Genomic DNA, 72089 nt, shown 5'->3' with positions numbered 1-72089 from the left:
TTGGTTACGTATTAGAACCCTCCAGGGAGCTTTTAAATTTCCATTGCCAAGGAGAGGACTTAAATAAATTAGAACATTGGAGGCGGGTGGGGGCGATGGCACAGCGGTAGTTTTTAAAGCTTCCAGATGATTTCGATGTGTAGCCAAAGTTGAGAATCACCGCACTAATGGGTCACAATGCGAAAGCTATAAAGCACTGGTCTAACTGTTGAAATTCTAATAAAACCTGTCGTTTTGATTATTGTACTATAGTTTTGTGATAATATTATTAGGGGAAGCCAGATGGCCGGTATATGGCAGCTCTATATTATTTCTGCAATTTTTCTTCCAGTCCAAAATTATTTCAAAAAAAAAATGCTTAAAAAAATCTGCCCCAAATAATTACTACTTCAGGAGACGTGTACAAGAATGTTCAGAGCAACACTGTTTGAAAAAGAAGAAAACTGGAAACACCAAAATATCCACCAGTGGAAGACTTGACAAATAAATTATGGTACATTCAATGGAATACTATTCGGTCATTACAGTACATGAACTTTTAAGAACATATATCAAAATGTATGGCTCTCAAAATGAGGTAATGAATAAATAAAGCAAGTTGCAGAAAAATATCTTATAGTATGACACAATTTTGTGAGGTTCAAAAACATGCAAAACAGTGTTATATATTTTATGGAAACGTACATATTGAATAAAAGAGTAGAGAAAGGTGTGGAATGAAAACACTAAATATAGAATAGTGGCTACCTTGGGGAGGAGGCAAGAAAATGAAATCAGGGTGAGGTGGACAGGAGACTTCAATTGTTTCTGTTCTGTTTTATTTCTTGAGCTGAGAGTGGTTGTTACATAGCACAGTTGTATTATTTTTGCTCAATTTATATGTCTGACATATTTCATAATAAAACATTAATTCAAAGAACTGGCAAATTATCAGGTAGGATAGAAAAGAGTGAGACTGAACAGAAGCTCTGAGTTGGAAGCAAGTGAGAGGAAGCAGCATGCACTTCCTTTTCTCTATTCACCAGGGTATCTGCCACCTGCTTGGCTGACAGTGTGACTTGAATAGGAGTAAGCTCAGATAACAACCTTACTCCTCTGATGCCACTTTAGAGACAAAATCCTCTCTGGGATAAGGTAAACAAAGGAACACAATCTATGCAATCACCATTATCATCAATCACAAGCATTTCTCTAGTACAGTCCAAACTCCAGAAACCAAGGCTGAAACAGGAGTGTGGGGGACGGGGTGGGAGAGTTGTCAGGAGCTGAAATAAAGACACCTTTCTCCTTCGAATAAGAGCCGCTCCCTACCAGGGCACTGAGCAATCAGACTTTTCTATTACCAATCACACAGCTGACTTCCATTGCTAAAGTCACTCAAAAGCACACTAAGGGAATGATGAAGGAGGTGAAGGAGTTAATTTAGGGTCCAGAACCATTTTGAGGGGGTGGGCCAGGCAGAGATCAAGGGTTCTGGGCACCTAGGATGAGCATGATATTACTGAGTGCCTAGGAAACGTCATCAGAGAATAAAGTAAGGAAGTAAGGAAGGTGGAAGCACCAAAGACAAGGCCGTCTGCGTGTTAATTTAGGCTCAGATCCAGTCCTGTCTCCCACCTTTCTCCCGGTTAGCAGACGGCAACATGCTTCCTAAGCAGGAAGGGAGTATTTGGTGGAGTTCCAGGATCTGAAGGTGGAGAGGTACAGTGTGACAGCACCTATCATACTGCGTCCATGCCATAGAAATGGACATTCCCCTTCCCTCAGCCAAGACCTCCCTTTGAGAATGGGAAACCCATTACTCATATTTGCACCTAGGAAAGGCTCTATGGAAAAGTCTACTTACAGAAACTTGGGGAGACCCATTTATGAATGGAGCCATTATGTGACTCTTCCTCAGCCAAGTTGTATCCTAGACAGGTATCCCCGTTCAGGACACAACCCTAAATAACTGAAGAAGTAGTGAGGATACGAGTGGGAAAGTTGGAAAGAGATTTAGAAGATTGAGCTAAGGTTTGGCTATTGATACAAGGCTAAAGGAGAAGGAGTTAAGGATGGGAATGGAAGGAGCAGCAGAATTTGGCAAATCAGTTGGTAGCCATCCCCTGAGATGCTGGATGGTAAAGGAGAAGCATATTTAGGTGGATTAGGATGATGATGATTTTCATTTTGTACTTGCCTGAACAGGCCAAGGTTGAGGAGTTTGACAACTGAGTGAGGGTGTCTGAGGGACAGGTGGCTCTTCAGGTGTGGAATTGAGCACAGAGATCTGGGCTGGAGAAATGTGTTAGGGTACAGCCAGCATAAAGATAGTAACTGAGGAGAGTAGGGTGGAATGTAAAGAGAAAAGAGGACTGATCTAGTAAGGAAAGAACAATTTATAGTAGATACAGAATTTCCTAACTTCTTGTTCAATGCCCCTTGCTGCTTCTCTCACACAGTTCTTTGAGGGGAAAAAAAAAAAAAACGCCATTGTGAAAAAACATCCAGTTCCCAGTAGAAAATCAACACATTTGACTTAATTTCTAATATGGCATTTGTTACTGCAACTGTTGTTCATTCTGTACAAATGCAGGCAGTGGAATTTATCAGAGAGAAGTTAAACCAAAAAGGATTTCTGAGGAAGACACCGTACTTGGAAGACATGAAATGAAGTCCATTTATACTTTGAACAGCTCTTCATTTCATTTTTCAGGATCAATCTTTTTAGATGAAAACCTATTTTGATGAAACTTTTAGATACTGTGTTACAAAAGGCTCCCTAACTGATGGGGCTGGAGAAAATAATCAGACAGCAATTTCCTTGGTACTCGTTGAAGAATCGTGACGAGCTGAATAGAGGTGCTTTGACCAGCTATATACAGAGCATACTTTTATGTCTAAGCTAATGATGACAGTACATGTTTCCCATAATAGGCACTCTGCATGCAATAATGAACTGGGAGGAGGTGAGAGGCTGTGATAGACTTTCTGAAACATTGGCAATAGCCAAATGATCCTGATTACAGAGTTTTAAGAGTTCACATGACTGTCTTTGGCATTCTAAGTTCCTTAGAATAGCCCCTCCATCTCAGTGCTGAATTTCACTTCCCTTTGTAAAAGGACAAGAATGTATTAAGAGCGGTTTTTGTAAATCAGAGACATTAGCCTCTCCCAGGGAGGCCCTGGTGATGCAGTGATGAATCCTTGAGGTAAGGACAATTGATACAGTTCATGTTCCAAGAAAAGTGCTTAGAGCCCTTTGACAAAGAAACCCTTCATCACTAGCCTTCTCCCTCTTTTCATTTCTGGAACCTTCCCTTAAGAAAAGACAGGAGTAGCCACTGAGACAGAGGCCTGGGAAAAGTACAACTCCTACATTGCAGGGCCTATTGCTTGTGAGGAGATTTTGAGGTTTGCACCCATGGACTGTCAGAGTTGCAGGGACCCCTAGAGACCTTCCAGTCCCAACAAGAGACTGGTCCAAATTCACAAGGCCGTGGCTTAGTTGAGGCTACAACCCAATTCTTAGGAATTGCCAGAACCTCAGGTAGAGGGTATGTGGAAGCCAGCAAGAAGAGGGACCATTCCCAAGGCCCATCCCATCAGGAAAGAGCTTTCCCAGGGAGTGGCACTCCTAGCATACTTCTCAAGAGTTGTTCCCATCCCCTCCCATTCCTGGGTGTTGATGAGGCCTGACAGTGCATCCAACCAGAGCTACTTTCATCCACCCTAAACCTCAAGCACATTTTAAATCCATTTCAAAACTAAAGGAAAGAAGGCAGAAGGGGGAAAAAGGAGAGGTGACTCAGCCCTTTACAAAATGTGACGTGGTAACATGGACATAGGCTGAAATATTATTTCTCTTGCAATAATAAAACAAAGTTTTGATTGATTTGCTCAATCTTCAAGCAGTTTTCTTGCTCTGAGGTCTGCAGATCCATTTCCCCCCCTCTTTTTTTGAAAGGTCTAGCTTTGGAAACTAAGCCATTGGGTGGTTTTTCATTGGGGAAGACTACCAGGGCCAAGTGTAACTGTAATTGGGAAGTCATTATGTTGGAAGTGAGCCCTAGCTCCAGTGAGCAAGGCTTGGCACAAAGGACAAAGGAGAACAAAGAAATGGCATCTGTGTGGGGCACAAGCCCAAACATGGGTGCTCAGGAGACACTACAGCAGAGACGTTGAACAGAGATGTCAGGGTCAGCCAGATCTTGGTCCAAATCTCACATACTGGCTGTGTGACCTTGAGCAAACTGCTAACCTTCTTCTCTGACTTCATTTCTTCATTTGTGGAATGGGGTGAGGGTAGGGGGCTATAATGACACCTAGCTTCCAGGGCATTGGGAAAGAAAATATAACTATATGTGCACATATCACCTGGCACAGAGTAAAAGTTCAGAGTGTCCAATATTACTCGTTACTCTCAAGAAATGATAAAGTTTAGTCTATTAGCTTAGAAATCAGTTGTGCCACCTTTATATTACCTAAGCTTAGAGTAAAACAAATCTAAGCCACGTGCTCAAATTCTAAGATACATGCTTTGAACCATGGGACTAGAGGTGATTTTAGCTTATTCCTTTTGCCTCCTCCTATTTTCTAAAATCTCCTCCACAGAATATCTCTTAAAACCCTTGCTTTTGAAGTTCTGGTCCCCAGATCAGCAGCAGCAGCATCAGCAGCAGCAGCGTTACCCTGAAGCTTATTAGAACTGCAGGCCTCCCCTCTGACCTATTGAATTTGCACTTTAACCAGATCACTATGTGATTCTTATTCACTTTTAGTTTAAGAAGCAATGCTCTAGTTTCCTGCCACTCCCTGCCTTCCTCTTTAGTCTCATCTTACTCTCATCTACCTCCTGCAACTTTCTCATACATCCCATGAGTCTTCTCTTCTCTGTGTTTTTGCTCATGCTATCTTCTCTCCCTGCAATCTCATGGCCTCTTCCCACCATCCATTTTGCCTTGTGCCTTTAAGATTCACCCCCGAAAAATAAACACTGGGAGAAATAACAGTTTTCTGACCAGCAAAATGTTAATATTCTTAATATATAAAGATCTTAAAATCAATATGAACAAGACCAACACCCTCAGAATATAGACAAAGGGCACAAACTAGTACATACATTTGTTGGTGTACTTTCTAACTGTTATTGGCCTCCTCTGTTTCCTTATCCCTCACTAGACTCAAACCTCTATACAGCCATGTCTCATCCAAGTCTATAGCCCTGGAGCCACATACAGAGCCTGGTAAACAACAGGTGGTCAAGAGTGGTTAGTCGAACTGAAGTGAATGATGCTGCTGACCTAGAGATAAGGAGGCTGGGGCGTCTGGGTTGAGTTCCATTCCAACTTGGCCACGCTGTCCTAGGAGGAGCTTGTGGATGGTGTAGAGTGGTTGGATGTGTTCCTCACCCAGCTTCTGGTGTCTTCCTTTGGAATGCCTCCAGAATCGCTATATTTTAAGTGGTTCTCTTAGGGAGAGAAGTGAACTGTGAGTATGTCATTAAACCTTGCTACTTGGTTTCAAGACAGTAGACTGACCCACACATTTAACCTGAGCTTTATTTTAATATCCTTTCATCCTATTCCAGGTTTCATCAATTAAATGGTGACATGCCAAGCACTGGAGTGGAAGCAGAGATCAACAGTAGTCATTTAATAATACCTCAGAAATGTGCTAAAAACAGCAAGTGAGCCAGTGTCCAATTTGGCTCCCTTGCCAGGCCAATGCAGACAGATAATGCACTACCCACAGTCACTAAAGTATGATTACCCAACTCGGCCAAAGTGGCTAAATTCCCAAGAGTTGTGAGCACTTTCATCAAGATGACAAGAGCTTGGGACAAGAACATACGGTGAAGTTGAGTTATAAATGCTTTTTCCTCACAGAAAAAAAAATTTTCAGGACATTTTAATCAGGTCTTGAATCATGTTTATATTACAAAAATGGAAAATGTATTATTAATGAGGAAGGATGTTTCAAGCTTCGAAGCTTCCTTTCTGGAATAAATGTCACTAAATTAATCAAGGACAAAGGGACCATGGATTATTCACGTGTATGACCCAATTCTGACTGGGTCCACTTAACCTCAGAGCAGGGAAGTTTAACATCGGAAACGTGGAGCTGGTTAATGATAGTAATACCTTCAGTGGCCAGGCAAACAGGCCAGTTTGAAAAAAGGGGAGTGTGGTGAGATGTCCCCAGTTCAGCTCAAGAGTCCCGCTTAAGGGACACAGGCCAGACCCAGAGAGCCCTGCTCTGCTGCAGCTCAAGTTGGACTAGGAGACCTCAAGCCCATCCTGGGCCAGCTCCGAGCCTCCCAACCCTCCTTGGCCAGAGGAATTTGGAATGGACAGGCCTTTTCCCCACACTCCTCAAAGGCATGAGCTTCCCGGAGAGGTGCTCAGTGGCTGTAAGTGGCTGTGGCGGGTGTGAGAAAGTACCCTTCACTCCCCAACACACACACACACACACACACACACACACACACATCCGCTCGCCCGTGCTACAGCCAGGGCAGCCATGTTTTCAAAGGTTTCCCATACTGGCACTCCACATGAAGTTCTGTTAGGAAATGAGAGTCTGCTAAAAAACAAAAATTTTTAAAAAGCAAACTTCTGGATTTATTGTGCTCTAAGATTCTGTGATCTCCTGGGCAGCTTTTTTGGTTAGATATTCCAGTAAGTTGGTGAACAAATGGCCACCTAATAAGGATTTGGGAGGCAACTGTTTTTTGTTTGCTTGTTGGTTGTTTTTTTGGTGCTGGTGGCCCAGAGAAATTTATTTTTCTCTTTATGATTTATGTAAGGGTTCTGTGTACAGAACCAAAACAAATTGCTAAGGTAAATGACAATCTAACACTTTTGTATTTCTGATTCCCTTGACGGGTAGTCACATTTTTCCCCACTGGGAAGGTCTGTATTTTCGTGACAAGCACTTTATATTAATTTTAAAAGTTGATTCAGTGATGTCATAATTTCTCCTATTGCTCAGGCCTGAAGCAAGCAGTCATTCTCTGGAGAGAAAGGGGGCATGCATTCCACCACACAATTACTGGGGTTTATTACTGAGGCAGACAAACAATACAATCTTTTTTTTTTTGTTAACATGTGCCCCTATTTCATTTTGAGAAGATTAATAAAAGATTAAGGAATAATGAGGGGATAGTCATTATATTGTGAATCATTCTTTTGTTTACTGTTTGTAGGTACTTGGTAAGAAGAAAAGTTGGGCTTTTGAAAGATGAGAAGGTCTTTCTGGAACTTGTGTTACTGGTCCCTTATATCTGGTGGAAGGCATGTATCCCAGCTTGACGTTGGGTGGCAGAAAAGGTAGACGGGGGAAAGCTCAGAATGTTCTCTCGGGAAGAAATGTTTTCTGTGGACACAGGCAATGCTGAGCTCTTTGTAGAGTTGGCTTGAAGAGTGACCCACAGGAATGAGAAGGGAAAGGTTTCTGCTGCACCATCTGGGTCCTGGGCCTGTAAAGAGTTCTAACTTGGATATCTTTGTTACCACGCCTGCAGTTAAGAAACATTGATGTCAAACCATTCCAAGCTAACTTGGCTCTGGCTGGAAGGGTAATGAAATGGGTGCAGACTCGAAGGTGAATCTATTAGAGGCTCATGTTTTTAAATTGCAGTTATTTTCTGTGGGATGTAGCCTTTGAGTGAAATCACTGATTTTATAAAGTGGTCTGTGCTAACAACAGCTGTGGATTTTCATTTGGCTTGGGTGCTTTTCCAGAATCAATTTTAAAATAAGCACCATTAATCAACAAATAGGAGTAATAATCTGAGTAAGGGCAACTTGAATTCACCCCTGCAAGGTACAGGTTGATGTTACTGCTTTTCCATCAGACATGCCTCTTGAAGAGGGAAAAATTGAAAGTGCGTTCAAATCACCAATATCTCCACCTCGAATCCCTGACCACTATCCACCCTTGTATTTCTGAAAATCAAGAAAGAAAAATAGGGCTCAAAATGGGAGTCTATTGTATATGAAGATGTAGCCAGTGCTGTTTGATAAAGCAAATTGAGGAGGCTGTGCCCTCTCCTAATGAACCACCCCTCCACCACCCTTCTTTCTAGGTCCTCCTTCATTTTTCTATCATGGAAACTTCCAGCTCTTTGCATAGCTGAAAGAGCAAAGCATGCCACAACGAGGCCAAGGAAAAGAAGAACTGGCTGCATTTCGGCTGTTGGCATTAAAAACCAATCTGAGGAAGGGTCCTGGTGGAGGGGGTGGGGCAGGGGTGGTGGAAATAGTGGCATAGGAAGTGCTCGTCCTGGAAAAATGGGGCAGTTAGGAGAGGAATGGAACAGATTTCAACATACCTGCTTTGATGGCTTTGAAGGAGAAACAAAAAAAGGATGCTTGGACACTCCCCACCCCTTAACTCAGAGAATACTGATTTGTAGCCAAGCCACAATGGTCACAAAGGATGCAGGCTCCCAGTCCCCCTATGTCCAAGCCAGTCTTCAGAAGTCCACATGGGGTTGGGGGAATGAAGAGCTGGAGCACAGGGGTTGTTTAGGGCACTGAAACTATTCTGTATGAGACTGTAATGGTGGATATGGGATTTTATTCATTTGCCAAAACCCATAGAACAGTGTGACAGAAAGTGGAGCCCTAACATAAACTAAAGACGCTGGTAGCAATTTTAGTTCATCAACTGTAACAAATGGTACTACACTAGTGCAAGACGTTAACAATAGGGGAAACTGCAGGGTATATATGGGAACTCTACTTTCTGCACAACTTTTCTGGAAAACCTAAAACTGCTCTGAAAATCGATTTTTATTTTTAAAAGCCCACATAGAAGAGTCCCAACTCTGTCCCATTTGCACTTCCTCGCACTATACTGTGGTGCATGGGTCCCTAATCCCTGCTCACATGCATCCAGCAGTCAGTGGGAGTCTGCTGTGCACGACATGCTATGCTTCCCAGAGTTCTAATCATAAAATAAACCATGCAAGGGGAAGTAGAAAAAGGAGTCATAATCATCAAAACAATAATGTAATTCCAGATTTCATGTTTCTACTCAAGATGCACCATCATCCTGCCAAACTAACGCCTCCAGCCTTAGCCCCCCCCCCCCCCCCCCCCCCCACTTTCCCATGGCTCAGATTGCTTGGGCTCCTTCCTATTCCTTCACTATGCCAGGATCCATTCATGGTTCAATGAAAACTCCTTGAGTCCCACCCCAAAAGAGGCCTTCCTAGCTAGATGATCACTCCCCCTGTAGCAGAGAGTTCCCTGCCTCCCAAGCTGGCCAGGACCACCGCTGGACCAGAAGTGCAGCCTCGTGTTGGGTCAAACTTGACCTCCTGGGATTCACCTGGATGCAGAGGTGCCAGCTATCAAGGCTGCTGTCGATACAAACATTTGGCTGCTGTCAATGCAAATGTTTGGCATTAAAGAAACATGGCAGCTTTCTTCCATTGAAATCCACATTCAGGATAACTTGTGGTATAATGTAAATCTTGGTTTGTCTTTGTCCGCAGTCCCTGGGGAGGCAGCTCTGAGTCTTTGCCATTTCCCTGTGGTAGGCGCACCTTTAGGTCTTCCTGGGGGGCCCCGGACCACCCCTGAGAGCCGATATGCTAATGAGAGGAGAGGGACCAGGCAGCCTTACCTGCAGTCTTAGGGTGGGGCTGGCCCCAGCAGAGACACCCACCAGGTGCTTAGGGGGTGGGGGCTTTGGGCCGTAGCCTATCCACCCAGAAGTCAGGGAGGCGGCTGCCGGCTCAGTTCAACCCCGTGGACAGTGATTCCAAAGGTCAAGCCCATGTAATGAAACCCTACATGAACTTGGGACACACGAAGCCAGGCTGAGCTTCCCTGATTGAGAACATACATCGCTGTGCCAGGAGGGTGACCTGACTCCACTGGGGAGGACATGGAAGCTTGTGTCTGAGACCCTCCCGAACCTTGCCCTCTGTGTCTCTTCCTTTGGCTTTTTCTGTTTTGTGTGCTTTTACTATTACAAAACTATAATCATAAGGATAGCACTTTCAGTGAGTTCTGTGAGTGGGTCTAGTGAGTTATTAAACCCAAAGGGGTGGCGGGAACCCCTGAGTTTGGAGCCAGTTGGTCACAGGTGCAGGTGGCCTGACCCACTCCCCCAACCTGTGGCTGGTGCCTGCAGGACGTTCTAGCAGAGGATGGCCCTGAACTTGTGGCTCCTGGGGGCACGGGGTGGGGGAGGGTTAGAGGCAGAATTGAGCATTGAGCTTCTACAGTCTTTGCAGTTGGTGTCAGAAGCTGTTGTGGAAGTTACTGTAGAAGGTTTTTTTATAACCCCCACACTTGTCAAAGAGGAAAACAAGGAATAGTTTTCTTCATTTGGTTTTTTTTCTTTCTGTATAACTCACATCTAAACTACCTGCTGTGGGAGGAACACAAATGAGACTCGGTCGGACCTCATGAGTCACTGTTTCAGTGGGAAACAAAGCAGCTTTGCTTCAAAAAGCAATTTAATTAATTTTGTTATGTGCTGTAGAAATAAGCTTTTAAAGATGAATCAAAACAGTTACGTGTAGTTGTCTAAAAATAAGTGAACAACGCAAATTACGGTCTGGTTTTTTCATGTGGAAATAGTAAAAAAAATTGAAAGAGATATTTTATAATGTAAAATAACGTAAGGTTTGCGCACAATATTAAAAAGGAAAAATCCAGGCAGGGTCTTAGCTGGGTGTACATCAAAGGTGAACCAAAGCAGGCTTGTCATCCTTTAAAGCTCTTGTGTGGAAACAGCCTCATCCTGACTTAGGAGGAAAGGACACAGGTTCCAGTCCAGCCTTTCAACTTTCCTGCTCTGCATCCCAGTTCTCTCATCTTTAAAATGGGGATGAATCCTGTCATAACTTTTTCCCACAGTTGAGGGTCAAATGGAATAGCAGATATGAAAGCACCTTGTAAACTGCAGAACCCTGACTGTTTTCAGGGTGGAAAAGTAACACCCTGAGCTACACCACTTCTAAACAAGACCTCTGTCTCTCTTTTATTTTCCCAGCTCCTATTATTTGAAAATATGGCCAAACAATGAAGACGTTGACACTTGTTCCACCAAAACTGCTCGCCTCATTCACATGCCTATCCACCCAACTGTCCAAGGCAGAAACTTCGGGGTCCTGCTCGATTCCACTCTTTGCTTCAACATCCTGTCCATCAGCCAGTCCTTCAGAATATACCCAGAGTCCCAACAACTCCACTTTGTACAAAACCCTTATTCTGAGCCCCCATCATTTCAACATTTTTCTCCCCATAACCCCTGTGCTGGATTGAAAGGATTATGTACCCTAGAAAAGCCATGTTTTAATCCTGATCCATCTTGCGGAGGCAGCCGTTTCTTTTAATCCCTACTCAGCACTGCAGGCTGGAAATCTGAGTGGATTATCTCGGCAGATGTTGTGCCTCGCCCAAATGGGGTATTAAATTTTGATTAGAAGGAGATGTGACTCCACCCATTCCAGGTGGGTCTTGATTAGTTTATTGGAATCCTTAAAAAGAGGAAGCATTTTGGAAAAAGCTTCAGGGTCCCAAGAGTCCCAAGAGAATCACAAGAACCACGGGAGCCCACGCAGCCAGAGACCTTTGGAGGTGAAGAAGGAAAATGCCACAGGGGAGCTTCATGAAACATGAAGCCTGGAGAGAAAGCTAGCACACGTCACCATGTTTACCATATGCCTTTCCAGTTGAGAGACAACCCTGAAAATCGTTGGCCTTCTTGAACCAAGGTATCTTTCCCTGGATGCCTTAGATTGGACATTTCCATAGCCTTGCTTCAATTTGGAGATTTTCATGGCTTTAGAACTGTAAACTTGCAACTTAATAAATTCCCCTTTTTAAAAGCCATTCCATTTCTCGTATATCACATTCTGGCAGCTTGCAAACTGAACACCCGCTCTTGCCCCTTCCAATCTGATCTGATTTTTTAAGTTTGTACCTGGGGCAGGTACTGTTCATTGCTTACCCCTTTGCTGCTTTCTTCCATTTTCCCCTCTGCCTGAAACCAGCCCCAGACCCAGGAAACCCCCTCCCCAGCCCCAAGGGATAGTTTAGAAATGACCATGTGGCCCATTTCTGACCAATGAGTTTTAAGGAGGAATCTGCTGGAAAATTTCTTGGAAAGAATATCCTCCCTATTAAAAAATGACAGACATGAGGTAAAGGCCCCCCTCAATCTTTGAACATTATCATGTGATACATAATGCTTGGAGCTATGGCAGCTATCTTGCAACCACAAGAGGCAAGCCAAGAGGCTTGTAGAGAACAGACCCAGAGCCCCAACATCACCACACCACTGAATTAACCAACCGTGGAACCACTTACCTCTGGACTTTGTTATGAGGCAGGGGTCAGCAAATTTTTTCTTAAAGGACCAGTTAACAGTTTATGCTTTGCAACCCATCTTTGTCACAACTACTCAGCTCTGCCCTTATGGTATGAAAGCAACCAGAGACAGTATTTAAACAAATGGGTGCAGTTGTGTTCCAATTAAACTATTTGTGGACACTGAAATTGTAATTCTGTGTAATTTTCATAGAGCACAGAATATCTTTTATTTTTTCACCCATTTATGGCCATAATAGCCAGTTTGCCGATCCCTGTCATATGGGATAACAAAACCCTCTACCCTAGGCAGTGGTTTCTTAGACTTCACACCCAAGGCACAAGCAATGAAAGAAAAAATAGATAAGTGGGAAGTCCTCAAAATCCGATCTTCAGTGCTCCAAAGGACTTTGTTAAAAAGGTGAAAAGGCAGCCAACTCAATGGAAGAAAATATTTGGAAAAGAAATCTTGAAACAATAATAAAAAGGCAGACAACAATTAAAAAGTGGGCAAAAAACATGAATAGACATTTTTCCAAAGAGGAAATACAAATGGCTAAAAAGCACATGAAAAGATGCTCAACTTCACTAGCTATAAGGGAAATGCAAATCAAAACTGCAATGAGCTATTATCTCACACCTACTAGAATGGCCACTATTAAACAAACAAAACTACAAGTGCTGGAGAGGATGTGGAGAAATAGGAACACTCATTCACTGCTGGTGGGAATGTAAAATGGTACGCCACTGTGGAGGATGGTTTGGTGGTTCCTCAGTAAACTAAGTTTAGAATTGTCGTATGATTGGGCAATCCCACCACCCAGAAGATCAGAAAACTTGCACACTGACATTCATAGCGGTATTATTCACAATTGCCAAAAGATGGAAACAACTCAAGTGTCCATCAACTGATGAAATGGATAAGCAGAATGTGGTATATACATACGATGCAAACTACGGACTATAATTAATAGTAATATTTTGATATTTTTTCATCAACAGTAACAAATGTACCACACCAATGCTAAAAGTTCAATAATAGTGGGGCCAGGGTGGCAGTAAGGGGTATGGGATGTTTTGGGATTTTTTTGAGTAACGAAAATGTTCTAAAATTGATTGTGGGGATGAATGTGCAACTATGTGGTGATACTCTGAACCAATGATTGTTTACTTTAGATGGATTGTATGGTATGGTGATTTATCTCAATAAAACTGCTAAAAAAAATCCATATCCTTAGGCCTCTTTTTAATGGAAGAGGCATTCTCTCACTTGCAGCCAAGAATATACTAATTAATACAATAGCATTTTTCTTTTCTTTTTTTACTTAAAAATTTTATCACAAAATATTTCAAACCTATCAAAAAGTACAGAAAACTACCCAGATTTAAGAGATGTTAACATCTTACCATGCTTGCTTCAGATATCTCCTGCCCCTCAGCCTCTCTGCCCTTGCAGCTCTGCAGCTCTGCTCTGGCCATACTGAACTCCCTCCTCCACCTCTGGGCCTTGGCAATGCCGTTCCTTTGGCCCTGCCCCACCCCCAACCTCATGCCAAGCCAGGTCTCTCTCACCTTTCCCAACCTGATATCACACCTGAAATGCTCTCCTCCCAGCTCCACCCTCAACACCAATGCCCACTGCCAATCCCACTTCTTTCCCCCTAGACCTATGAGTCAGCTCTCCTATGAAGACTTTGGTGAACTTCCTGACCTGGGGAGAGTTGACTCCTGTGTTATCTCCACTTGGTGACACCTATTGAGAACCACTAAAATGGAAGCGCCCCCCACGTACTTGCCATTGCCCCTCTAGTCTGGGAGCTAGTTGGGTTCAGGCACCATGTCCTTCATCCCTCTTTGTCCTCCTTGCATGTGGCACATGAAAGGTATTCACTAAGTATTTGATGAATCAATATCTGGATGAATGAAAATCGTCTAAAAGTTACAACATCAGCCCCTAGATTAATGAAGTCATGAATTACGCAGAATGGCATATGACTGATGGAATCCAGTCTAACTGACTCCTCTTCATGGATATTTGAAACCAGAAAGTGCTGTTATTTATAGCCCCCGAAGCTTTGCTTTCGTTTGATGATTCAACCAATTATTGAACTGCCCTAAGTTTTCTTTAAAATTCAGTTTAAGCTACTCTGAAATAAAAATAATAAACTAAGTTATTTCCCTTTATTTCGGGCAGGCTTCTTGTGAAAGTCTGCAAACTTACACAGAGAAGAAAAGCCTTATCTATTAGGAAATAGATTTACAAAGAGGAATAGCCAGTAGCCTAGCCCAGGGATCTAAGAGTCAGAGTTGCCACTAAAAGGTTAAAATTGACTTCTTAGTCACCAGAAGGGTCGGTTCCAATAATTACACATTAGTGATTTTATGTCTGCTGATTTTGGAGAAAAGACTAAGTCCTTCACGCCAAAGCAAAAGTTCATATGTGGCATTCCATGAAGCTATGACACTGAATTTCTCATGTCATTTGTGGAAATTAATCTTCCTGATTTATAAGCACAACATAAATCTAAAAGTACCTGGTTCACCTGACAGTATTTGGAGACCAAGAGGTGCCATATAAAGGAATTTTTAAAATATCTTAATTTACTCCCTTAAACCCCAGAGCTTATACACTTGAACCATTTGGGATAGGATGCTTCTAAATATACTGTAAATTTCTTAAGCAGGTAAAACAGAATATCATTTAACAAACATTCTCTTGTACACTCAACATTATCCCCAGGAACACTGGATTGCCCAGGGCTACTGAGATGTCAAGAGAGGGCTGCCCTAGGAATTGGAGAACTGAGTTGTGGTTCCCACTTTTCCATGACTTCCCCTCTCTGGGCTTCATCTGTACAAGGAAGAGAGAATAGATGATTTCCAGATGGTTGCTTCCAGCTGTGTGAGGTATTTACCAAGTTTTCAAGTACACATAATTGTATGTTAGTACCTTACAAAAGGAATCTAAGCAGTTACACCCAGTGCCTTGTACGATGTGGGAGGCTAGATAAGCGATGACTAAAATAAACACAAACAACAATTATCATTCTTATTAAAGAGTGCATTGACATATAATTTAATAAGTCCAGAGTTTTGACAAAATAGTAAACAAACTGTGTCTAATTACTAGGCCTTAAGACCTAAATTTCTTCCCCATGCAGTCCTCATTTCAACACTCCTATCACTCAGAGTATCCACTTCTATAAGTGCAGACATACAATTAATATACGTCCCCAGGGGGATTTGCATCCATAAAATACACATAAAAACGGTTCCAGAATGCAAAACAGTTCATTCCCCCTTCAAAATACTGAGGCAATGATGATTAACAAGTGACTGGGTGGAAAATTACTTTGTGTATTCAAACCCTGAGGTACTGCTAGAATGGATGAGAATCAACAAAATTATATGGCCAGGCTAGATTGAAGCCACAGGACATATTATAGAAGAGGTACTTAATGAGATGGGCAAAGGATGCTACTCACTCACCAGGTGAACTTAATAAAAGACCCTTTGACCAAGATTTCCATAACAATGCTGTTAATTTTCTCAAGGAGAATCTGCTCCAGTGGTGAGTCACTGCCCTTTTACTGGCATTATTCTAATGATATGAGAGAGAAGAAAAGGTCACAATTTAGATCAATGCCATCTTCGGATGACAGAGTGGGTGAGTCACCAAATGAAATGAATGCTGAAGCGTGGTTACCATTTTTTCCTCTATATATTCTCCCCTAATACACTCTACAGACAATACAGTCAGTGAGATATTCCAGGCTAACTGGTTGCTAGGTTTTAGCCCCATTCAAAGCTCTTCATTTCAGTATGGAAAAGAAAAATGGAAAATTTTCAAGATAATATCAAATTTGCCATAAGACAAGCAAAAGGCTCAGATATCAGTATATTAAATCTGACCATTCTACTAGCTTACTTAAAAAACAGAAAGCCAGAGCTACAAGAACTTTGGTTTAAAAAAGAAGAAGAACTTTAGTTATCACCCTAGCCACTCCTCTTATTTTATACAAGAAAATGAGACCCAGTATCGGAAGTGACTTTCCCAAAAACACAGTTGTGCTCAGGCAAGATGTGCTCAGAGCCAGGTTTTCAGTCCCTCCACCAACACACTTCTCAAGTATTGTGCATTCTTGAGGCATATGTTTAGTTTTAGTTTTTAATTTTTTAAAGAGTTTTATAGAAAAACACTCCCCCTTTCCTCCTTTTTCTCATCCCCAAGTAATCTCTAATCCGTGCTCTCTCTCTGCAAATTTGCCATTTCTAGTAGTCTCTTTATAAGTGATATCATACAAATTTGACCTTGTATATCGTGCTTGTTTCACTGAGCATAATATTTCCAAGTTTCCTCCATGTTGCAGCATACCTCATAACTTCATTTTTTCTATTCCATTTCTTATACGTATCACATTTTGTTTATTCATTCATTTGTTGATGGACATTTGGGTTGTTTCCAGCTCTTGGCTATTGAGAATAATGCTGCTACACACATTGGTGTACAGGATTTGTTTGCAATCCTGTTTTCACATTCTTAGGGTATATACCTAGAAGTGGGCTTACCAAAATGGTAATTCTATATTTAACTTTTTAAGGCATAGCCATAAAGGGCTACACCATTTTATATTCCCATAAACAAGGCACTAGAGTTCCCATTCCTCTGCATCCTCTATGATACTTGTTATTTTGTTTTTTAAATAATAGCCCTCATGTGGGCGTGAAGTGTTATCTCCCTGTGGTTTTAATTTGCATTTCCCTAATGGCTAATGACATTGAGCATCTTTTCATGTGTTTATTGCCATTTGCATATCTTTTTTCTGAGAAATGTCTATTCAATCTTTTGCCCATTTAAAATCTTATTTTTTTGTCTTTGTGTTGTTGAGTTGTAGCAGTTCTTTAAATTTTCTGGACATTAAACCCTCATCCAATCTATATCCATCTCTGTAGGTTGTCTTTTCAGTTTGCTTGATAATTTCCTTCAAAGCACAAAAGCTTTTAATTCTGATGAAATCAAATTTATCTATTGTTTCTTTTGTCACTCAAACTTTTGATATCATAGCTAAGAATCCATTGCCAAATCCCAGGTCATGAAGATATTCCCCTATGTTATCTTCTAAGAGCTTTACAGTTTTAAGTCTTATATTTAGGCCCTTGGCAGGTGTGCCAGTTTGAAAGGATTATGTACCCTAGAAAAGCCATGTTTAATCCTGATCCATCTCGTGGAGGCAGCTGTTTCTTTTAATCCCTATTCAGCCCTGCAAGCTGGAAAGTTAATTAGATCATCTCCACATCAGCCTTGATTAGTTTACTGGAATCCTTTAATAGAGGAAACTTTTTTTCGAAAAAGCAGCAGAGCCACATGAACGCCATGCAAACCACGAGAGCCCATGCAGCCAGACACCTTTGGAGATGAAGAAGGAAAATACCCCTGGGGAAGCGTCATGAAACAAGCTTGGAGAGAGAGCTAGCAGACATTGCCACGGTCACCATGTGCCTTTCCAGTTGAGAGAGAAACCCTGAACGTCATTGGCCTTTTTGAACCAAGGTATCTTTCTCTGGATGCCTGAGATTGGACATTCTATAGCCTTGCTTTAATTTGGACATTTTCACAGGCTCAGACTGTAAACTTGCAACTTAATAAATTATCCTTTTAAAAGCCATTCTGTTTTTGGTATATTGCATTCAAGCAGCTAGCAAACTAGGACAGCAGGTACTTAGCACCCTTTTCAAAAATCAATTGGCCATAGATGTATGGATCAATTTTTGAAATTTCAATTCTGTTCCACTGATCTATTTGCCTGTTTTTGTGCCACTACCATACTGTTTTTTTTTGTTGTTGTTGTTGTTCAATTGTTTTTGACATGGGCAGGCTCTGGGAAATGAACCCGGGTCTCCAGCATGGCAGGTGAGAATTCTCATACTGTTTTGATTATTGTCACTTTGTAATATAATTTGAGATTGGGAAGTGTGAGTCCTGCAACCCTGTTAACTGAAGGTTATAAGGAGGAGACTCAGTAGTAGTAGTAATAGTAAAAGCTAAATTAAACAGATAATAACATAAAAATCATGTTTGGTTATTGTGACACAGCTACAAAATTAAACTTTGAGAAACAACTGTATTAACAGAAAGAACGTGTATCTTCTAAATGAAATTACATCTTCTTCTGAGATAATGAAGAACTTACAAGGATATCAAACATAAGGACTGTGTATTCTGTAGAGAACACTGTGTTGAGGGCAGAGATGGGATCTAGTCTGGAGATCACCCTGCCACTAGCATGGGGTGAGCCCTTGGCAGGTCTGTACCTGCACCCCCCTCCCCCAGCTGCCTTGGGGGACTCAAGGAGACACAGAGCTTACCCTAATATAAAATCAAAGAGAAAGCATTCTAAAACAGAACCTATTATGAAGGGACATTCATCCCCTTAGCACAGTAACTGGGCACCTACTCTGTGCCAGCTGCTGGGTATACAGAGTGGTGAGTAAAACCGACATGGGATTTAAAGACCAGCAGAAATTAGGGGTGGAGGCCAGGATCAGTTTCCTAGGGCTGCCATAACAAATACCATAAAATGGGTGGCTTAAACATCGGTAATTTATTCCCTCACAGTTCTGGAAGCCATAAATTCTAAATAGAGATGTCAACAGGGTTACACTCCCTCTGGAGCTCCAGGGGAGAATCTATTCCTTGCCTCTTCCAGCTTCTGGTGGCCCCAGGCATTCCTTGATTTGTGACTGCATCACTTCAATCTCTGTCCCAATGGTCATACCACCTTCTCTATGTGGGTCTGTCTCAAAACTTCCCTCTGCCTCTCTCTTGTAAAGATACAGGAGATTGCATTCAGTGTCCACCCAGATAATCCAGGATAAATCTCTCCTCTCAAAATCCTTAACTCAATCACACCTCCTGCCATCTAAGGTGATATTCACAGATTTCAGGGATTAGGACATGAAATATATCTTTGGGCCATTTTTCAGCCTACTGCAAGACCCTTGTGATATCCTGGGCCCACCCAGACAATCCAGGATAATATCCCCATTCAAGATCAGCAGATTAGCAAGCTTAATTCCATCTGCTACCTTAATTCCCTTTGCCATGTAATGTTAACATATTCATACATTCCATGGAATAGGGCATGGATATCTTTGTGGGTTATTATTTTACCTACTTATATATAATGTACCTAACCAAGGGAGTGACTATCTCATTATGTTCACAGGTTCTGGTCATACTCAAGCATAGCATGCACACCACGGGGCAGGAATCCTGGGGGCATTTTAAGATTCTGACCACCACAGGGGCAACCCCCACCAGACCCTTTTGCTAAGTCAATTGAAAGAACTGGTTTAGCTTCGTTTCCTTCTTCCATTTTATCAAGATTTCTATTCATTTCTCACTTAACTTTTTTTTTTTGGGGGGGGGGTGCATGGTCCGGGAATTGAACCCGGGTCTCCCGCATGGAAGGTGGGCATTCTAACCACTGAACCACTCTCATTCAACTTTTAATCTTAATTCTAGTTGGCCCAAGGTGGAGGGCGAGGAAAAATTAGGATGAGGACTGTGACTCTAACTAGAAGCAGCAGAAATACTAGGAAAAAAGCCATGACACTCCCTATTTGCCATACATCCAAATCTTAGGAAAGAAATGGGATCTACAAATGTGAACAGACTTCACTGCTCACAGACCAAACATTTTCACTTCCTCTTGTGAATAATTTTACAGCAACAAAGTGTGCTATGTGACATACATTTTTCTTTAAAATATATGTCTGAAATCTATTCATAGTTGAGAAAAACAGGTTGTTTCTACTCATGTGAATAGGTCAGAGCTAAAACTTGCTAATGTTGGTGATGATGCAGTTTCCCAGCAGCAGACCAAAGGAAGAGAGCACTGGAGGCTCTTCACAGCCCTGGGCAGCCCCTTGCCATTACTGGCTGTGGGACTCCTCCGAGTAATTGCAGTATTTTAGGAAACCTCCCTAAATGGGATAACCCTGGGCACTGTAGCCATGAAGAGCACATCCACCTGCACTGCTGGTTTCTTTGGGTGTAGACATAAAGCACACCTCCCACATATACCTGTGTTTCCAAAGAACCATAGGTGTGGCAGTCAGGGGTAGGTTTTGTTGAGAAATGGGGTGTATTTTAGGGTTTCAGAGCAGAATGCTGAGTCCTGAGATGGGAGCAAGAACCTGAAGACCCTCCAACTGTTCCCTTCTTCCTGATGCCAGACTGACAAAATATGGTACAGGGCCCATCCCTCTGCAGATTTGATGCTGTGAGATTCCCTGCATCTGATCCCTCCATTCATATCTATATCTAGCATATCCATATCTGCATCCACATCCATTTCTCCATTTCCATCCAGAGCCACAGCTACATCCATTTCTACATCCACATCTACACATATATGTATATTTTGTATACCGACTTATTAATTGAACAAATATCTGTTGAACTCCACAGTGAACATTACTGGGGACCTCACTGGCATCAAATCGCTCCCTCAAAGGTGGACAATCATTGGTTAAAATTAATCAGTACAATCCCAAAGTGGTTGGGGCTGGGCACCCATCCAGGCATAAACCCACTAAAGCTTGGCATTGCCTGCTCAAAGCGATTGCTTCACAGACAGGTGCACGACGTGAGTCCAGAGAAGAGCCCAGAGATTTTGTTCAGTGGTTGGACAACTGTCTGTGGTATTCCAGCGAATGGCTGCAGCCAGTTTGCCATCATGAGAGAGGGAAGCCTAAGGACATTGCCGACAGGCTGGGAAGGATATGCAAAGAGAATTGCTGAGAAATGGAATAGGAACCCTATTTAAACTGTGCCCCCACCTCTGGCCAATGTGAAGTGCATTTTCAGTTACTTGCAATCGGACAAGAACATCCTTTCTAAAACAAAAGCTAGTAAGGTGAGTAAGACAAAGTGCCTATCCTCCAAGCGCTTACTATTTAGTGGTAGGAAATAGCTAATAAACAAATAAACAAGGAATTCGTCTAGCATTATGTTCTGATCGTGATGGGGGACTTTTTACTGTAAATTAGCTGGGTAGGGGAGCCTTATCTGAACTGAGATCTGAAGGGTGAGAAAGAGCCAGACATGGGAAGATCTGAGAGGGAAAGGGGACCACACAGAGGCAAAAGTTAATGCAAAGGCTGTGAGGTGGGAGCGAGCCTGGAAGCTCTGGAGAAAAGTCCAGCAGACTGGTGAATGTTGAGCAAGGCAAGGAAGAATGAAATAAAAGCAAGCGACCTAACTTGCAGGCCACCTGAAGTCTGGACCTTACTCTGAGTGAGATGGAGAGCTACTGGAAGATCTTGAGCTAAGGAACAACATGTCTCATCTAATATTTTTAAAGAAAATTTCTAAGTGCTTCATGGTGAAATGATTATACAGGAACCAGAAGAGCAGCAGAGACCAGTTGCAGGTTTTCGCAATACTCCAGGAGAGTCACACTAATAGAGCAGCAGTGCCTGGGAAACCAGTTCTGTTTTCAGGCTTCAAACAAATAGCATCTTCCAGTCTAACTTTAAAGACACATGGTAGAGGCAAAATTTAAGTCTCTATCAGCAGTTCTCAAATCTGGCTACATATCAAATCACTGCCTATTACAAACACTTATTTCTAGACCCCACTCCCAGATTCTAATTCCATAGGCTTGGGTTAGGTTCGGGCAATCTGTACTTTTAGTAGACCCTGCAAGATGATTTCAGCCAACTTTTAGAATCACTGCTCTGCGGTTTCTTCAACGTCATTAACTGTCCCTGGGTCCCTGGACATATTATATTTTATAATCTGTATCCATTTATTTTTATACCAAGATGCTACAATCTTTTTGGGGAGTGGATAGTATTTACTAAGAAGAAAGGAGCTGGAGTGAAATCACAGGTGAAAGGGCGCAGCACCTTGGTCATGAAGGGACAATGCTGGATATCACCTGGAATTGTCCATCCCCATCCTTCAGTGATTAGCCACAAGTATTTGTCTACCTCTCTCACTCCTTTTATGGTATCTGAAGCTCATTCCCCACTAAATAGGCTTTTTAAAAAGTCTTCCTGACCATGCACCTTCAAAAAAAAAAAAGTCATGGGCTTCAACCCATGTAGTTGCACATGGGACATGACATCAAGAAGTGAAATGGGAGATGACGCCTAAGAATGAGCCTAGCCCTGGCACCGTGAGATCAACAATGCCATCCTGACCAAAAGGGGGAAAAGAAGGGTAACTAATAAAGTATCAGTGGCTGAGAGAGTTCAAACGGAGTCGAAAGACTACTCTGGAGGTCACTCTTATGCATGCTTCAGTTAAGCAGTACTACCTATGATAACTTGCCAAACCCAAATCAAAACCATTCCAGCCAATCCCAAAGAACACCTAGAGCAATATATAAGATTCTATAAAGATTCCACACACTAGGGTAATTTTCCAAAACCTACAGCATCGAGATGGGTCCCTGGACCAGAAGTCCTGAAATGCAGAGGGGCCAGCCTCTCCAGAACATCAGCTAGTTTCATCCCCCATCCCGTATTAGCGACAGCCCCTTCCAACACGAAAGTTAGAATGGGCATAGCTCAAATACCCCTAAAGAGTGGGAGAAAGATCAAAGGTGATGGTGGAGTTATTAAGAGAAGATAGGGTTTAACAAACGAGTATGACTGCTGAATCATATTGGTATTTCTTTGTCTCCAGTATCTTAGAGCAGCTAGAAGTAAAAACCTAAAATCGTGGAATTGTAACCCATACCAAATTCTGAAATCTGTCCTACAACTAATTGCTGCACTATGCTTTGAAATGTATTGTTTTGAATATATGTTTTCACACACACAAAAAAAGTTGACTGTGCTAACAAAAAAAAAAGTATTTCTTTTAGCCTCCAATGTTCTATAGCAGCTAGAAGTAAAACTCTGAGATGATGGTATGGTAGCCCATGACAAACTCTGGGATCTGTCCTATAACTACAGGTTGAAGAGTGCTTTGAAAACTATTGCTCTTTCCTTTCTTTGCTTTGTATGTATGCTATATTATACAATTAAAAAAGTAAAAAAAAAAAGTCACAGGCTTCAGTTAGACATTGCTTCTATCATAACTTGCCAAACCCCAACCAAAACCATTCCTGCCAATCCTAAAGAATACCTAGGGCATTATATAAGATTCTACAAAGGTTCCATGCACTAGAGTAACTTTCCAAAAACCTACAACCTCCAGATGGGTCCCTGGACCAGATAAATCCTGAAATGCAGAGGGGCCAGCCTTTCCAGAACATCAACTAGTTCCATCCCCCTTTCCTATATTGTCAACAGCCCCTTTCAACATGAAAAAGTTAGAATGGGCATAGCCAAAATACTCCTAAAGAGTGAGAGAAAGATCAAAGATGATTGTGCAGTGATACAGAGAAGGTAGGTTTAACAAATGAGTATGAGTGCTGAATCAATATATTGATATTTCTTTTAGTCTCCAGTACCTTAGAACAGCTAGAAATAAAAACCTAAAATTGTAGAATTGTAACCCATACCAAACTCTGAAATCTGTTCTACAACTAATTGTTGCAATTTATGGCTTTTTTGTATATACGTTATTTTCCACAAAAAGAAAAAAAAGAGAAGAGTATAATAGAGAAGATAGGATTTAACAAATGAATATGACTGCTGAATCAATATACTGATATTTCTTTTGGTCTCCAGTGTCTTCAAGTGGCTAGAAGAAAAAAATGAAAAATCATTGAACTGTAACCCATGCCAAACTTCAAAATCTGATGTATAAGCACTTGTTAAAATGTACTTGGAAATTAAAAAGAAAAAAAAACATGGGGCAAGGAGCTGTTTTATTTTCAAACTCTACATGCAATTCACCACTCAGACACTAATTCTGACAAGCTGATCCCAGATGGAGTATAACCAGTCTATGGTTACTGCATAAAAGTTTACTCTTGGCGGCTCTGTATTCTACATGGTATAAACAGAGAGGCAAGCAAACAAATGAGAAATAAAAGAAACTTACTATCAGTTTAATCAGGACACACTGAAGTAGCATTATGAACACTTTTTTAATGACAACAGATGGTAAATTTATACAAATTACAGACTAGAGTTTAACGAATACAAAATCCATTCAGATAATGGTTAGAAAAGCATCCTTTACAAAGGTGAATCTGATTCGAGTGGCCAAAGAACTCAAGCCCCCCTTTTTGATCATTACACACGGCTTTAAACGTAGCACATCTAAATCCTCCCCCTAGTCAGGGTGCTATTCAGTACTACAGCATAGTCAATGACTCTAGTGATTTAAAGTTTCTAACACTTTTAGCATTGATGTCAAGAGACATCTCTTAACAGGTTCACTAAGCAAAAACTCAAAGGAGAATGTGTGAACGTTCTTTGCAAACTGTAAGGTGCTGTGCAGATGTTGTTAGCTATTGCTATTATTACTGTTCAGTGAGATTTCACTGAACTAACTCGGGAAAAAGGAAGACTAGTCGGTATAACCAACAAAAATGACTTATAAAACATCTCAAAAGGAATGCAGATACTACTTTCAAGTACACACAGCATCAAAACAGCAAGGGAAAGATGGCCAGAAGCAATGTTAAGTAAAAGAATTCTGGACCATTTTAATGACTATATAAAGACTAAGCTAGTCACAGATTACATGTAATATTTATCATCAGATTCCCAAATTCTGTGAAAACAATTTATCTCTTAAGGTGATCCTTTGCCCCTGCAAAAAGGAAAAATAAATTTTGACGATTTATTAATAAGTGCTTCTTAAACTTAAGAGTCAAGTCTGAATAAAGTTGTACTACTCTTGTGGAATAGATAGAGGACTTGACAGCAGAGAAGTCTGCTGCTGGACTAAGACCAGTGACTAACTCTGTGTTATAGTTAAAGCATTTACAACATGAGCCTGGCGACAGTCTACAACTTCACCTGAGCACAAATAAAACAACTGACATAAACCTGTCTGTAGACAGTACACAGCAGATAAATTTAAAACAATTTAAATCCTTTGTTTCTTGCGTAGCTTCATTTTAATCTTTCTTTGGGTATGCCTTATTTGTTTAACTGTTTTTACTGGTCTCCTTGGGTAATCTAGCTGCATGTCAAATTTATATGAAACTGGGAAATAAATGCCAAAGAAGTCAATTAGTTGTTCCTTTTGGCAAGGCGAATGAGATTTTTATGATGAAAACATTCTATTCTAATTATTACTATGTATTTCTATTACGGTCCCATGAGGCATGACAATGGGTATTAATAGGAGGTTTAGACTGCATCAGAAGGAATTCAAAACGGGATTCTACTATTACATAAAAATAATATCCATTTGAAAAGATAATGACATCACAGATACCTTCGACAGCAGAGTTTTTCTGTTTTTCAGCATAATAGGGAAAAAGGCTTGCATTTTGGGGGGCAAAATAGGAAGTGAGGAAAGTGGTGTGTTATAGTAAATATTGTTAAATTAGTAGCATGTACTGATACTTCAAGTTGCATTTCCTAATTAAGGTTATCCCTTACAATCAGTTGGAAAATAGTATTGAATATATTCCTTAGTTAAAACATGTATAAGGGCTCAAATTGTAGCTTTTCTTTCTATACATCATGAATATATATACATCATGCAAGAAGAAACCAGTGAAACACCTTGAAAAATAAATCTATTTGTCAAATCCCATACGTTATTTAATATAGCTAAGAATAGCAGCGAACTAACTGGTTTGAAAACAAGCCAATTTGTAATAGTTCTAAATATCTACCCTCATATCTGGAAATAACTGCTTTTGCATGTATCCCTGGTTTAAATGCTTGCAGAAAAATTCCCATAGCATTATTCAGCAAATGTCTGAAACCAAACAAAATAATCCAACACTGGACATTAACATTTTACAAACAGAATATAGCATGCCAAATATACATGAAAAACCTTGGTATTACACAAAAAAAAAATTAAATGGACAACAATATTAGGTACAACAGGGTATCTAAAGGTAGGAGCAACTAGAAATCTACTACACAATACCCAGATTCAAACATCATTATATTAAAATTGAAGTCTTTTTAAAAAACACTTTACATGTAGAATAACTGCTTAAAGGAAACATTTAAGTTGTAGTTAACATTTAACAATAAACAAGAATAAAAACAGTCCTACAATAATCATACTCATTTTTATTTTTCTCATCAATGAAACAAACTCAAATGCCTACTTGATTTTTATGCCTAACCATTTTTTTTTCCTTCCATTAGTCCAGTTCTGCAATCTTAAAAATGATAAGGATGAACAAATAAATGGGTAGGGCAAACTTAGGCAAGGGCCACTGTAGTAAAATTATGAATAATACGAAGTTTGAATAATGAGATGTCTAGTCAAAAGACTAAAGGTAAAATGTGCTTCTTACGAAAATGCCAAAGTAATCATTCGTCTGAAAATTGCAAATAGCTGTCAGGTAAAGTGGCAGAATTTGAACTTAAACCAAAGTGTTAGTGTGTAATGAACAACATTAAGAAATGACTTTTGAAACTGCACATGGGATGTAAACCGAAGTAGAAGGTTATCTTCCTCTAGGTAGCAAAATTATGGGAAACTTTAATTGTCTCCATATTTTAATATGTAGTTTTCCAATTTTTTCAGAGAATACAAGCAACAACAAAAGAAAGTAAACAGTTTGGGGGTTTGTTTTTAGATTGCACACCATAGGAACAAATGGCTGGAAGGAAAAGAACTAAGGATTTGAAAATAAAATCACAGGGTTTTTTTTCCCCCCTCATTGGAAAGGACCTCAAGGATTATCTAATTATATATATATATCTGGGATAAAATTTAGCTCTGATTAATAAAACTACCACACCAGAAACCCCAAGTGATGAAGTAATCTATTTGGGGAACTGTTTACACTCCCTCACTATGCAAAAATGAACTCACATTTAAATGTAAATTCCTATCACATATATTACAGTGAAAAAAAACAGCAGGAAAAAAATAGATTTTTAAATGGAGTTTATGCAGACCTTGTTACTAAAGCATAATGTCATTGACGAACGACAGAGCAAAGCATATCGTTAACAAGTTGCTCTGAAAAGCACAAAGCTTCCGTGCGTGGGGCGTTCGGGGAGCAGGCTGACTGCCTGGTGGTGAACACCTGGCTTTGCTCTCTATATCTTTAAGGAAACCAAGCTCTCTTCCATGAACATAGATGATTTAGCCTAGCTTTCCCATAAAAGAATGTAATGAAAGACTCCTATTGATTAGGGAATCACATTCCATGCGAAACTTCTTGGTGACATTCAGATTAACCCCAGTGTCTACAATGTCAACAATTTTCTATGAGAAATAAAATCCAAAAATCTCGTGACTTGGTGTTTTCCTGATAGTTAGGGAACGTGTTCTGGCATAAAACAAAGCTGGACTTCCTTCACTGTGTAGATCTTCACTGTGTACCTCTAGAGGAGTATCACTCAAAACCAACTGTAAGACAAAATGCTATAGAACACTTTTTGGTGTAAAGATATAGTCAAATTCTTCCCAGAATTTCGCATAACTAATTTCACAGACTTGTCGGTAACTGATTGAACTTTTCCAAATTCTCATTTGCAAATAAGACTCTTACAGTTAAAACAGACCAGACAAACCACTGTATTAGAAGGATCAACATTTATACTAGTCAAACATGACTCCTTAAGACTGATTTCAATACGTTCCTTCAATTTTATTCGAATCATCAGTGCCCCTGGAAGCATTTACCATTTAAAACTAAAGCAATTTAATATTATCAAAAGGTGATATTCACTTTAATCCTGTTTGCCTTCCCGCCACTGTCGGGAGCCTTCATTCCAGGCCACATACACAAAGAGTGCCAGCACCACATGCACGGCAACCACCGCAACGATAGCTGCATAAAAATAGCTGTCCCGATTGGACATCCCCAAGGCGCCTAGCAAGAGAAAAAAACAGTTTCCATTTTATTCCAAAATTTACTAAAATATAAAAATCAAAGCATACGAGCTTTTCTTAGCAATCTATTTATTTACCCAGACAATTTAAAAAGTAATACTGGTGAGCTGTGGTAAATTACGTATCCACTCAAAGATGTGAGTACTGGCTTCCACGTAATTACAACTTCATATGAGGAGTTCAACATCACAAAGAGGACTTCGTTTTCTTTTCCTTCCAATGTCTGCCACTAAAGGTACATTCCCCAAATCCCTCCTCCCTTACCAGTCAACCCCTGCTCTCAAAGGGATAACAAAAGAACGCAGTTGCAAGCTACTTCACAGAAAACCCTAAGGAAATAAGATGTTAAGCTGAAATAAATGGGAGTGATGAAAAAGTCCATTTCAGGAAATCAGATTCAGTATAAACAATATGATTTTTGAAAAGCAAAAGAGCCAGAAGAAACAAAACTAAGAATACCCAGTTTACAGATTTAAAGAGATCATAAAAGCACAGCATCTTAAGCAAAATATAGTGAGAAAAAATATATATAGTGAGGAAAAAAATAACTTGTAAGTCTAGAATTACCTTCAAACACGTAAGATTTGGTGGTGAAATATAACCCAATAGGAACAGTGATCATTAAAGCAGTGAAGAACAGCAGCGTCTTCAGGGTGGATGCTAATGAACTTTCAGTTCTGGAATCAAGTAAACAAAAAGAAAATCAGCACCCTGCAAAGTCATTTCTAAGCATTCTTGTGTCCATAATCCTACTTATACCCACAGACAAGAAACTGAAACACAGCCCTGCCTTGGAAGCAGAGCCAGGCCTCAGATCTGGAAAAACCCCAGCTGCAGAAAGTCCAAGTGTCTTCAGCTGGAACTTGGGGATCAACTCCCCCTAACCCCCACCCCCAGCTGTCTATCATTAGGTCCAGTAAGAGAGAGTAAGTGTGAAAAGGGATCATAATCTCCAAAGTGCTATACGAATGGACAAATTATAATTACAGGATTGACGATCAAAGCAGGGAGGCAGAGGATACCCAGAAAATAACTACTGAACGTTCGCAGAGTATCCAGCCAAAAAGGTCAGATGGATACACAACAAACACATGAGAATCTAGAACAATCTTGGATGCAGCCAAAATAAACTTACTCAAATTTCTTGATCAGTAAAAAGTGACAGCACAATTGAGGTGGCCTTCATGAAACAAAATGGATGCTTTAAAATGTGGTGTAAAAGCCTTTTCTATTCAATGAATTTTATCTGTTCACAGACTATTTTAAAATTAAGGGACTATGCCAATGGAGGCATGCAAAGGTAGTTCAGTGGTAGAATTCTCACCTGCCATGAGGGAGACCTGGGTTGGATTCCCGGCCCATGCACTTCCAAAAACAAACACACAAGCAAACGAAGAAAGAAAAAACAAACAAACAAAAATTCAACAAATGGTTCTGCAATAACAGGATACTCGTATGCAAAAAGGATGAAATGTGACCCCCACCATAAAGCATACAAAAAGAAAAAAGATCAAGAGACTATGCCATGGAAAAAGCTTTGTTTCTGAATACAACGAAATTATTCTCAACAATGGAATAAAACTTTTTAAATCACCTAAAAAAAAGTCTGATAAATTGCTACTTAAACCTTGATTCTTACAGACAATTAATTGTACAACTAGGTAGCTTTTACAACGTGACCATGTGATTGTGCAAACCTGTCTCCGATGCTCCTCTTATCCATGGTATGGACAGAAGAGTAAAAAAAAAAGGACAAAAATAAAGAAATAATAGGGGGATAAGGAGTAAAATAAATTGGGTAGATTGAAATACTATCGGTCAATGAGAGCGAGAGGTAAGGGCTATGGTGTATGTATTTTTTTCTTTTTCTGGAGTGATGCAAATGTTCTAAAAAATGATCATGGTAATGAATACACAACTATGTGAAGCTATTGTGAGCCAAGGACCGTATACTATGGATGGACTGTGTATGTGTGAAGATTTCTCAATAAAAATATATTTTTAAAACTGCTACTTAAAATATTAGCAACATTAAGATCAATATAATAGCACATACAAAGCAGCAAAATGGGTAATATAAGAATGTTCAATAACAGGAAAATGACTTCACGAATTTTGTGCACTACCATATAGAGATGTTAAAACTAATTATGATGATTATTCAGAAAATAATCATGCGAAAAATATATGGCAGGAGTCTAAGGTTTGTGGCCCACTGCCTGTTTCTGTAGATAAAACTTATTGGAACACAGCCATACCCATTCTTTTATGTATTGTTGTATGGCTGCTTTTGAGTTACAAAGGCCGAGTTGAGTAGTCAGGCCAGATCACATGGTCTGCAAAGCCTAAAATATTTAATATTTGGCCCTTTACAGAAAACTATTCCAATTATGTTAAAAATGTGTGCACATGAAAAGGACTCCACAGATAATATACAAAAATAAAGTTATCTTTCCCCTTTTTCAAAATCATCCTTGGTGTTGTTTTACTGCTTCTTCAATATATGTTGGCATTTGTTTTATGCACTGCTATGAAAAAGCAACACTTCTGAAGGCGAAGCTGTAGTACGCTGCCAGCAATCCTGGACATAATGTGGTTTGCCACCTACATTTTAAAAGCAGTAAGCACTATTGCTTAAATCATTTAGTTTAAGGTCCTTCTTAAAAAAAAAAAATTGGGCAGGGCACAGTGGCTCAGCAGGCAGACTTGTCACCTGTCATGCCAGAGACCTGGGTTCAATTTCTGGTGCCTGTCCATGCAAAAACAAAATTAACCCAGCCTCAGATTAACTTGCCACACTTCTAACTTTATGCTCACAGTCAACACTTGAACTTATTTTCTTTTCTGGGCTGGAGGTACCAGTTTTTATTCATATCCTTAGGAAGGAGGCAGCCCAGCCTTCAATGCTCAGAAAAATAACCTCTTTTCCTTGGGCCTTTCCTCAACAGGCCAGCTAGAGCTGGAATGCCTTCTCTGCTCTGGGACCCAAATGCACTTACTATTATAATATCTGTTATCACAGCACTTAATGTGACAGCTTGCTTGCTAGATGGTCCTGCACATTTCTCTGTACCCCTAGAAAAAAGCCAGGCTAAGGAGTTACTGTAACTGGGTATACAATTAGCTGGGAGGTTTCTGGCAGCCCAGAAAAGAAGGGAATATCTCAAGTTTCTATCAATGGTCTCCACACTTTCTTGACAGTGCAATCCATATACCCCAATATAGGCATACTGAATTTTTAACAAATTATTTATAGTATACTACTGAAAAACTCTTTATAATGTAATAACATAAAATATACACAAAAATCGATATTAAAAAGGATGAGGTTACTAAGTTTAAACAGAAGTTCTAATATTTTCTTTCAGCACTTCAGTGGCCCATCTTTTAAGTAGCCCACTTTGGTAATCACTGAGTTATACAATCCTCATTACCTAATAAACATAAGCTATCTTACTTTCAGAATATGCTGCTTCCTATTTTACTACACTTTTATAAACATTTTTTGTGTAAATCTGCATAAAGAAAAACGAGTGATGAGTGTCTACAGTAGCACTTCCACAAAAGATACAAGAACAGTCAATATATGGCCACTTCTATAATGGACTCCAACAAAGCACACGACCTTCAGTGCTTCTTAAAGGTGTTTCAAGTATGTGACTTTCAGGTTATCTAACTTGGTAAAGGGACAAAATTTAGGGAATCTAGAGAAAGAGAGGGTTAACTGGTTATCTTGGGTTTTTTTTTAAGATTATCTCTCTTGAATATCTATTATCTGGCCTAGCTTTTTAAAAAAGTTATTACTGAAAAGATGATTAAATACATCGTAATTTTTTTAAAAAAGTAAAGTCCCGTACAATCCCACCACACAAGCATAACCATTTATGCATGTTAACTTCTATACCCCCTCCACAATGCAGCATAGAATCAATGTATAGTCTATGTTCAATTCCCTTTCACTTTTCTGTTTCCCATAAGTTTCAAAAACTCTTATTTCTCGGGGTTGTAACCTCATAAATGTGGGATTAAGTATAAAGTCAAAGCAAAGTGTATAAACTTTTGAAAAGTAGCAAACCTCCTTCAGCATTTATAAGACATTTTCTCACTGGCTTCCAGCCCCAGCCCAGTGCACCCAGCGGCTTTCCTGGACAAACTAGCTTAGGTAGGACTGGCGGTTAATTCCCAAACAAAGCAACTGATGTTATACAATTGATTCCCTCCGTGTCTCTGATTTGGTGTTCCTGAGACTTGTTAGAAATGAAGCTTGGGAAAGGCCAGAATTAGAGCTGGCCTCACCCAAAGGGAAAAAAATTAGGATGAGGCCTAGAGTTTACCTGTTCGTACAAATTTCTGCAGCAAACGGTGAGGAGAGAGAGTTTAGCACATTCCCTTTTGTGGCAAGCAAGACTGACTACAAGAATTCTCTCTTCCACTGCAAATACCCTTAGGAATCAATGAATCAGTCTAGGAGGGCTACCGTATTCTATGGCTACTTAATGAAAATATGGGTTAGTGATAAAAAACATCCACACTGACATTGTGGGAGAGTGGAAAAGACCACTGGAGTTCAAAGATCCTGGACTCTGGAGTCGGCGGGCCTGGTCAAACGCCAGCTTCACCACTTAGCAACTCTGTGGCCTAACTTTGTGGTCTTGGGCAAGTTACTTATCCTCAGTCCGAACTTCATCGCCTTTAAAATCGGGAAACTGAGCGGCTGTTTAACCGAGGCGATGTATGTAAAGTCCTACATTAAAACTGGCAGGCAGAAATCGTCAATAAATAGCAGCCAACTCCCTCGCTCCCAGTTCCACACGGAGGTGTCACAAGGCAGCCTGCTAGAACAACGTGGTTGCTCATCAGATTCCTTCTCTCAACCACCAGCCCTGAGCCTAAGGACTCCCCGAGGGAAGTGGTCACACCTGGGGCAGCAGGGAGAGCTCGGACACTGAGGCAGCACTGGAGACGCAGGGAGGGCAAGTGCTAGGCCAGAAGTATGAGCTGGAGACCCGCTGACCTATGCACCACCACCTCCCATGACCCCGAATCCCTCGCTCCCCGAAGGACAAGGGCCTTGTGCGCAGCCGCCACAAAGCTCCACCTGCTACCCCCTCCCCCGCCCGCTGCCCGGTGTCAGGGTGCAGGTCCCATGCCCACCCGAGGCCGGCCGCTCTCCGGGCCCCGCCCTCCTGCCCGGCGCCCGGCCCGCTCCGGACTACCTGAACTCGAGCGGCTGCAGCGCGTTCAGCGCCGTCTTATCAAAACGCTCCATGGCGTGGCCGCGCCCGCAGCTGGGGCTCGGCGGCGGCGGCGGGTCCCAGTTGCGGGGCCGGAAGTGTCCCGCGGGCGCCGGCGCCAGGACGCAGCGCGCAGGCGCGGCGCGGTGACGCGAGCGGGCGGTCCCTTGACTTACCCGCCGCGGCTCCGAGGCGGGCGGGCGAAGGGTGTGCTCCTGTGCTGGAGGAGAAAGCCGGGCGAGTAGCCCAGCAACTTCACGTTGAGCCGGGACTTGCCGCGCAGCATGGTCCTCTGGGGCCGGCAGGGTGGTCGTCCCCGCCCCCTGCGAGCGAGCTGTGGCAGGTGGAGCAACCAGGTCAAGCTGAACCCCGAGGAAGGACAGCCACACAGGGGGCTCCGGTGCTAGGCAACTAAGCGGTTCCCGACGACAATAACAACACAGAAAAGAAATGCACATTATTCCAGCGGCCCCTGAGCGCACGCCTCATGAATGAGTGTCCGCCGCGGGAAGCTGGGAGGAGTTAGTTTCCACACTCACCCTGGTCCGCCAAACCTAGAGAAATGTCAGGACTGAAAGAGCCCGTCCTGACAGTGACCGTCCCAGGCCCGATGCCGGTGACCCCAACTTCCACTTAAACTTAAAAACATATTTTGCAGCTGCTCAGAAAGCCGCCAATGGGACAACAGGGACTCAAATAGTAAGGACAGATGGGCCTCCCGAGAGAGGGATAAACGAAAGGCTGTGCAAGCCCAGGGTCAGGCTTTACAAATTAGGTTGCCACCAGCTGCTAATAAGAGGACAGCCCCTTACATGGTCAGCGCTCGGGAAAGGACTCTGACCACACATCTATTTTCTGCACTACATGCATACAAAGACCACATCTGAAGTCCTGACTCAACGTGGAACGGGCAGTGGAATGCGCAGCAGGAAGCCTAGATTTTAATACAAATTTAATAATCCCTCTCTGGGCCTCATCTGTACAAGGAGGTGGTGGGATAAGAACCACATAATGTCAGAACTAGGGCAGAACGAGAGGGAATCTAGCTCTGGGGCAGGCAAGCTGAGGCCAGCACCGGTTTTTGTATAGCCCACAAGCCAAGAAATGCTTTTATGGTTCTAACCGGTTGAAAAAAGTCAAAAGAAGAAAGGCTCTTTTGTGACCCGTGAAAATTATTTGACAGGTCCACATTTCAGTGTCCATAAATTGTATTGGAACCACATTCATTCACTTGTGTATCGTCTTTGGCTGCTTTTGCACTACAGTGGCAGCACTGAGTAGTTGGGACAGACAGGGATGATCCCCAAAGCCTAAAATATTTTACTACCTGTCCCTTTACAAGAAAAGTCTGCCAACACTTGCTCTAGCTAATCGCCCTGCACTTAAGTCCTTAAGCCCCCAAAAGACTCATAAAGGTAGAACTAGGGGTTCTGAGAACAAGTCTCAATGTTTTACAAACCTAGAGAACTGAGTGGAATTACTTGCGTTTTAGGTGGCAAAGGCTACCAAAAACATCCCCTTTGATTTTTGGCACTAATATCACATTAATGAAGTAATACTGGTTATCTTATGAGAAAATACAAAAATTATTACTAAATAAAATAAACCAAAGAATACTTGGGTTAACTGAAGCTTTTAAAACTTGGAATGTAAGCTCCACAAGGGGAGGGGCCTGTTTTCTTCCCTCCAGTATCCCCAATGCCTAGGGTAAAGCCCAGCATATGCTAGGTGCTCAGTAAATATTTATTGACTAAATAAAGGAATTGGATCCACAAAAGGTATACCGGGTTGAATAATATCCTCCCCCCACCCCCCGCCCCAAAAGCCATGCCTACCCAGAATCTAAAAATGTGACCATATTTGGAAACAGGGTCTTTGCAGGTGTAATCATGTTAGGACGCGGTCAAACTGGACTCGAGTGGACCCCAAGTCTAATACAACCGATGTCCTTATGAGTAGTGGAAATTTTGAACACAGAACATAGAACACCACCTGAAGAGGCGGAGCACACATAGTAAAAATGCCACTTGACATTGGGGACAGAGACTGGCATTATGTTGCCACAAGCCAAGGAATGCCAAGGCTTGCCGGAAACCAGAAGAAGCCAGGGGAGAGGCATGGGGCAGTTTGCCCCTTAGTGCCTCCAGAGGGAACCAATCCTGCCAACACCTCAATTTTGGAACTGGGAGAGAAAAAAAAATTGTTTTAAGCCACCCATTTGGTGGTAATTTGTTATGGTCCCCTTAGGAAATTATTAATATGAAAGGGCAAAGAACAAAAGGGTCTTTGGTGGTGAAGATTAGGACCCACTGATGTAGTCTAAACTCCTCCTTGTATAGGTGAGGAAAACGCCCAGAGAAGAAAAGGGACTTGCCAGAAATCACACACCTATTTTGCGAGGACAAGTTCCATAGCTCACTCCCACGCCAGCACGTTTTCTACTCTCTTATTAACAGCCTCTGTGGCAGTTGTGTGGTAATTCAAATGAGAACCAATAATAAGTGAGATGTGAACTTGGACAAAGTGCCTGTCTAGATTCATTTACACATCAGTGTTTGCTTTTTATGAACTTAAGCCCTCATACCTCTTAAATGTTCTGCCTTCTATGTTCTACCAACATACACTGAGAGCTTGCCGAGATGGAGATGGATGCACTCTTAGAATAAATGCAGAAGCTGTAAGAGAAGGAAAGGAATTAGCCAACACAGTCCACTCTGCCCCTCAACAAAGCCTAGAAACCTCCTACCTGCAGCAACTGCTAAAGAATTACAGACAAGTGGAGTCTAAACACAGCTGTTGCCATGGGAATGGAACGGAATGTCAGGGGGCAAGGTCTGTATGGAAGAAACCTTCACAGTGCCTTGGTTATTCCCCTGGGAATCAGAAAATGATTCTCAAACTGAAAGGGCCCCAGTCTGGCCCTTTCATTTTCAGTTAAGAAAAGTGAGAGCTAAAGATGGCAAGTGATTTGCTCTAAATTCCCTGGATCAGAGTAGGACTGAGTATATAGAGAATATATATTCCCTAACTCTGAGGCTAGTGCTTTTCTCAGTGTTGTTTCCAACCTCTGTACTATCTTCCCAGTGACATGGAAAGTATCCAGCCCAAACCAAGTTGGCAACAGCCCCCAATTTGCTTTACTAACCCACAAAACAATAGCTCCCCTCACCCTCACAGTCCCCTTTGGGTGGCTCATGGTGGGACTGGATGGGTACAGCCATACTTCAAACAGCAACTGAAGGTTTCTGAAGCCTATCCTGGCACAAGCATGGTGTTTTTAAAACTAAGATATGAGGAAAATAGAAATAAGCTCCACAAAACAATCAAGAAAACTAATGTTTTATTAAAAAGGGAGGGGCAGTAACTGTGCCTGATTTATAACATGAGGCATGATGTTTATCTTTCCCCTAAAAATACAAATTAATAAAATATGCTCCCTTGGTGAAAAAAAATTCGCTCTGCTTCTAGAAAAAAAAAACCAAAAAACTAAGGGGTTTGGATTAGGGGTTATTATAACAAAAATATCCTCTGTATAAAGAACCCATGCTCACTGAATTGCAAGTTTTACTCAAGGAAACGCTTTCCATTACGTCCCCTCATAATGGTCACGAAGCACGTGCCTAGTGTTTTCTCTAAAAAAAAGCCTATCTACATGATCTCTGATAACCTTGATAAACTCCCTACATTTTATATTTCACCCCCATTTCGTAAAGCCGAAGCGGAGAGAAATCTGGAAGTTTGGTGAAGGCCTCACGGTGGCCCTTGTCTCCCGACTCAGCACATTGTCCTTAAATTTCCGTGGGGTTACTCCTTCCACCCTACCATCCTACCGCCCTACCTGCTGAGGTCGTAGGGCCAGTGAGGCCCCTGGATAGGGGGTCAGGGACTGCTCCCCCCGAATCCGGGCTGTTCTCTCTGGCCTGGCCCGCGGGCCTTCTGGCAAAGCGAAAGTAGGCACTACTAGTGAGCAGGGCAGAGGCACGACCGCCTGTCTGCATGGCCTGGGGTACCTGGCAAATCACGGGCTTTGGTACCAAGGGTTCAAGCCCTTCAGGGGCGAGGGGGCAGCGGGGCTCCAGCTGCCAACTCCAAGGAGGTGGTTCCTGAGGGCCCGACTGTTTCCCGGATGGCCCGCTCCGCTGGGGGGGGGGGCGGGGCACCCCGGGGACACAGGGTACTGGGCCACATGGCCAGCAAGTGCCAGGCTGGGAGAAGAAGGGCGGCAGCTGCCTGGGGACTTGGGAAACAGCTCACCGCAAGGCTCTCCGGACACGGGCGGCAGACTTCGCAGTTCGCCTTCCACACGGTCCTCTCAGGACGCCGGGTGGGCGGGGCAAGGTGGGGCCCGCCCCCCATCTCTGGCGGCTCTGATTGGTCCAAAGAGCCTACCCAGTACCGTGCTTGGGCCTCGCGATATTCCCGCCGAAGGGGAGGATTGGAGCCTAGAGGGACGGGGCCTGGTGGGAAGCCCCTCCCACTGCCCCTCCTGCCCCGCCCACTGCTGCTCTGCAGAGTAGGGTCCGGATCTGTGCACCCAGCTGTTGGCTCCTGGGGAAGCTCTCTGCTCCAGCCCAGGGTACCCCCAGGCTGGCATGCCCAGCCCGAGCTGCACCCCGAACTTTCACTGAGTAAAATACATAATTGATGAGTGAGCAGATGAGTGAGTGAGAAAGAAATCCAAGGGAAAACTCAGAGTTCTGGCAGGATCGCAATGCACGGTCAGAGTGGAAAACTTAGAAACAATAGAGAGAGAAGAAACACAGCAGCAGGGGCAGGAAAATGAAACCAGTAGAAGCAGCATATGGAGGAGCTGGGGGGTTGGATATGGATAAAAAAAGAGGAAGAAATCTCGCATGGGAAGAAGAGGCTGCCTTCCAAGGGGGGCAGGGTGTTTGTGTGTATGTGTGTATGATTGTGTGTGCACATGGGTTTGTAAGGGTTTGAGGGTTGCATGGCTATGTATGTGAGTCAGTGCGTGTGTGAGTTTGGGTACATCTATTTGCTAAAAGCCAAGGTGTGTGTGTGTGCATGCGTGTGTGTGCCCTCCCAAGACAAAGCCTTTTCCTGGCTCCTTTAGCAATCAGGCCAGGTCCTTACCCCTCTCCAGTGTGCTCTTCCTCTACAGTCCTCCCCCTGCCTGCACATTCCATACACATCCCACCCCACCCTCACACACACACCTTGGGCCACTTGGGAGGACATCCCAAACATAACGGCCATTAACCAACTCATGCTGTGTCCCCATATAAAGTATGGTCACACCCATTTCTGCTGCCTTTCAAGTGCAATCTTTCTTTTTAGTAATGCTTTCCCAGTTATCTCCCATGGTACTTTGGGCTTCATTGTTATGCAGAATCTCTTCTGCCTTCTATTACAGTCACTGGGACTTCTAGTCTACCCCCACTTAGACAGTACATTCACGAAGGAGAGAGAACATAGCTGGTGACTTTTTCATCTCTATCCTGTCCACTTCACAGAGCCTTGAATGAGTGCCCTAAGTCAAAGTTGTGACATCAAACTGCACAGAGAATACTGCTAGGACCTCCTTTCTGGTTCCCCTTCCTTCTAGATCTAAACACTTCACCCCTAAAAACTGTTGTGAGAACATTGAAGCCAGAAGAACCACACTTTACAAGATACGTTCCCAAACAATTCCCCAAGAGTCCTTTGAGCTCAGAATTGACCTAGTGCACCCAGAAAATGGGTTCTATGAGCCAGGTTTCATGCATTCCTACCTTGCTACCCTCCCCCCACCCCATGCTGGGAGTACCCCTTTGTGTAAAGCCCTAAGGGTATCCAGAAACTATGTTGAGCACCACCTTGTGGTGGGTAGACTGGTATTTCAGGCCAGAGGAAGAGAGAGGAGGCAATAAAGGAGCCAGTTCATGGACAGGCCCATCCAGGCTGCCATCCAGGGGCCTTTGTCAACCAAGGAGGCCAATATTTGCACCACAAAATAACTGCTTTTTTGGAAATCTTAATTTGGGGAAGTTGTGTGCTCAATCCCCTAATTCCAGTTCAGGCTGCAATCTGACTGCAGGAGAACAGTAGTGAGAAGATTTCTGCTTGAACCTTCTGCACCAAGAAAGCATCCTGTACTCCAGCCTGTTGGCCACCCACCATTCAGTTCACCTTCTGAGCATTATCTTCACATCGGCACCTCCTACTTAATTTGGATTTATGATATTGACACCTGGCTTTCCAGGTACCTCAGGGCTAGGTGCAGAGAGCCAACATTTTCTTCCTCTCTTCTTGCAAAATGGCCCTGAGCCCCATGAGACACAGTACAGCAAATGTTATCTCTGGGAATGCAGGCTCATGGCTGATACAAAAGAAATTCTTCCTAGAATTACAATCTGCCGAGTGGTCATCCAGCCTCACTTTGCTTTCCTCCATGAACAAGGAACTCAGAGTCTCCCAAGACAGCCAGCTTCTTTTCTTGCCTCTGTGAGTAGTCTGTTGGTAGCACAGTTCAGCCTAACCATCCCTTCCCATATTCAGGATGCTGGCTTCTATTAACCTTGCCCAACACTGTATTAGTTTCTTGGTGACCACATCTCATGGCTGAAACACGAGCCTCTCACCCAAATCTTCTCTATGGAGCAGGTACCAAGTCTTCTGTGTTCTGTCCATGGTATAATTTTCAGAGCCAAAGGCGTGCCCCTCCTTTAATCACTGTCACATCTCACCTAGGTGTCCACAAGGCAAACACATGGGACCTAGTGGGGAAAGCAGCTGGTTTACAGTGGAAAGAGTTGGCCTTGGAGCCTGGAGACCAGGTTTGAGTTTGATTTCCTCCATCACTTCCTAGCTGTGGGATGACAAGTAGATCTATGTTCCTTCCCGAACTTGAGTTTATCGTTTCATCTGTGAAATGTTTTGTTATGAGAATCTGATGACCCAGTGGGTCTAGTTTTCACTTGATAAACTAAAAGGCATTCGATTATCAGGTTGACAGGAGTGGCAGCTATGCCATAGGAGAAAGAAAACTGAAGTGGATGTGAAAATATCTAGGGTTCAAGTGTGCCTCTTCCTAGGGCTTCTGTGAGAACTTGAGCAAGCCTTTTCACTTCCCCATCCATCAAGTGTCAGAACTAGATGTGAAAAAGGTGTCAGTTGGAGAATTGCCTGTTTATTGAGTGCATGAGTTCTTTTATTTTACCAGAACCAAGGCATCTCATGCAGTTTTACGATTGCAAAACGACCTGTGGGTTTTCTTTATTCCTCTTGCAGCTTTGTGATCTGTTGCAAGAGAAGGCTTTACAGGATGAAATACAGGAGGTCACTTTAAAGCAATGGGAACAGTGAGTCCTTAGGATGGTGGGCAGCAAGCCTTGCACATAGATGTCACCTGTGGGTGTCAGGCCAGAGGAGTCTGGCTAGGGAATCTGAGAAGCCAGAAACAAAAAGCATGGTAACTAAAGTATGGGCTCTCTAGCCTGAAGAAGGGAGACTAGAGAAGGCATACCCTCTATCTTCAGATGTCCAAAGGTCTTTCACAAGGAAGAGAGAGAGATCACAAAAAAGAGCTAGTATCCAAGGGCAGAAGCCACCTGGAGTTGGTTTCCATTCATTCTAAGAAATCATTTCTTAAAGATTAGACTGTTAGAACTTTCCTCCAATGGCATCTACTCCACAGTGGGCAGTGGATGGAGCAGGAGAGGTTCTAGTCTCAGTAGATGGCTAGTCCCTTTCTCCAAAACTCAGATGATTTTGTTTTCTCTGAGCCTGTGCTGAGATCAGGCATATTTCTTATAACACCTAGTACAGACTTGTGTACACAGTTGGGCTTAGTTAAATGAGTGAATGAATCTTTCTTTCTTCATATAACAGGGAAGTCCTGTAATAGGTTGTTATCCTTGGCCCCTGACGCCAGAGTAATGATGGCGTCCCACAGGAAAACAGTTTTGCGTGTAAATATCACTTAAGACTGCACCGCGGTTGTCAAACAGTGAAGCCCTGACAGAAGCCAGTGCACCAACCTGGAAACATTTTTATGGTAATCATTTTCCTACAGAACTTGGAGCTTCAAAAGGAGGGCATTCAAATGCTCCCCTAGAAAGTTACAGCTGGAAGGAACATTCAAGATCACAAAATCCAACCCTTTTCATTTCCCAGATGGTGAAGCTGGGGCACCGGCCCCGGGGGAGGGGCGGCTGCCTTCTCTGGTCCAAGGCCTGGCACACAGTAGGAGCCTAATAAAGAATTGCAGCCTGCCTGCCAATGTATCAGGCAATGCAATAGCAGAACTGGCTGGGAAATCCCAGGCATGACAGCTGAGCTTAGTCCTAGGGTGGCTGGGGGTAAGAAAGCAATAGAGACGGGTGTTGGAAATGAGACTATGTGAACAGAGAATGAGGAAGCAGGGAAGGATTAGTAAAACAAAAGATGGAGGGCCCAGTTGGACAAGTTTGCTCTATGGGTCCTTGCGATGTGGCATGAGTGAGAGGACCCAGCCCACACCTCCCTGCCTGGAATTAGCCAAACTGCAAAGTCTACACCACTACAAGACCCCCACAAGCCCGCCCTCACTTCTTACACTGACTGAAAGATGAGGGGCTTTTCAAAACTACCCTCCTTTTCAATAATTCGCTAGAACTCATTGAAAGCAATTACATCCACAGATATAGTTTATCACAGGCAAAGAATGCAAATAAAAATCAGTCTAGGGAAGAAACACATAGGGTGAAGTTCAGGAGAGTTCAAAGGCAGAGCTTCCAGTGTCCTCTCCCCATGGAGTTCAGGACACTTTCCTCTCGGGTTTTCAACTCATTGCCAACCAGAGAAGTTTGCTCAAGCTCAGGAGCTGAAGGTAAAGGCCAGTCCCCTCCTTGGGCAAGGTCAAATTCTTCACTACACTCTTCTCAGGTGTCACATGGAAGCTCAAGGAAAGACATCTTCTCTGTGGAGGAGGTGCCAGGGAATACTCAGCTCATGAGTCTCCACCCTCCGTAGGGAACATGCCTTCTGGGGACAAGCTGTCCCCAGTTTACAATTCCAACAGCCTTCGGGGCTCCCTGCTTTTCCCTTCAGCTGCAGTACACTTCCTATTTACCAATCCACAATAAATCTATGAAGAATTCTTAAATTAATTGTCCCCACCACCCTCAACGTTTCCCTCCTTCATTACTCATGACAGTCTGCTTTGTATCAGATGCGCCGCAACTCTCTCCCCCACCCAGACCTGCCTATAGATTGTTCATTTCTTGTGTCCAGAGCCCTGGTTTCATGCAAATTTGTGTCTCTTCTAGTCCTTGGCATTATCTGTGCTCAGTGAGCAGTTGCGGCCCAGCCAAATATCCAGCAGAAAGAATGACTGGAGAAATGGGCCTGTCTACACCATTTTCATAAAATAGCACCGCAAGTGGCCACTCCTTCTCCAAAGTCCCAGAGGAAAGTAAGGAGGAAGGAGGGAGGGAGGGACAAAAGGAGGAAGGGAGGGAAGAGCTGATGACAAAACACACTAACTTTTATCACCTTGGGGCCTCTTGGGGAAAGACACCAGGAACTGTGGTATCGGTGGTGGAATTGCAAATCTGAATACCCACATAAGGGGAAGCATTTCACAGTTCCAGTCATTCAGCTAGTCATTTATTCAGCAAATATCTATTGAGTGCCAGCTATGTATGAGGCAGTATTTTGTGATTCTGTGTGTTTTATTGTTTTGGGTGGTGTGCCCTAGTGTTTGAAGCTAAGCTTGAGTTCAAATAACAGTTCTGTCACTTCCGAACTATGTGGCCTTGGGCAAACTACTTACCTACTCTGTGCCTCAATTTTTTCATGTCTAAAATTGGGATATAAGAGTACCTTCCTCGTAGACCTTGTGAGGATTAAATGATTCATTTGGTGTGAAGTGCTTAAGACAGTGCTTGGCACATAGTAAGCTCTATGGAAGTATTGGCTATTATTTTGGGTACCGGGAAGGCATACTTCAGTGAACAAAGCAGACCAAAATCTTTGCCCTAGTGAGCCTAAATCCTAGTGGAGGGAGATGGACAATCAACAACGACAACAAACAGGAGATCACATTAGGGGGTGATAAAGGATATGGGGGAGCATGGAGCAGGTAAGGGAAATTGGGAGTAGGAAGATGAAGGGTTGCAATTTTAAAAGGAATCACTGTTTCCCCAACTTTTGTCCAAGTGCCAGAGGTTGCTTGTGCTCATGAGCATGCTGCGGAGGCATGAGGAGATTCTTGGAGAGCGTGCTGTCAGAGGCCAGGTGCCTTGAGTGTGAGACGCTGTTTGCTCTTTAGTTAGAGAAGGGGCAGCAGCCTGCGAGGAACCGGGGCCTCTGCCAACCCAGCAGGGTAAACACTTGTGGCCACGTCTGGCAGCTGCTGGGCCTCTGCGGCGCACACCCGGCCCTTGCAGTTGGCACAGACGCAGCTGGGCGAGCCAGAGCCCTTTGGTGATCTTAGCTAATGAGAGTCTGCAGTCTGCAGCTTGGCTCTGGCCTTTCCTCTCCATGGGACCACGTCACTTCTTTTCCTCAGCTGGGCTTCCTCTTTCCTGGGGAGGCTGATGGAACAGACTGGGAGTGCTCTGAATTTTTAATGATGCATAAAGTAAAAAGATGGTTTTACTGTGGCGGCTTATGAGTTTTTTTTCTGGGTTACTTGGGGTTTGGTGACTCCAGAAAAAGCTATTAGATGTTCTGAAGGCAACCCCGGTTCCCTTTGCTGTTCCCATCCTGCTCTCCTTGCTCCCTGACTCAACACCCCTTCTCCCTACTCAGCGCTTGTGGAGTGTGTCTCTGCCATTGCATTGAGAATTCCCCTGGAGCCTGAAAAGGTTTTGAGAAGATGAAAAATTCTAGAAAGATCACTCTGGCAGATGTATTCAACCATTTATTCAATAACTATTTATTAAGCACCTACTGTGCACTCATATCACACAGTAGTAGGCACTTGGAGCTTGGGAAACAGCAGTACACAAAACAAACCAAAGTTCCTTCCCTCACAGAGCTCTTTCATATTCTACTAGAACAAACAGGCAATACACATAATCCATGTAGAAGACAATGTCGGGCAGCAGTGACTGCCATTAATTAAAAATAAAGCAGGGTAAGGGGACAGAGAGTGAAAGGGTATTATTTCAAATGGGGTAGACAAGGAAGGCTTCTCTGAGTCGGTGATATTTGAGCCAAACTTGGATGAAGCTACAAGCCAGGTGTGTTAGTTTGCAAGCTGCCGGAATGTGATAGACCCAAACTGGAACGGCTTTTACAAAAAGGGAATTTAATAAGTTACAAGTTCACAGTTCTAAGATAGTGAAAGTGTTCAACTTAAGGCACCACCAAGAAGTTACCTCAACTCACGGAAGGCTGATGGGTCTGGTACACCTCTGTCAGCTTGGGAGTCACATGGCTGGCATCTGCTGGTCCCTTGTTCCTGGGCTCCGTTGCTTTCAGCCTCTGTCCCTGGAGGGGTCCCTCACTTTGCTTCTCCAGAGCTGGCTTTCATCTCTTGGCTTCCCTGGGTTCTCTGCAGGTTCTGGCTTGCTTAATATCTCATGGTGATGTCTGCTGGGCTCCAAGCATCTCCAAATATCTGTGTCTCTGTTCTCCAAGTGTCAATATCTGTGTCAGTTCTGCTCTGAAGTTTCTGTCGGCTTTAAGGCTTCTGTTATTTCGGTCTCCTCTGAGCTCTCTCCAAAATGTTTCCTCTTTTAAAGGATTCCAGTAAACTAATCAAGACCCACCCAGAATGGGTAGAGTCACATTTCCATCGAATCATAAGATTACACCACAATTGGGCATGCATATCTCCGTGGAGTTAATCTAATAAAAAGTTTCCAACATACATTATTGACTCAGGATTAAAAGAAGCGGTTGCTCCCACAAAATTGGATCGGGATTAAAACATGGCTTTTCTGGGGTACATAATACTTTCAAACCGGCATACCAAGCCATGGCCCAGGCAAAGGAAACAGCATACCAACACATAATTTTCTCCTTCATTGCTTTTTTGCAGACTCGTTTTTCATTTAACAACATTCAGCAACTTCCAATGTCAATAAACATTGATCTACACTGTCACTTTTTTCAATTTAGTGTTCAAAAGTACCAATTTGAAATATATCTTTGCGCTCATTGAGGTATAAGTTACATACAGCAGAAATCGTCCCTTTTCGGTGTACAACTCTATGAATTTTGACAAACTTGCAGAGTCATGTAACAATTCCTTTTTCCCACCACAGGTCCTGGCAACCAATGATCTGACTTCTGCCCCAATAGCTTTAATTTTTTCAGGATATCATAGAAAGAGTCACACAGGGTGCAGTCTTTTGTGTCTAGCTTAGTTTACTTAGGTTCGTACTTCCTGAGATTCATCCACATCATTTATTCTTTTTATGGCCAAGTAGCATTCCATTATTTGGATGTACTGTGTGTTTATCGTTCACCAGCTGAGGGATATTTGTGTTGCTTCCACTTTTGGGGATCATGAATAAAGCTACCATAAACATTCATGTTCAGGGTTTTATTTGGTGTTTGTTTTTTGACATATCTTCCCCCCTTTTGAGGTAAATACCTAGGAGTGAGATATAGGATGTAGGGTAAATGTGTGCTTAACTTTATAATAAACTGCTAAACTGGTTTCCAGAATGGTTGTACCATGTTGCATTACCACCAGCAGAGAAGACTGGATTGCTTCAGTCACTTTTTAAAAATTTTACCCATTCTAATGGGTGTATCTCACTGTAGTTTCAATTTTCATTTCCCTAATAACTAATGACATTGAGAATCTTTTTGCTGATTTGCCATCCATATTTCCTCTTTGGTGCAATGTTGGTTCAAGCCTTTTGCCCTTTTTCTAAATAAACTGTTTGCTTGCGACTGAGCTGTATTAGTATGAGAAATTACTACAAATTCATTGGCTTAAAGCACCAGAAATTTATTCTGCTACAGTTATAGAGCCCAGAGGTCTAAACTGAATCCTATGGGGCTAAAATCAAGGTGTCAGCGAGGCTGGTTCCTTCTGCAGGTTCCAGGGGAGAACATGTTTCCTGCCTCTTCCAACTTCTCGTGGCTCCTTTTTGCCGTTTAAGGTCCTTTTGCCATATAAGGTAATACGCACGGGTTCCAGTGGTTAAGATATCTTTTGGAGGACCATTTTTCAGTCTACCACATGAGCTTGGACAGTTCTTTATAGATTTTGGTTATCAGTCTTTTATCAGACACAGGCCTTGCAAATTTATTTTCTCCCTGTCTCTGGCCCATCTTTTCATTGACTTAACAATATCTTTTTTTTTTTTTTTTTTTGGCAATGATAACATTTAATTTTTTAAATACAATTCATTTTCTGATTAATCTAATTTTTATATTTGTGATCATACAATGTTCTTTATTTCTCTATTATTTGTACAATGTGAGTACCGGTAAGGAAAGACTGTAGGTTGGAGCACAAAGTAATTATCAATAAATGATTTTCATCATCTTGGGTTTATTGGTCTATCTATGCTATGCTGAAAAATGAGTTGCTTGGATTCATAATAGGACAGATTCTCAGGGAGGCTTTGTCACCATTACTTGGACCTGAAGGACAAAATAAAGGACACAGAGACTCAGGAGCTGAAATTTCAGTAAATGTAAAGATATGGGATCTATCACTAATGTTACAAAAGGAAATATTTTCAATAACCATATCCTGGAAGATCCCCACTTGATGCAAACAGAGATTTGCCCAGAGGGTACTCGGGGGTGTAGCGCAGGCCCAAAAGTAGCTTCCCTTTCTCAGACTTAGGGTCCAGAATCCAAGTTCAGTAGATAGATGGGTATCTCTCTGTCGGTGAATTTAGAGTCTTTGCAAACACCCAGATTCCAGTCTTTCTTTGTTCCTACTTCCACCTCCCAGTGATGACAGCCAGAAGTGAACTGAGAGGAGCCCAGGACACAAATTAAACAGCTGAATCTCTCAGCAGACTCTTTCAGCTTCTGTTTGATAGTCCCACATTGGACACTCCTCCGATCATCAAAAATGAGGAGGAATTCATTGGCTGTGTCAACATCCAAGGTCATATCCACTTGGAACTTCAGCAACCTTGGGTTCATCAGTACAATATTTCTCAGGTGGGGCTCCAGTTCCTCGACCTTGGAAACTAGCTTCCCCAGCTGCCAATTGGGCCTGATGCCATTCTTCTCAGAGCTCACAGGACAGAAGGGGCACAACAATACACACACACACACACACACCAAAAATTCAGACTTCTTCAGTGATTTGATGCAATACAGGCAGCAGACATTTCCACATTTCAGATACATGGGTTTTTCAAGATAGTCCAGGCAGATAGGACATCTACTTACTGCTTTAAAATGTTCAGCCAGGACACTGTCTTCTGATATTTGGAATATAGTTGGAATGAAGGAAATTGTGAAAGAGACTAGATTTGGGTACTCTCCAGCCACATGATTTTTTGATCACCCTAAATGGAATTGAGTTGTGCTGCAAGTATAAAATACACACTGGACTTCAAAAGCCTCTGCTCCACAAGATCCTCCTCAGATCTCCAGGTACTTCCAAAGGTAGCTTAGTTCTGGAATGAAATTGATTAATCAGCAATACCTCTTAAAGAGCACATGGTTTTAATTATGAAGTTCAATTTATTGATTTTATCAAAGTTTTTCTGTTATGGAATGTGCTTTGCATGTCTTCACTGTACAGTCTGCCTATTCCAATGTCACAAAGATTTTTCTCCTGTGCTTCCAAAAATTTTAATTTAAGGCTTTCCATTTAAGTCAATGAACAATTTTGAGTTAAGTTTTGTAAATAATGCAAGATATGGGTTCAAGTTCATTACTTTACTTACAGATGTCCAATTGTTCCAGCACCATTTGTTAAAAAGAACTATACTTCTCCATTGTGCTACCTTTGCGTATTGTTAAAAATTAGTTGACTATATTTGTCTAGATCTATTTCTGGGCTCTATTCTGTTCAATTGATTTATATATACATGTCAGTAATTTCCCCAATGCCACGTCATCTTAATTACTATAGCTTGGAAATTCAGTAACGTGAGTCCTACTTCGTTCTTCTCTTTTAAATTTGCTTTGGCTAGTCTTAAGATCCTTTCTGAAAAATAAAATAGGCTGCTAGGATTTTGATTGATATTACATTGAATCTATAGACCAGTCTGGGTAAAACTGACATCATAACATTTTGTTTGCGAAAACATGAACACAATATATTTCTCTATTAATTTGGGTATTTTTTGTTTCTGTCATCAATGTTTTCCTTTTGGTTTTCAGCATACAGATCTTTCACATACTTTGTTAGATTTGTACATACATTTTTCCTATTTTTTGGCGCTATCCTAAGTAGTAATTTTTCCAAAAAAAAATCAATTTGTAGTTATTTTTTGCTAACTTTTGAAATACAACTGAGTTTCTGTATTGTGATCTTGTACCTCTTCCTTGGGATTTCCCACATAGACAACAGTGTTGTCTGTGAATCTAGACAGGTTTATTTCTTCCATTCCATTTAGAAGGATTTTATTTCTTTTCCTTGCCCTATTACATTGACTTAGATGTCTGTTATGCTATCTAAATAGAAGTGATGAGTGTAGCCATCCTTATTTTGTTTCACCATTAATTATAATGTTAACTGATATTTCTTTTTCTTTTTCTTTTTTAATAGATGCCCTTAGAGTTTACTATGACTGGATGTGAGATAATGTGGTTTTCTACTTTACACTGTAAATATAGTGGATTACACGAATCGATTTTTCCATGTTAAACCACCTTTGCATTCTCAGAATAAATACCTCTTGGTCATCATGTATAATCTTTTTTATACATTGCTTAATCAATTTGCTAATATTTTCTTGTGGATTTTTGCTGTAGGTTCACAAGAGCTATTAGTTTTCCATTTTCTTTTCTTTTAATGTCTTGGTCTGGTTTTGGTGTCAGGATAATGAAAAGATTTTCATCTTTCATCATGAAAAGATTTGAGAAGTATTTTCTTGTCTTTGATTTTTCTGAATGAGTTTTGTAGAACTGGCATTGCATAATCTCTAAATGTTTGATAGAAGTTGCAAATGAAACCACGTAAAGCAACAATTTAATTTATGGGAAGATTTTTAGCGTTGAATTCAATTCATTTAATAGATGTAAGAGTATTCCAGTTATCTATTTCTTCCTGAGTATATGCTGGTAGTTTGTGTTTTTCATGGAATAAGCCTATTTCATCTCAGTTGTCAAATTTATGGGGGCAGGTAGCTTTTTAAATGCAATTTTATTGAGATATATTCACATACCATATAATCATCCAAAATATACAATCAATGATTCACAGTATCATCGTATAGTTGTGCATTCATCACCACTATCAATTTTTGAATATTTTCATTACTCCAAAAAAAATAAAAATAAGAATAAAAATAAAAATAAACTCCTAAAACATCCAATACCCTTCATCCAACCCGCATTCTTTTTTTCTTCTTTTTTTTAACATGGGCAGGCACGAGGAATCGAACTCGGGTCCTCTGGCATGGCAGGAGAGCATTCTTGCCTGCTGAGCCACCATGGCCCACCCGAACCTGCATTCTTTATTTATTTTTGTCCTTATTTTCTTACTGTCCTTATTTTCTTTTGTCCTTATTTTCTTATATTCTTATTATCTAGAGCATACACTAGATCAAGGGAGTGCTAGCCATAAGGTTTGCACAATCAAATGGTCACACTGTAAAAAGCTATATAGTTATACAATCATCTTCAAGAATCAAGGCTACAGGTTCACAGTTCAACAGTTTCAGGTATTTCCTTCTAGATTTTCTAATACACTAAAAGCTGTAGGCAGATAACTATATAATGCATAAGTATAACCTCCAGAGTGACCTTTCAACTCTATTTGAAATCTGTCATCCACTGAAACTTTATTTTGTTTCATTTCTCTTCCCCCCCCCCTTTGGTCAAGAAAACTTCCTTAATTCCATACTGCTGGATCCAGGCATTTCCCCAGGAGTCAGGTCCCACATTGCCAGGGAAATTTACACCCCTGGGAGTCATGGCCCATGTAGGAGGGAGGGCGGTGAGTTCACCCACTGAGTTGGCTTAGAGAGAGAGGCCACATCTGAGCAACAAAAGAGGTTCTCTGGGGGTGACTCTCAAGCATAATTATTAGTACTCTTAGCTTCTCCTTTGCAGATATAAATTTCCTAAAGGCAAGCCCCAAGATCAAGGGCTCAGCCTAATAAATTGGCAGTCCCCAATGCTTGTGAGAATATTAGGAATTCCCTAGGTGTGGAAGTTTAATATTTCCACATTTTTCTTCAGTCCCTCAAGGGGGCTTTGCAAATACTGTTTTTACTCTCTGCCCAAGTTACCCTGGGATGCATCAGGGCATCACACTAACCTGTTCAAGCTCACAAGATCTCATTCCCTATTCAAGTTTCCATGTAATTATGGTTCTAATAAACTGACCGTAAAAGTTGAATTAGATAATGTGGTATAGAAAATATAAATTGCACAAAAATATAAACTTCTGCATGAGGGCATATAAATGGTCTCACACATAAGCTGAAGTTTTAAAACACAATCAATATCATCCTTTACCCTTTAGTCTGATTTACCTTAGTCTTAATCAGATCTTCTTTATTCATATCTCTAACTGAAGCCTGATCTGTTTGTCAGCTTTTTAAACAATTGCTGTATGGAAAAATGCTGAGTTTCAGAGCTGAAGAACTCTAGCTTTGAATCTCAGATGTCACACAGATACCCAAAGTTCCAGGGAATAACCAGGTAATACCCAAAGAGCTCAGCATCGCAGAATTTTGAAATAACCATCACAAAATCATAGTTGGCTTTATAGTCCCTTATTATAAATTGCACAAAAATATAAACTATTATATATTAAACTATCCTATTAATGTCTGTGGTGTGCTGCTATTTTTTAACAGTTGCCTGATATTACATTATATAAAGGTATCATAATTGTTAAATATTTAGGTTGCTTTTTTCACTATCATAATATCTCTGTGATGACCATATATGTGCATGCAGTTTTGCAGAGATGCCTTATTTCTTTGCATTAATTCCTAGAGAGAGAATTTTTATTTTTCATCTAATGCCACATAAAAATTACTCCCAAAGTTTAGTGGCTTAAAACGACAAACACTCCTTTTCTCACAGTCTGGGTAATGCTATTGGGAGATTTCAGTTCCTCCCAGGCCATTGGATTGAGGGTCTTAGTTTCCCACTGGCTGGTGACCAGAAGCCACCCTCGGTTCCTTGCGACCTCCACAGGAGAGCCAGTGAGATACCAAGACACGGAAGCAGGATGAAACCTCGGTCTTTTTTTATAACTAAATCTCAGAACCCTGTCACTTCTGCTGTTAGAAGCAAGACACTAGTTCCAGTTCACAATCAAAGAGACGGCTCACAAGGGCACAAATGTCAGGAGGTGAGGATCTTTAGGGGTCATATTATAGGTGCCTGGTGCAGTATGCTGATTGAGAGGGTAGGCCAAATCCTTTTATTGTGCATTTCTTTTCAAATGCTCTTGTTTTCCTGTTCTTCAAGTGGTTAGTTTTCAGATCATTTTTTATTAAATTGTGAGCAAATAGAAAATAATGCTTCTAAAGTATGTATAAAATCAAAGGAATAATGACTCAACAAAGGTCACATAGCTGCCAGTCAATTTACTTGTAAAACATATATCCCTTTTCTTCCCCTTTCAGGATTAAACACTATTCTATTGGTTTTGTTCACCATTCCCCTGATTTTCTTCAAACTGAACACATGTAGGATTTTCTAAAGAATGTATTGCTTTGTTATGCCCGTTTGTGAACTGTACTTTGTACTGCATGTATTACTCTGGGTTGCTTTTTTGCTCGCAACCTGAGCGCCATCTATGCTGCCACATGTAGCTGTTTCATTTGTTTTCTCTGCTACATAGAATTCCGCTGTTTGGACATACTGCAATTTATTAATGCTTTCTACTGATAATGGATATTTGCTATAATCAACAATATGGTTATGAATATTCTTGTACCTGTACATATTTCCAGGTGCACATGTGCAAGAATTTCTCTTGGAGCCATCCTGGTTGGTGTGGCTATTTCGCTATGATTTAAATTTTTACTTACTGAGGTTTAACATTTTCTCATAGGTGTACGGACTATTTGGGCTTTCCCCTCCATGAAATGCCTGGCAATGTCTTTTTTTTTTAATTTTTATTTTATTTTATTTTTTAAATACCAATAAAACACCAAACAAACGCAAACATTCCTATTTTGATCATTCCGTTCTACATATATAATCAGTAGCGCACAATATCATCACTTAGTTGCATATTCATCATCATGATCATTTCTTGGAACATTTGCATCTATTCAGAAAAAGAAATAAAAAGAAAAAAGGAAAAAATTCATACATACCATACCCCTTACCCCTCCCTTTCATTGATCACTAGCATTTCAAGCTAAATTTATTTTAACATTTGTTCCCCCTATTATTTATTTTATTCCATATGTTCTACTCGTCTGTTGACAAGGTAGATAAAAGGAGCATCAGACACAAGGTTTTCACAATCACACAGTCACATTGTGAAAGCTATATCATACACTCATCTTTAAGAAATATGGCTACTGGAACACAGCTCTACATTTTCAGGCAGTTCCCTCCAGCCTCTCCAATATACCTTAACTAAAAAGGTGATATGTGTATAATGCGTAAGAATAACCTCCAGGATAACCTCTCGACTCTGTTTGGAATCTCTCAGCCATTGACACTTTGTCTCATTTCACTCTTCCCCCTTTTGGTCGAGAAGGTTTTCTCAATCCCTTGATGCTCAGTCTCAGCTCATTCTAGGGTTTTTCTCAATCCCTTGATGCTGAGTCTCAGCTCATTCTAGGATTTCTGTCCCACGTTGCCAGGAAGGCCCACAGCCCTGGGAGACATTTCCCACGTAGACAGGGGAGGGTGGTGAGTTCTGGCAATGTCTTTTGCTGATTTGTTGTTGCTGTTGCTGCTGGATTGTTCCTTGTTGGTTCATAGACCTTCTTTACATGTTCTAAATTTTGGTCATTTGCAATGTATGCATTGCAACCTTTATCTTCTCCAATGTGTATTTGTCTTTTCACTCTCTTCATTTTTTTGCCCTCCTCACTGGTGAATCCTGGAACATCTTGTATTTTTTTTTTATTTTAATAAGAAAATGAACTCTCATGAGCCCACTCCAATCCAAAAACTGGAGGATTACTAATAGCTTAAATTCACCTGTGGCCTTATCACCTATTCCTCTTTCTGTCATTTGCTCCCTCAAAATAAGAGAAGCTAACCCTTTTGTGGTTCTATTTCGTGCCAGGCACTGTTTTATGCACTTTACACATAGTAACTCATTTACACCTCCTAATAACCCTGCGAGTGAGCTGCAGTTCACACACAAAGCCACTTAAGCACAAGGTCATGGAAGCTTCTGGTGACAAAGCCAGAATTGGAGTCCAGACAGTCTGTTCCTTAACCACTTTGCTGTACTGCTCACTATTATGTTTCTCATTTCATTGCCTTTTACAAATAATTTATTACACATGCATGTATACCTAAATAAGATAGTTCTTTAGTTTTCTTTGCTTTATTGACTTTATTAAAAAGGCACTATACCATTTGCTCTCCCAGGAGATGACATATGGATTCTTTTGATGAACAGAAGCTTTTTAATGTGAACACACTTAAATCCATCAGTGTTTTCCCTAATGGTTTGTGATTTGTTTGTACCTTACATAAGAAATCTTCTCCCACGCCAAGGTTATAGAGACATGGTCCTGTAATTCCTTCTAAAAGATCTGTAGCTTTGCCTTTCATGCTGAAGTGTTTTTATCTTTTTTTATTCTGAAACAATATTAGACTCTTGTAAACATTGAAAAGATAGTACAGAGAGTTCCTTATACTCTTCATCCCCGGTCCCCAAATAATAACACTTACATAACCATGGTACAAGCATCAAAACCAGGGAATGGACATTGGTAACCAACTTTCAGTGAAATTACACATTTTATTTGAATTTCACCTGCTTTTACATGATTTTAAATTGCACTCTTTTTGAAGTACATCTCTGTGAACTCGATCCCATCTATAGAGTTATGTAACCATCAACCCAATCAGCACACAGAACTGTTCCATCCCCACAAAAAAAGCCCCTTGTGCTACCCACCCCAGTCCTAGCCCCTAGCAACCACTGACATGTTTTCCATCCTTATGGTTTTATAACTTTAAAAAATCTCATATAAATGGAAGCATATGGTATGTAAACTTTTAAAAGTGGCTTTTTTCCCATCCAGTATACTGCCCTTTAGATCCATCCAAATTGTTGCATTTATGAATACTGTGTTCCTTTTTCTTGCTGAGTAGCACTCTACGATGCGAATGGCGCACATTTTGTTTACCCATTTACCCACTGAGGGATACTGGGTTGTTTCCTTCTTTCAACTATCACAAATAAAGCTGCTACGAACATTCAAACACAGGTTTCATTGCAAACATAAGGATAAATACATAGGTCTGGGACTGCTGAGTCATGTGGTAAGCGTATGCTAAACTTCATAAGAAACTTCCAAACCTAAGAAATTGCCAAAACATTTTCCAAAATACCTGTTCAATTTTACATTCCTAACAGCAGTGTACGAGTGTTCCAGATTCTCTGCATCCTCACCAACATTTAGTGTTGTGATAATTATTTTTATTCTCTCCATCCTGGTCGGGCTGTAAAAATGTCACATGGTGGTTTTCCTAACGACATCTTTTTATGGGATTCTTTGCCATCTCTATTTCCTCTTTGGTGAAGCGTCAGTTTAAGTCTTTTGCTCAAATTCTAATTTGATTGCTTTCTTGCTGCCGAACTTACAGGGAATCTTTATGTATTCTGCATACAAGCCCTTTGTTAGATATGTGCTTTGCAAGTCTGTGGCTTGTCTTTCCATTCACTTAACAGTGTCATTTGCAGAGCAAATTTTGAGGAAGTCCAATTTAACAATTTTTAATAAATGGTTATGCTTTTGGTGTCAACTCTGTGAACACTTAACCCTAGGACAAGAAGATTTTCTCCTATGCTTTCATCTAGAAGTTTTACAGTTTTACATTTTATATTTGGACCTAAGGTTCATTTTGATTAAGTTCTGAATGTGGTGGGGCCCGGTGCTGAGGAAGATGGGCGCTACCTCATGAGCGTAGGGCAGGGACAGTCCACAGGGCTCTGCCTCACAGTCTCCAAAACACCAGGTGCTGTCCCTGGAGTAGAGCAGCTGTAGTCAAAAGGCTTCTGTCCTGCAGGAGTTGCCTCTTGCCAGTCCTAGAGAGGACTAGCTAAAGGCAGCAGACTTTTCTTAGGATCTTACTTGCACCCATTAGTCTTTCTGAGTTGTGGATTGTTCTAGAAGGCCAAAAAAAAAAAAAAATAGAAATCAGAACACACTTTTAGGTCATTCCCTGAATCCTGAAGTCCCTACTGGTCTACTCTTCCCTCTCTTCTCCACTTTTCTAAGTCTTCTGATGATTACCTTATGTATTTTGACCAAGGTCTTCAAGGAATTAGTGGGAAAAATAAGGTGGAATGCATTTACTCCATCTTGTCCAGTACTGGAAACTCAGACTTTAATCTTTAACATGGAATTGACTGTTGTATGTGGTGAGAAGGAAGGGTGAAATTTCATCTTCAATACATAAAATCTGTTGTTTCATTACCATTATTATTTTTTCAAATAGTCCATTCTTCATTCCCTCCCCCACTTGGCTCGCACCCCTCGATCTACAAAGCCAGCTCTGATACCTGGAGAGGGCGGGTCCCATACTTTGTTCTGCTGCTTTATAAATGCTTTAGCTCTTCTTAGCCATTTGTTTGCCCACATAAATTTTTTATTTCTCTTGTCAAGTTTCATGAAAATATATGTTGATATTTTTATTAGAAATGCATTGAATCAATGCATTTGGGGGAGAATTGATACCTTTACATTGTCAAGATTTCTGATCCATGAACATGAAATATTTTAAAATTTATTTAGGCCTCCTTTAGCATCCTTGCATATCTGTGTTTGATATGTTCCTCTTTGATTTTTAATTTTTTGATGCTAGGAAAGTCCTAAGAGTTCACGCAAAGCAATGCAAGAGCTCAGTACAGTGATTGGGCACAAGGGAAATACACAAAAAGCCAAAACTTTTTTATACTCTGGCAATAATTAGTTTGAACACATAATGATAAAAGTTTCCATTCACAATCACAGCATAAAATATAGAAAATATTCAGGAATAAGATTAATCTGAGACATAATTGGCAGTAAGCATTTGCAACCAACATTATTTTCCAATGGCTAATGCTCTTAACCCAAAAAACCTTCACAAGCCAATGTGAAAACCACTGACATCCCAGGAGGAAAGTGAGTCAAAGACTGGAGGAGAACTACACGAAAAGTGATATAAATGAGTAATAAACACTTTTAAAAAGTTCAACCCCACTAGCAGGGAGAGAAATTAAAAAATGAGTTATTTTCCTCCTAGACTTGTTATGAGCATTAATGACGCCGTCCCCTTAGGAACACTCCTAATCTAGCTGATGCGCTGTGGAGGGTGGACAGGTGTGCCCCATTCTGCTGATACATCGCACCTTTTCCAGGCTCATGTAGCTTCGCTGGTGCAGGGCTCAGCAGATGGATGGGGCCTCTGTGTAAAGAGAAAGGTGCCTCTTCCTCCAGATTGATGCAGACCTGGGCCTTTGTTCAGTACACCTGTGTGGTGTTCCTGAATGCATGTAGAGATTTTAGCAAAGTGCGTGGAATTTTAATCATCATTAAATATTACCTATTAGTATGTTTGAGGACATCAGATACAGGGATACCTACAATAGTGAAAAATCGAAAGCAACTTGAATGTCCAATAATTTGGGAATAGTTACATTAATTCACATAATGGAGCTGTTTTAATCCATGTTTTGAAGAGTATGGGATGATATGGGAAATTCTCAATAAATTATATTAAATAAAACGAATAACTCAACTAAACCAAATCAAAAGTGCATATTCAGCATGACCCCAACTTTGTGCAAGCCCCAGTGTATTTACATATATATATGAACACATGCACCCAAAGTTGACAATGGTTAACACTGGTTGGGAGAGTGAGTTTAGTTTCGTATTTTTCTTTCCCGGGGGTTTTACAAATTGTTTGCAATGTAGACACGTGACTTTTACAAGCAGAAAGGTTACTTAGAAGGCCCCTTTCCTTCCGGACCTGTCTTCCGCTGTCATATGGCTCAGATCCTGGAGAGGGTAAGGCCTTCTTGGAAGGCAGGTGCTAAGAAGGCCCTGTTCTTGGGGAGAAAAACCTTGGCCTGGCCAGCGACGAGGCGGGCATCAAGTGACTGATAGTACCCGGCTCTAAGGGAATGGTTCGTGAGCCAACAGGGCCACCTGGCACACCCGCACAGCAGGAAGACCGCTTTTTGACCACCCTGGGCGAGGCCTGGACCGGAACTCCAGGCTCCGAGGAAAGTCGACATTCCCATGGAGGGTCAGCTTCCGCTGGGGCGGAAAAACCCGGGGCGGGGGGGGGGGCTGAGCCACACCTTCCTCCCCTCGTGCTTTTTCCCAGGCTGCGAAAAGGAGTAAAGGCGAGGCCGCAAACCAAACCCTTCCTGGGCTATAAGGAAAGACAGGTATTGGGAGGAAGAAAGTACCCGGATGGGACCTCTGCCCGGTTTCTTGACACTCCTCATCCCCATTTTGGCCTCCCCCTTAAGGTCTCCTTGTTTCAATCCCTGTGATACCCTCTCCAAGGAAATGACTAGCGGAGTTCATATTGGTCTGATTCAAAGAGTGATTTCCCCACCATTGGTGGGTGAAAATAATGGCTCATCCCAACCGAGAGTTTGGAAGTAGAAGCAGATCCCTTCTTCTTTATGACTTCATCAGAACAAAATGGGTATTGCCAACAGGCAACAGAACAAATGGATAAGGAGAGGAGACTCTGGGTTCAAATTCGGATTCCTTGACTTGCTAGCTGTGTAACCCTGGACAGACTATTTAACCCCTCTGTGCCTCCACATTCTCATCTGTGAATTGAGTCAATAATAGAACCTACCTGTGCCTGAACTTGCTATCAGGGTGATAATCCCTCCTGCTCAGAAAGTGCTGAGCACAGAGTCTGCCCTGGGAAAGAGAAACTCTCTGCTTGCCTGGGGGCCAAATGCTCTTTGCCTCCCCACTACCCATGACTTACTTCTCAGCCCTTGGATCCCACTGCTTCTTATTGGAGGACATTTTCCTAAGCACCAAGGGTGGGTCTCTTATCTCAGGTCTGAAGTGTGTGGGCTCAAGAGGCAGACTCGTGGAAGAGATAGAAAACCCCATGGCCTGGAGGACCAAGCCCTGGTTTCTAGGTCCAGCTATGCCACATTTTTCTCTGGATATTGCTTTGGCAGTCACAGCTGCAATTTGCTCATCTCTGAAATGAGGGTAATCATCCCTCATGGGACTGCTGTCAGGATCAAATGACATAATGGAATGGAAATTCCTTTGTAAAGTGAGGGCGATTAATATATGAAAGCCCCAGTCAATTATATTGTGTAAAAACGGCCTCACTTTTGTACACAAAGGGTGCACTTGCCTCTATAATTTTTCTCCCCAGCTGTTTATCTGGTCCACAACGCTATAATACCTAGTTACATGGATATGTAATTATCTGTAATTGGTTCATTTTTATTTAATTGGAAAAAAAAGGTGCTTTTTCAGAACGAAAGCTTGGTTGCATTCAGCCTTCATTTTTACCCTAAATTCCTGTCTGTGAATTCGTCCCTCCACCATCCGGCTCCCATCTCCCACCCAATCTTTTACCAAAGCCAGTACTACTGGCTAGAGTCCAGCTGGTCCTCTTAGCCTCCTCAACCTTGCACATACCACTCCTTGCCTGGAAGATCTTCTTCTAAGTCTGATCACCTGTCAAGGCCTACTGTAGTCTGAACTCTTTGGGGAAGCCTTCTCCAGGGGGACCGGGCCAGGGATCTGCCTGACTTCAGAACTTGTCTGGCTCCTTGTCTATGTCCCCTCCCAAGCATCAGCTGCTCTCCTTCCCTGGAGCTACCTCTGCAGGGAAAGGGCTATGGAGAGGCCAAGGTGGGGGGGATCCGGAAGATCCACTTGGGGGCAAGTCCCAGCTCTACCGTCATTGGCCATTGGCTGTTGCAAACAAAACTCCCCTCTCTGAGTCCTGGTCTCCTCATCTGTCTAGATGATAACTGCTGTTTCTTGAGTTCCTCCTACTTGCCAGGTGTGGTAGGCAGGATCTCATCGACCCTTCCTGCCCCCTGCCACGCACAAACAGCATGTCCACTGCCCTACAGACTTTACACAACATCCTTTCATCCTCACACCAGCTCTGTGGGACCCCACTTTTGGGGCAAGTATTTTTGTCCCCATTTGCAGGTGCAGGTTAGATCCTCCACCTGCTGTGCTGTACCGCCTGCCCCAGCTGATGTGCTGTCCACAGTGCCGTGGGGTCTCTCCCTAGGCTGCTGCAAGGAGGAAATAAGATAGCGGATGTGGCAGTGCCTGGTACCGAGTGGACAGTCAGGAACTCAGCAGAAGCAGCCATGCAGCTAGTAAACCATATTGGACTTTCTCTAATTTGTTTAAGCTGTCTTTAGGCCAGAATTTCAGTTTTCTCCTTATGTTCCAAAGTTCAGCAGCCATATCCTTAAAAAATTACAATGGGTAGGCTCCTTTGAAGACATTTTTCTTCAGTGAAATCCTGGAGCCAACAGTGCAACCTTTCTGTCTAGGTTTCCTTCTAAAGTTTCCCAAAGGGGCCTCTTGTACTTGGAATTATGTCTGGCATCTTTTCCCTGTGATTGAAGTGGCTTTGCTATTATAAAACAGTAAAGTATCTCTCTTGGTTAGGTTCATATGTCATCTTGGCCAAGTGGTGGTACCTGGTCATCTGGTCGAGCAAGTGCTGGCCTGTCTTGTGCTGTGAGGACATTTTATGGACTTAAATCATGACCACGTTGGCTGCATCCACTGCTGACTGCATCCACAATCAGCTAAGGGGAGTGTCTTCTGCAATGAGTGACACTTAATCTAATCACCAGAAGGCTTTTAAGGAGGATTCAGAAGAGACAATCACTCTTCCTGCTTCAGCCAGCCAGCCTCTCCTGAGAGTTCACTGAGGACCTGCATCAGAGCTGCCAGCTGGCAGCCTGCCCTACAGACCTTGGACTCTTGCATCCTCACAGTTGCGAGACACTTTTATAAATGTTATATTTGCAGCTATCTCCTGTTGATTCTGTTTCTGTAGAGAACCCTAGCTAATAGAGCATCTCACTCCAGGGGTCACCCAAATGACAGGTTGCTTTAGAGGGCCTGAGGACAGAGGTGGCCACGGGGCACAACTGTCCCTCTGCTTCAGAGATCCTGGCACACTTTTCACAACTCGGCTGTTGCTGGAGGGAAGGCATTCAGAGAGCACCTGGAGTTGTGGTTTGCTATCTAGAGAAAGCACTGGGCCCTCTCCATCAAAGAAGGGACGCATAAAATAAAGGAAGTGTATGTGCACATGCACACGCTTGTGATTTCAGGGATCCCCTGAAAGCCCATTCATGGAGTTGCTAGGAATCAATCAATAGATCCTAGGTTGACAAACCCCCTCCTTAGAAGGGCTGATTGAGTTGAGCCTTAGAAAGAGAACTGGCACATGTACTGGGGACACTGTGATAGGTATAAATAGAACGAAAGAAGAGAAAGAAAGGAAAGGAAGTAGGAAAGGAAGGAAGGAAGGAAGAAAGAAAGAGGGAAAGAAAGAAACAAAACAGCATCTTGTCAGACCTCCTCTCTAGGCAAGTGGGAAAGTGAAGCTCAGAGAGGAAAAGGGGATTGTCCAACATCAGGACTCTGACCCTGAGCTGTATCTACCTACTTCAGTGCTCTTTACACACTGATTCAATATTTCTGCCCTTGGTTGGTGTAGAATAAATGATCTGTTCTGGAGGCTATCATCTGGGAGAACTATCTGTCTTGTCCTAAAGGGTCACATGAGCCAGAACTAGGGCCGGTGACTCTCACTAGGAGGCAGATTCCAACGGGATGTAGAAGTTGCTTTGCAGACTGGAGCTATGTGAACGAGGATTAGAGTGACTTAAAAGTAGTGAGTTTCCTGTCATGGGCCATGTGCAAGAAATATCTCGAAGGCTTTGGTGGGCAGGCATGAGCATCAGAAGAAGAGTATAACAGGTGATGTCTGAGGACCCTGCAGCTCAAGATTCCAAAATGCCACTGGAGAAGGGACATCTCCTTCCATGAGCTCATGTTTTGAGGAGACTGCTGGGATGGAGTTCATTCCCGTAAATTGGGTCCATTCTACTCTGGTGTTTCTCAAAAATACTAAACACCAATCTCTGATGTCAGAGTGTATGCCCTGCCCACTGCAGACGCTGGACCTGCCCCAGCAAATGCGCCCTAATTAAGATTAGTAGAACAATGATGGTAAGAAGGCCATCAACCGCTGCAAAATACCCTTTGAATTTGAACACTGGGCTCAGTCCTTGACCTCACAGACCTGTGAGGCAACTCTGCTTTTTACAGATGAGGAAACTGAAGCACCGAGAGGTCAAGTCACTTATTCAAGGCCACACAGCATGTCAGGGTTGAGCCTGGATTAGAACCCAGGTCTTGCCTGCTCCCAAACCCCTGCTTTTCATAGCAGCCTGAGCCATCTTCCCCTTCCTTGCCCATTTCCCTTATGAAACGTTTCCATACTGGCTCCACCCAGTAGACAGAGGAGGCCAGAGACATGTTTGTATAATCCTTTATTTGAAATTTTGCCCTAGAGTGAGAGTCCCGTGACTCGGGCTTTGGCTGGTGGTTTCTCTCTACTCTGAGTAACCATGGGCAAGTCACTTTTCACCAGCCATTCCCCACCCCCAGCAGTCCTCAGTTTCCCTATCAAGCAACAAATAGTTTTATATATTATCCCAAAGGATGTAAATAAAAAGTTCTTATTAGAACTGTTACTCCTGCTAATTATATGCTTGATGCTGCTTATTTCCTCATGTTACTACACATCCAATTTTTATTTTACTAACCTTGAAACTCATTATTACCCTACTTTAAATCTCACGTCTAAACCATTTTCAACATTTGGGAAAGAGAACAAGGGATATTTTCTTATCATCTGTGATAACGAGAGCTTATTCATTTTTCACCAATGCAATTGCATACTATTCTTTAAACACGTGTAAATCGATTCTTTATTAACTAATGTGAAGCCTTTCCTTCAAGGCCCTCTTCACACTGGCCTCAGTGGCTCTTCCCACCTCCTTTCTACCTCTCTTTCTCCAGCTGCCTGCTCTTCTGCTGGCCTCAAGGCTGTTCCCTTACACGCTTTGGGCTTCTGGTGCAAAGTCCTTTTGTCCATGAGAACTTCCAGATTCCCAGCAGGGGAGCGCACCACTTCCTCCTCTGAATTCCCATGGCCACACCTCCACATGCCCTTGAACCTTTCCTCAGCGTTAGCTATATTGCTTTACATCCCTCCTCTTCACACTCTTGGAGAACAGGGTCGGTCTCGGGCTGCATGTTGTGTCCTCCCGACCACACGCCACCTGGGCCCCCTGCCATCTAGCATAGTGCCCGATACGTAGTAGGCATTCATCAGTGCTGCTTCCCCTCTGCTCGCCTCCCCATCCGTAAAATAGGCTGCTGTGACAAATGGCTCAGTGCTTTGGATCAGTGCCCGTTGCACAGTGAACAGTCTCTGCAGATGGTCAAGTTCCATTCTTGACTTGCTGGACTTGGCTTTGCTAGCCCCCCACCCCTTCGCTCTCACCCTTCCCTCAGCCCCTGTACAGACAAGCTGCCCCAGGGGCCTCTGCTGCCACTGAATGACACTTCAGATGATCCCAGAAGAACAGCCCACAGAGGTGGCCAGCTCTCTTTACACTGGAGACGCCGAAGCGGAAAGCTGTCTAGGTGCAATTGTAACTCCTCCGCATAGAGTTCTTCTCTTTCCGTAGCTCATCCCCTCCTAAGTCCAAAAAATAAACGGGACTTGCATGATAAAACGGAAACTTCCCAATGCTTCAGTCTTACAGTTGGGGCCCAAGTTGAGCCTCACAGCTCTTGATAACAAAGTGCCTGGTCCCAGACATGAAGTCTGGCCCTCTCGGCTGTAGACAGTGCAGAGAAACTTCTGGCTTGGAGGTGGTGAACTGTGCACGCTGCAGTGTGTCCCTGCCCGCGCTAAAGCCACAGACATGAGAAAACTGATAGAAAATGCATAGGCACGTATTTAGGCCTTCTGGGAAATAAAAAGTGAGATGCCCAGGGGGCCAGAAACTAAAAAAAAAATCACTAAAACACAGATAGCAGGCAGGAGGCTGCAGAGAGATGTAAGGCAACTCTGCCTCAGAAAGATGGCGGTATTGGGTATCATTTTCTTCCTTCTCTGCTGTTTACGGCCCAAACCTTCAATAATTAGTATGTGTACACTTCATAATGTGAAAAAGCAAACTTTATTATTGAAATAAAGACTTGGTAAATAGAAAAAGAAAAGAAAGCAAAGGGAGGGACGGAGTGGGACGGGAGGACGGGAAAGGAATATCAGTGAGGCAGGAATCCAATTTTGGAGTCCTAGGCCTATCTCTATCACCCACTTCCCGCAAGCTTCTGGTGACCAGACCCAGAGGGCAAGTGTGTGGGCAAAGGTTATGGGGAGATTTTTGTCCTGAGTCAATGCAAGAGTTTAGATGGTGGTTTGTTTCACTGCAATGATTCTCTCCCTCCCTCCCTTCTTTTCTCCCTCTTTTTTTTCTATTTCTTTTCAAGAAAACATTTTATTATGTTTCAATTACACAAGTAGTACATATTCTTCATAAAGCCATCAGGGAAAATAAAGACTTGGGTCTACTCATAAAGGCCAGGGTATGTGGCTGTTGAAAGTCACAGACCTGCATGCATGACATATTGTCTGGTGAAAAAAACAAGTTACAGTCCGGTGTATATAATGTGACCCCATTTATGTTAAAACACACATACACATACACATATATGTTTATATGTGCATACAAATGTTTGGAAAAGATATATACCAGCCTGTTCACAGAGGTCCTCTCTGAGGAATGTTCTATGTACTTCTGTCTGGTTTGAACTTTTTAATGATTGGACTATATCACTTTTGTAGTTAAAAAGAAAAACTAAATAAACAAAAGAGAAACAAAGGCAAGAAAATAAGGCAAAAAAATAAAAGCACATATAACCTTTATCTCCTCCTTCCTGCCATGAGGAAATTAATATTAACATTTTGTTACATAGATCACTTTTATTTACATAAAAATGATTCTACTGTGCATATGATTTTCTTCTAACCTGCTTTCCTCATCTAACAATATATCATGAATGTCTTTGCATGTCAATAAAAATACACCAACCTTATTTTAAATGGTTGTAAGAATATTTACATTGATTATCCTTTTTTCCCTTATTAAAAACAAGACTAATCTGAACATCTCTGGGGAGTGAAATCTTCACACCCATCCAACATTATGTCCTCAAGATAAATTCCTAATGCTGGAACTGCTGGGTACAAGGATGCACGATGTTTGCTAGGCTTTAAAAATATGCCTCTAAGTTGCCTTCTCCCAGCAGCATGTGGGCAGGCCTGGATCAGCATTGTCATTCCCTCCCCAAGTTAGCATTCATTTAAATGAAATTCTCATTCATTTAAAATTGGGGGAAAAAATGTAATCTCTGTGTCATTTAACGGTCATTTCTTGGTCATTCATCTGTCTTTTGACGGGTTGCTCGTTCATGTGTTTTTCCAATCTTCCCACTGGGGTGTTTGTTTTTTTCTTATTGATTTGTAAAAACTCTCACTATATTAAGGATATTAATCACTGTCTGGTGTAGGTTGCAAGCGTTTTTCAAGGATATTCTTTTGGTTCTTAAGTTCATCCATGGTGCTTTTTTTTTTTAAGGTACAGAAGTTTTTAAACTTGGAGACAAATTTATCAGACTTTGTCTTTGTAGATTCTGTATATGGCGTTATATTTAGAATATCTTCCCACTCCAAGCCTACAAAAATATTTACCTCTTTTGTATGACAGTAAACTCTTCAATCCATCGGAAAGTTATTTGACAGTATGGTGTGGGGTGGGGGTTTAAATGGCTGCCAACCTTCCCTTCACTGACACTGACAGCCCGTCTGCTTTGGTTTCTTTAGTTCATCTACTGAGCAGGTCTTGCACGTGGGTCTGTGGTAGTACTTGCTCTCCTGCTTCTACCATTTGGTCAAGACTAAAAGCTTGGAGGTAACCCCTGGGTTTCTCCAGAACTTTCAGTATCACAGTGGCCCTAAGTGTGTGCACCAGAGAGGCAGCAGCGAAGTCAAGCTCCGAAGGGACTGAACGTACAACCATCCACCCAGAAATGACCGTCTCCAAATGGAGCTCAGCCCAGCTGGCTTCCAAACCTCCAAAGCACTCGCCCCTGCCCGACAGTCCCCCAGAGCCCACATTCAGAGACCCAAGTTCTCCTCACTGTTTGGCTCTGGCAGCCTCTGGGTGGCACTGCAGAGCCATCCCGTGCCGTCTCACCCTCTAGATCTTTGGGGACCAGGGTCACCTGAAGCTCCAGGAGCCTGGGCAATGGGATGCAGAAAAATGGCACTGCTCCCCAAGGCTACCAGCTTGGCTTAGCTGCTGTCCTTGGCACAGAATCACGCGCTGCTTCTTCAAAAGGGCAGGCATGACTGACACCCCAGGAGCAAGGTCATTATCACAAAGGCGTAAGAGCCAGGCTCTTTGTAAATCACCCCAGAGGTAGCAGTTCAGACAGCTCACAGGCTGGTTCACTCATGTGTTGACCTCGAAAATGGGGCCAGTTAGGGGGAAAGGCATGGATCAGAAAAGGGTGGGATTGTGGGATACTCAGCAGATACTCAGGCAGATGCTCATGGCAATACATAGATCTTTTGTAACCCACTTTTCTCACCTAACAATAATCATGAACATCTTTGCACATCAATGAAAATACATCTATCTTATCATTTTCTCTTTAGTTTACAAGGTCTTTCTCACCAGGATCTCTTTTGCGGGAAGCAGTGCCAGGCAAAATCATCTCCATGTTCTAAGAGTGTAAGGACAGGCATTGGCACACAGCTCAAGAAACGTTTGTTAAATGAACAAGTGGGAAAAAAATCACTACGGGAACCTGAGCAGCTTCTTTCTGCACTCTGATGTTGTCTGTTCTCACTGGACAGCTATACAAGTATCCTAAATGTGAAGATTTAAAGACATTATTGTGCTGTGAGTTTGCCAGGCTGAGAGCTGGGGAAGAGCTTTCAAGATGAAAGACGTAGAATGCTCTCAGTGTGGGGGAGAAGTCATGTGTATCCCAGCATAGGTTTGGATGCGGCTAGCAGCCTCCAGTGCATGTTAGTGAAAGGGGAAAGGGGGCAAGGGGAAGAAGCCTGGCCCGTGCTGGATGCAGGACTCAGGGCAAGGGTACCCAGCAGGAAAGAGATTGATTAGTACTTTGGAAAGTTTTCTCTAACACAGAGGGATGGAGAATGCATTGGGAGGGGCAGGAGTAGATGAGGAGAGCAGCTTGCCAACCCCCACGTAGGAGTCAAAGGCAGCTCAGAGGGCAGGGGTGGCTCTGATTAGATTTTATATAGACTAGGACTTCTTGATGGGTAGAATTGGTAGGGTGAGGGAAAGAGAAATGGGTAGGCTAGGATCTATGTTTTGGTCTGAACACTGCCCAAGGAGTATCTCGAGAGGAACAGATTGGAAGTGGTATTAGAAAAAAATATATTGTCTCCTCTGTGCCAAGCATTCAGTACTTTATGTACATTAACTGATTTAATCCTTGTAGCAACCCAAAAAGGTATGTGCCATTATTATCACCCTCAATTTGAAAGATGAGAAATTACGATTTGCCAAGATCATATAGTCGGTTAGCACAGACAGGACAGAAACCCAGGTCGTGTCGAGTGCCAGTGTCCTTAACTCCCATGTTATCCCACCGCTAATAAGATGCTTAGGAATGAGAACTTTGCTTTGGGCTAGGTTAACCTGGAGATGCCTCTGTGGCAACTGGAGCCCAGAAAATGTCAATGATGCGACTGATGGTGGGGGTGGGGGTGATGCATAAAGGGCACAGAACATAAAAGGCCTAAAGATGTCAGGCATCACCATCTCCACGGGTATATTAGGAGGCACTCCAAAGTTAACTTGTCCGAATGGATCTTACAGCCTTCCTCAAAAATGGGCTTCTTATCCTCCTCGTCTATGCAGCATCACCCCACCCTCCTTCTGCAGTTTCTCAAACTGGAAATTGTGAATCAGCCTCAACTCCTCCTTCTCTCACAGCTGCTACATCCAATCACCACTAAGGTCTGACAACATTAACTCTAAATAAAAATGAATAAAAAGTGGTTATCTGAAGGTGAAGAAAGAATAAGAAGAGGGGACAGGGATGGAAACTAAATCTCTCTAAATCTACCTTGTTTTATAGTTTTGGATTTAGAATTGTTTAATATTTCATATAATTTAAAAGCAAAATTAAATCAAAAGGAAAAATCAATACCTTAAAACTGAAAACAAGTTCAAATCAATGAACTTATCTGTATATCAAGTTGATGGCATAATCATATGGAACAGAATAATTTGAAGATTTTGAAACATAGCATTTTGACTGCATCTCCCAGATGTAATATGTACTGATGACAAAGAAGCAGGAGGAAACATGAAACTGCATTGTCTTTTGTCAGTAGTTATATTACCATTGTTATTTTAGCACACACAGAAAGAGATATATTAAAATAAAGCAAATATGAGCTATATAAGATAATATGGAAATAGAATTAGAATAAAGTAATAATGTTAATGTTGGGAACCAAGATTTTTAACATAAGAGAAAAGAGGTAAATTATAAAATCAAAGAGGATAAGTAAAATGCATTATAATCTTTCTTATGGATTGAAATAATCAGTATAAACTCTTTAGCTTTTTATTTCTAAAAGGTGAAAATTTCCTAGCTCTGGCCACTGAAAAGCTCAAGAAACTATGCCACCCGGTAGGAAAGAATACTTCTAATGCCCAGCTTGAGATATGTAAACACTATCCCCCACTGAAATAAGCCATAACTCCTGGGGAAAATGGCTGATTCCAGGTCCAAGACAGGAAATATATACATGAGCCAAAGACTTCTTGTTAGAGCCTTAAATTGTCAAAGATTACTAAGGTCAAGTCAAAAGACATAGGAAGGGGGGTGCGAGGGTAATTCAGTGGTAGAATTCTCTCCTGCCATGTGGGAGACCCGGTTCAATTCCAGGCCCATGCACTTCCCAAACGAACAAAAGAGACCAACGAACAATTCAACCAGTGGTGCTGCAGTAACTGGATACTGACCTGGAAAAAGAATGAAATGTGATCCCCGCCATACAGCATGCAAAAAAAAAAAAAAAAAAAAAAAAAGACATAGGAGGATACTCATTTCCGCTATTACCTCAATAGCTTGTTGCAGACCAGCCTTTCTTGGGAGAACTAGAAAAGTTGAATAAAATATGAAAAACAAATCTGAAGACACTGGGTACTAACAAGGCAGCAAGAACTTGAGAAAGCAGAGAGAAGGGGAGACAGAGAGGAGAGACTGACATTTGACACCACTTTACCGCTCAATGCATTTACTAATTCCAAGCAGTGGCTAAGAGGCTAAGGAGCTGAGCAGGATTCCACCAATTTTGCGGGGTTGGAAGATTGAGCACTAGAAGTCGAGGCACACAAGAAGAGGAGGTCTGTAAAAGTCTTTAGACTGGGATCCCCAAAAGGCTACAACTTCGATTAAGAGAGTTAACAAGAAAGTTATTAATTCTCACAAATATTGAAGCCATCTTTGAACTGGCTCCATTCTTCCTTAGACTTGGGCGATCTGTCCCTACCCACACCACTTGTAAGAAGTCAAAGTAAAGGGTCTCTTTGGGACAATAATATCATTCAGAACCACAGATTATCTCCTTACATATACATATACAATGTTTGGCACTCAATAAACAGTTATCAAGCATTTCAGGAGATAAGGTCACATGATGAAAATTCAAGAGAAAAAAATAACCATTAGAAACTGATCCAGAGGAGAAACAAATTTTGGAGATATCAGATGTGGACTTTAAAAAAATACATAAGATATCTTCAACAAATTACAAGACTAAATGGAGATTAACAGCAGACAACTAAAAATCATAGAAAGGAATGAAATGGAAATTCTAGTACTGAAAGATTCAATAACTGAAAATTAACAATTTAATAGATGGCTTTAACAGCATATTTGACACAGCTGAAAGAAAGTTCGTAAGCTGGAATATAAGGTTAAAAAAATCCATATTAAAGCATAGACATAAAAAAGGATTGAAAGTTCAGCAAAGAGTGTAAAAGATATATGGGGTATGGTGAAAAGGTCTAAAATTATATATATATATTTATGTATATATACACACACACATACATACATTTGTACACACACACACACTCACACATTTCCTGGCAGAAAGGCAAGAGACAATGGAGTATAAAAAAATATTTGAACAATTTTCCAAAACTGAAAAAAGGCATCAAGTTACAGATTCAAGTATGACTATTGACCCCAAGAAAAATATAAAGAAACCACAACTAGGCACATCATAGTAAAACTGCTGAAAACAAAAGAAAAAGTGCAATATCAAAAGCACTTTAAAAAAATGATACATTGCCTTCAAAGATACGAATAATAAGTTTGAAAACAGACTTCTCAGCAGAAACAATGGGAGCCAGAAGAAAAGAGAATGATATCTTCAAAGCCCTGAACAAAACTAATTGTCAACCTGGAATTTGAAATCAACCAAAGTATCCTTCAAAAATGAAGGTAAAATAGACACATAAAAAATAAAAACAAAATTTATCACCAGCACAAATGCACGAAAGGTAAAGCTAAAGAGAATTTTTCAGGCAGAAGGAAACAGATCATAGATGGAAAGAGGAGATACAGGAAAGGAATGAAGAAAGTAGAGGGAGCTGGACTCCTGCTGCCGTCATCACCTTGATCCTTCACACGCACATACAACCACATCACACACACACGCACACACACACACACACACACACACACACACACACCGCCATGGGCAAGGAGTTCTCCAAGGCCACGTCCTACACCAAAGTTGATTTCTACTGCCCTGTCAGGAGATGCTCAAAATGCCTGTGTGGTCCGTAGCCTATCAGCACTTTTCTGTAGAAAATGTTTCCTGGTTGCAATGAGAGAAAGTGTAATACTTTGTCCCCTCTGTCATGGAATGTGACTAGAAGAGAAAGAGCATGTCCTGAATGGGTCTTAGACCATGGGTATATCATGAGGAAATTTTCAGGCAGCTGCAGATGTTGTGCAAAACAGATTAAAACTCTTTTTCATTCCAAACTTTCCAATCTCTCAAGATTCAATAAGGAGCAGTCCTAGGAGTGAAATAACCACATCTGATAACACAGAAATTTAACAAAAGAATACAAGTCCTTCTGCGCATCCCTCCTTTAAGTGTTCCTAGTGTCAAGTGTCCCTGGTGTCAAGAATCTCATTTTATCAGACAGCATTTACTGGACCACTTTATCAGCAATCACCTATTTCAAAGACTTCCTGTGACACGTCCAATTTGTGTGTCTCTTCCTTGGTGGGGGGTTGGGGGTGGGGGTGGGTGGGAGAGGGGTCCTAACCAGGTTACTAGAAATTCCTTTTGTCATCTAAATCAAAGCCATCATTATGTCTGGAAGACATCGCTTCATCTTTGTATCTGCAAGTGCCAACTTTATGGGGAGAATTACCTAAAGTCATTATTTCAATAACTTGATGTGTCTATTAATAAAAGTAATTCATTCTGTTGTTTTAGCTTTTTTGGGGGGGGGGGCAGGGTGCATCTTTCAGGAATTGAACCCGGGTCTCCCACATGGAAGGCGAGCATTCTACCAGTGAGCCCTGCATGCACTCTTTTTTTTTTTTTTCTGCATGCACAAGCACTGGGAATTGAACTCAGGTCTCTGGCTTGGCAGGTGAAAATTCTGCCACTGAGCCACCATCACACCACCCTGTTTTAGTTTTTAATTGAAAAATAAAGATGGGCCATCTAACAACTTCATTGTCTTGATAAGTTAAAAAATGAAAGTTATATTATTAGCTTTAAAAGTATAAAGAGAGTCGCAGAGTGGGGAAAACTTGAAGTGTTAAATGGAATAACCCAAAGTAAAATTCTTCTAAAACAGATTCCAGCTGAAGAATTGAGCTTTAAGAACATTGTTTTCATATAACTTTTAGTAATTTTGAAGACTAGTTAGATTTCTTTAATAAATTTAACTCTTTAAAAAGTGAAAGCTCATTGTAAAGATATTTTCTTTTTGGTATTAACAGGAAATATCAAGAGAGAAATTTATTTCTTTTGGAGTGGGCACTTGGTAATTTCAATCTTGTTCATTTGAATAATTTGTAATTTGTAATTCATTTGAATAATTTATAATACAGTAAACTGGATGACAGTGCTTTGGCTTCAGAGTTTTTCAATAACCAATATTTTTGATCAGCTAAGATAAAATAT

General features: G+C 41.9%; 1 protein-coding gene and 1 pseudogene across 4 annotated transcripts; both read right to left on the bottom strand.

Annotated features, from left to right (window-relative positions):
- Positions 1-24348: 24348 nt before the first annotated feature.
- VMA21 (vacuolar ATPase assembly factor VMA21) lies at positions 24349-37867 on the bottom strand. 4 transcript variants are annotated; one of them, XM_077146231.1, is made up of 5 exons: positions 37761-37867; positions 36091-36181; positions 33683-33917; positions 28840-28949; positions 24349-28252 (listed from the first exon to the last, which is right to left on the bottom strand). In XM_077146231.1, exons 3-5 carry the CDS (start codon positions 33790-33792, stop codon positions 28110-28112), a joined length of 363 nt encoding a protein of 120 aa, XP_077002346.1. In that variant the 5' UTR covers positions 33793-33917; positions 36091-36181; positions 37761-37867; the 3' UTR covers positions 24349-28109. The 4 variants fall into 4 exon arrangements, with proteins under 4 accessions (XP_077002346.1, XP_077002348.1, XP_077002347.1 ...); XM_077146233.1 differs by having other exon boundaries at positions 33683-33840; XM_077146232.1 differs by lacking the exon at positions 37761-37867 and adding an exon at positions 36253-36276.
- Positions 37868-46962: 9095 nt separating this feature from the next.
- LOC143671069 (ret finger protein-like 4A) lies at positions 46963-62966 on the bottom strand (annotated as a pseudogene).
- Between the last annotated feature and the right edge of the window lie 9123 nt (positions 62967-72089).

Source organism: Tamandua tetradactyla, chromosome X (genome assembly GCF_023851605.1).
Source record: "Tamandua tetradactyla isolate mTamTet1 chromosome X, mTamTet1.pri, whole genome shotgun sequence".
Taxonomy (NCBI): Eukaryota; Metazoa; Chordata; class Mammalia; order Pilosa; family Myrmecophagidae; genus Tamandua; species Tamandua tetradactyla.
The sequence above is the reverse complement of the archived record's forward strand: the minus strand, read 5'-3'. Positions and strand labels throughout refer to the sequence as shown.

What these genes read in the sequence shown, in the direction of transcription:
- VMA21 (XM_077146231.1), bottom strand. Translation starts at nt 33,792, where the DNA reads ATGCTGCGCGGCAAGTCCCGGCTCAACGTGAAGTTGCTGGGCTACTCG. An exon ending in CCGCCTCGGAGCCGCGGCGG is followed by an intron (nt 28,950 to 33,682) that starts GTAAGTCAAGGG and finishes ACTTGATTCCAG; the next exon opens with AACTGAAAGTTCATTAGCAT. An exon ending in CAAATCTTACGTGTTTGAAG is followed by an intron (nt 28,253 to 28,839) that starts GTAATTCTAGAC and finishes TTCTCTTGCTAG; the next exon opens with GCGCCTTGGGGATGTCCAAT.